Genomic DNA, 66,359 nt, shown 5'->3' with positions numbered 1-66,359 from the left:
AACTGGGGCAGAAACTCCCCAAAGTTGGAGGTTTTCAGGAAACCCTGTGCTATTGCGGACTGTATACAGTGGCCACTGCTTCTTTGTTTCCTTTGGAAGGGAGTGACCTCAGGACTGAAACTGCGGCCATTTGCAGTGCAGGCGAAACTCAGACGCCCCCTCCAAGATCAGATGCATTGGTGCTCAGGCCGGGGGCAGCTGGGGGCTGCCGGGGTGGTCTGCAACACTGTCTGCCAGTTTGCCTTTGAAAACTGCAGGCACTGCAGCCTGGAGCCAGCCAACCGTCTCCTGGGATGGCCAGTCAGTTTTGAAAACCCTGCCTTGGCAAATTCTGACTCAAAGTAATAATCTTCCCATTCACTTATTTCTGAGTTTTCTCTTTCTCATGTCCTTCTTCTTCTTTGGGGTCCCTCTGGTCCCATCGGCGGGGAAGCTGTGTCTGTATTTTATTGTTATACCTCCACAAGGACCAGCCACCCCAGAGAGAAGAGCCCTCAGAAGGAGAACGCCCCCGAGGTGGTCTCCAGCAACATAGAGGACAGCTTTACGCTGCCCTGTCGTCTTGTAAAGGAGACCCACTGAGCCTGGCTGATGCAACCCAGGTTCTTCAGGGTTTTCACGAGGTCCCGGCGGAATCTCTCACCCACAAAAACGTAGAGAACAGGGTTCAGGCAACTGTGGAAAAAGGCAAAGGTCTGAGTGATCTGGAAGCAGATATCGATGTTGATGGACATGGCACAGTTGGAGATGACCGTGGTGTAGACGTCAATGGTCTGCACCAGCAGGACGCTGTTGTAGGGGAACTGAGAGATGACAAAGACGGTGAGGACAGTGATGGTCACCTTTAGGGCCCTATGCTTGGACGACTTCTTGGCTTGGATCAGGGTGTGGATGATGAGCGTGTAGCAGCAGGCCATGACCACAAAGGGAAGGAAGAACCCCAGGATCACCTTCAGGGTCAAGACCACCAACTTCACTTTGGTACTCTGGTCATGAGGGTAAATCATGGTGCAGATGGTAATGTCGGATTCCTTCTTTGTTCGGCTGTACAGGATTTCCGGGGTGCAGAGAGCGGCCGCCATCACCCAGATAGTAATGCAAACCACCTTGCTGTACAGAAGCCTCTTCTGCCGCCAGGTCTGTGCCCTCATGGCCCGAGCAATGGCGATGTACCTGTCCACGCTGATGCACATGATCAGCAGCACCGAGCTGTAGAAGTTCATCTTGTACATGCTGTTGACGACCTTGCACATGAAGGTCTCGAATTTCCACTGGTTGGCAGCGGCGATGGCCCAGAAGGGAAGAGTGACCAGGAAGAGAAGGTCAGCGATGGCCAGGTTCAGCAGGAACATGTCAGTCATGGTCTTCACTCTTGTGCAGTACCAGTAGACCAGGATGACCAGGCTGTTGCCCACGGTCCCCACGAGGAACACGAGCCAGTACAAGGGTGGCAGGAAGTGGCTCGCAAACTGCCTGACTTTGTTTTTTGTACAGAAGAAGTCCGTGAAGGTGAAGTTCCTGTAGTCACCCACAGGGTCGTAGAGGTAGTCATCAGACACACTGGGGACAAGGCCCTGCAGGGAGACACGAGACAGCACTGGGTCAAGGACAGTGTTTTGGAGGTTCTGTCTGTTGGCAGAGGCGTGGACCGCTTGACCCTCCCAATCCCAGAAGCTGATGATAAGACAAAAGAAATGTATGTGTAGAAAGCAGGGATTCTGAGGGCTTCTGCTTAGATCATAATAGATTTATTTGTTCAACAAATGTTTATTGAGCACCTACGATACGTCATACACTCTGTATGCGCTGGGGATACAGCGGTGGGTAAGTCAGGCATGGTTCCTGCCCTCATGGAGCTGACCTACCTGTGGAGGGTACATGCAAGGACACATGATAGGTGCTCTGATGGGGCAGGGTCCCCCTGGGACCACTGATGGGCATGAACTTTTATCAAACTCTGTGAATGGTTCTGATTGTCCCTCCTCTCTATTGTATCCTCCCCCAAAAAGGTCCTCAGAGGCTCTGAAGCTTTTCTGGGTCCGGATCCCTCTGAGTCTCCTGAAAGCTGTGGATTCTCTGCTCCAGAAGCACCAACACAGAGACATGCACACAAATACACATGCACATATGTTCATACACTCTCACGTACATGCACCTACACAGGCACCGGGGCAGGCTAGAGAGTTTTCGGGGTCTCTTGCTCAAAATGTGTTACGAATTTTAAGGCAGCAGAGCATTAAGTCAAGCAAGTGGTGCCTCTGAGTCCAGGGCCTCTGCAGCTGTACAGGGCAGACGCCCATGACAGGCACACACGCACACAAGCACACACAGTCCATGCGCAGATTTGCACATACACTCCCACGTGCACACACACGCCTCCATTCATGCTCACATGCACATATGTATGCACACATGCACATACATGCGCATACTCTTGAGCCCCCACCATGCGCACACACACACACATATGTACACCACTCACTACAGTGTCAGCAGGCTCCTGGCCCAGTGCCAGCCCAGAACACCTGCTAAGGGAAGTGGAAGTGAGGGCTGGGAATCAGAACCCTGAGACGTGACCCCTTAAGACTGGAGGGAAGTGGGAGGGGGAGCTGCAGGGATGGAGGAGGGACGCAGCCCCACAGCTGCCACGTTCTCATGGAACCCCAACCACTCTCTCTTCCTACCAGCTCCCCCACCCCCACCCCCAGGGCTCCCAGTGAGGCTCCCAAATCCCACCAGGAACCACAGCTCTGGCTCCCTTGCCCTAAGGCACGGTCCTTGCCAAATTGAATCTCTGTCTTTATTTAGCCTCAAGCAAAGGCAACAGTTGTTCAGTTCACCTGGATGCATTCTGACTCGAAGTAACCTCAGGTCCACAAAAGGTCTTCATTTTGTTTTAAATGTGAAATATTTAAGTATTAAAAATTCAGTTTGCATATTTGATTACTCAGTGAAATAGTAAAATACCCTCTACCAGACTCCTGTTAGCCGCGGTCCCCCTGTCTATACACATTGTCATTTCCATTTATTTCTAAAAGCTTCGACCAGCAGTTCCCAGACCGTATTTGGGCGGAACACTAATGGTTAAATGGTTGAGAATCTCTGCATACTATACCCTCTTTGAACTTCATCATACTCACAAGCCTATTCAAGGCTCTGGGAAGTCCTGCAGAACTTGTTTTATTATCACTGCACATTAGAACAGTCAGGTTTCTGCAACGTCCTTCAGATCTGGTGAATTTTGTAGAACGGTGCTTCTTCAACTTATCTGGGCATGGAACCCGTGTGTGTGTGTGTAGTGCTCATTACGATATCAGAACACACTGAGTTGGAAGGGCAGTAGATGTCAGGAGGCTGTCGTCTCCTGAATTCTGAAGCTCACACCAAGAGCTAAAGGCACATGTCCATTCTGTTTGGGCCCTGGCTGGCAGAAAGTACCAGGGAGAACCCAGGGAGGACACCCACGGTCACCTGGACTACAACTAGGAAAATCTGGAGTCTAGTCATGACTCCATGTCCAGTGTGTGACCAAGACAAAACCTGAGTGCAGAGAGAGTCCCCAGGAGACCGGATCCAGGAGATGGTTCTGCAAGATGGGGCAGCCAGAAATGGCCTGCTGTGGGAGGAGCTGAGGGGACTGCCTGTCCCCATTTTCCATGTGCTTTGTCCCCAAGCCTGAGTGACCTGTCCTCGGTTTACATGTAAACATTTCTCTTGCTGCCTGGAAAGCCAGCCTCTTGGGAGGACAGATCTCGTGGGTGACACATATTTTAGTGAAGATTTGGGGAGGATGACATTTTGGAGGAAAGACAGTAAAACCACGCAGACGAGCAGGTGTCAACGGTGGATGCACATTCTGAAGCATGAAACTGCTTTCATAGAGGGGGTTGTTTTGTTTTGTTTTTAAACTTTTTAGATCAAATAGCTTTCATAGCCTTTCCTAGGAGCCTGAGCCAATGCTGGGGAGCAAGCAGCATCCCCAATCCCAGGTACAGCCCAGAGGGTCTCGCAGAGGGAACCTCAAGCAGCCCCAGTGCCCTGGGAGGCCCAGTGTTCTCCTCTGGGGAATCCCAGTCCATTTAGTTAGGGACTCCCCAGCGGTAATTTTTTCTCATAATTTTTTATTTCTCAATTACAATGAACATACACGGTTATATTAGTTTCAGGTGTATAATGTAGTGATGAGACATTTATGTGACTTACAATGTGACCACTCTGGTAAATCTAGTACCTGTCTGACGCCATACATAGTTATTACAATATTATTGGCTGTATTCCTTATGTTGTACGTCTCATCCCTGCGACTATTCTGTAACGGCCAATTTGTAATTCTTAATCCCTGCCCCTTATCACCCGACTCCCCAACACCCCTCCCATCTGGCAACCATCAAAGTGTTTTCTGTGCCTATGAGTCTATTTCTGTTTCGTTTATTCATTGGGGTGGGGGGGGGGGCAGATCCCACATATAAGTGAAGTCGTGTAGTATTTGTCTTTCTGTGTCTGACTCATTTCACCCAGCACAATACCCTCGAGCTCCATCCACGCTGTCGCAGGTGGCAGGCTTGCCTTCTTTCCTATGGCTGAGTCACATGCCAGTGTATATATGCACCACTTCTTAATCCACTCATCTATCGATGGACACCTAGGTTGCTTCCCTCTCTTGGCGATTGTAAATAATGCTGCAATGAACATATGGGTGCATATGTGTTTTCAAATTAGTGTTTTTGGTTATTTTGGAAAAATACCCAGAAGTGGAACTGCTGGGTCTTTCTTTGTCTCTTATTATAGTCTTTGTTTTAAAGGCAATAATATATAGCCTTTATATAATATATAGCCTGATATAAATATTGCTACTCCAGCTTTTTCTGTTTATTTGTTTACATTTTCATGAAATGTCTTTTCCCATCCCTTTTCTTTCAGTCTGTGTGTCTATTTCAGGCTGAAGCAAGTCTCTTGTAGACGGCACACGTAAGGGTCTTTTTTGTTAGCTATTCGGCTATGTGTTTTGATTGGAACATGTGATGAATTTACATTTAAGGTAATTGTTGAAACATATGTAGTGATTGCCATTTTATTATTCATATTTCTTCCTCTCCTCCTCCTCCCCCTCCTCCTTCTTCTTCTCGAAGTTTCTTTAACATTTCTTGCAATACTGGTTTGGTGGTAATGAACTCCTTTAGCTTTTTCTTGGGAAGCTCTTTATCTTTTCTTTGATCCTAAATGATAGCTTTGCCGGATAGAGTAGCCTTGGTTGTAGGTCCTTGCTTTTCATCACTTTGAATATTTTGTGCGAGTCCATTCTGGCCTGGAAAATTTCTGTTGAATAATCAGCCGAGAGTCCTATGGGAGCACCCTCGTAGGTAACTAATTGCTTTTCTCTTGCAGCTTTTCAGATTCTCTTTTTGTTTCTAACTTTTGCCATTTTAATTATGATGTGTTTTGGTGTCGGCCTCTTTGGGTCCATCTTGTTTGGGATGCTCTGTGCTTCCTGGACTTGTACGTCTATTTCCTTCACCAGATTAGAGAATTTTCTGTCATTATTACTTCAAGTAGGTTTTCAATTCCTTGTGCTCTCTCTCTTCTCCTGATACCCCTGTGAAGTGGATGTTGGTACATTTGATGTTGTCCCAGAGGCCCATTAAACTATCTTCATTTATTGGATTTTTTTTCTTTTTGCTGTTCTGATTGGGTGTTTTATGCTTCCTTAGCTTCCAACTTGCTGATTCAATTGCCCAAGTATATTTTAAAAGTGAGTCAACTCACACAAAAGCCCTGGATTGGTACATTTTGTCCAGACCACATTTGTTGTGAAGGTTAGCCTACATCCCCCTTACAGGTTTGAAGCTTTGGCCGTCTTTGTGAACATAATGGACAAGCATTCACGACCAGGCTGAGGGACTCCTGGACAAAGCTGTCCTGCCATCTCAAGACTCCACTGACAGCTGTGTACATGCCTGATGGGCAGATAGTGTTTGGACCGTAAACACAGAATCCTTTGAACATCTCTCAGCAAATGTCAGTGTCAATATTTACCAACATATTTATTCAATATTGTTGGAGCTGCTAGTGCTTGTCAGACCCAGTGCTGAGCACAGTCATACATATGTTTTGTCCTTAAGCTTCCAGGGACGGGCAGGCCCCTCTTTCGATGAGGGACTCCAGGCTCCCATGAGGAATTCTGAGCAAAGTCTTTATTCCATCCTCCCTGTTCTGAGTTGCGGGTTAGAGACCCTGTTCTTGCTGGAAAAGCTACCTACAGAGACTGCTCTCAAAGCCTGGGTCAGTCAGACAAGGATCCTGAGAGGATTAGTAGGAAGGTCTGAAATCCACACATTTTTACCCTACATTCCATCCAAGAGGACATGATGGAACCTTCTAGAATGATTTCCCACCAGCTGCCCTACCTTTATGCCCAGGGTCTGCATCAAGGTGGGTTCAAAGGAGCTCCCCATGAAGCCCACTCTCTCCACTGAGAGGGGGTCCTCAAGGGGCTTGTTCATAGAGCTCTGTGTCCTACTCACTAAGATCTACTCTAGACATTTACTGGGCATTAAATACAAAAAAGCTGTGAAGAAAGGCTTCATAGCTCCCAAAGAACACGTGAGGGTTTTCCTTCTTATGAAACATATGAATTTCATGACTGATCAGGATTCTCTTTTAATTAGGAAGCTCAGCCAAACTCGTGGCTCAGTTATAGCAATGATACAAGATCCTTTAGGCCAGCGCTGTCCGATAAAAATATAAAGCAAACCACAGGTGAAGCTTGCATTTTCTAGTAGCCACATGAAAGTAAAGAGAAACAGGGAATTATTTTTACTGTATTTTGTTGAAAACTGATGGATCTAAAATATTACCATTTCATGATGGCAACAATGTAAAACTTATTGAGACATTTTACATCCTTTTGGGGGTGCTGTTTTCAGCCCTAGTATGTTTTATACACACAGGACACCCCGGTTGGAGCAGCCACGTTTCAGGTGGCCCACAGCCCCGTGCGGCTTGTGGCTACCTCAGCAGGCAGCACGTCAGGCTAAAAACCCGAGTTCAAACTCCTCTCAGTCTCTCCTACCTATTCTATCAACTTCCTCTGACCCTGTTTTGGTTTATGTTCTTTTTCCCCTATTCTGCTGCACGTATTTTTGTCAAGTGCCTGAATTAGTTACGGAACATGACGCGGGCGGGGACAGTGTTAGAAGATGCGCCAGCCCTGCCGTGTGAAGGGGCTGACCCGTTGTCATTTTGCATCTTATTAAAACGTCTAGAAATACTCTCAGCAAAGCTTTCTGACAGCTGCTCCACCGCTCAGACATGTCCCTTTTGGGACAGTTGTGTTACCCCCGCCCCCAAGGGGCTACTAATTTAGGGGTTTGCACCACTTGTTGCAGGTGAATGTTATCATTTCTCTCGAGCAGAGAAAAGGCTCTATAGCCCACGTCTACGTAAATGGGAGCCTGTGTGTGGCCTTCTTGGCGGCCAGTCCAGGACGCAGCAGGGTGGGCTGCCTTCTGCTCACGTCAGTTTTTGTTTCTCCTCTGGAAAAACTCTTTGGAACTTCAACAGGCTTTGAAACAATTGTAAGATCTTAGAGATTACTGGATCTGACCCCTTCACCTCAGAGAGGAGGAGACAGACCAGAGAAATGGAGCATTGGGCCCCAAGTCCTCAGCCCCTGGGGGCGGGCCAAGGCCAGAGACACCCCCCAGCCTCCTCAGCCCCAAGCTGGGGCGCTCTTACTCTCTCCACATTCTGATGTCAAAATGGCCCCAAAACATCTGAGCCACAGCGACAGGGAGCCCCCACCCCCACCCCGCCGCCACCTCCCCGTACCACTGGCCGCAGCCTTGTGGTCTGCTTGCCTCAAAGCAGCAGGGAGCTGCCTTTGGCTGGGGCTGGGGGGCGGCCCCGGTGCACAGGGAGGGTAAGGGGCCTGCCTGCTCTCCTGAGTCCCCACGAGGTGCTAACCACAGACCCCCCCACCCCCACCCCGTGCAGGTGTGTCCCCCTCCCCTCCAGGCAGCAGCTTTGAGGGCTGTGCAGCTGCCGGAGCAGGAAAAAGGCCTCCAGAGCTTCACAAGGCCTCCCCGCTGGTGCATGATCTCTGGAAACCTGCCACTGGCTCCAGGCCCCTCAGTCCCACCTTTAGGAGCAGACAGGATGGAGAGCAAAGATGGCGTCCTCCTTCGAGGCTGTCCCTTAGCACCAAGACGGGCATCTGGGTGAGTGCGAAGGTGGCATGATGGGGAGAGGATGGAAGGAGGGGACGTGAATTTGTTACCAGCAGTGCAAGTTGGTGGGCATTACTGCCAGGCACGCTGTCCCCACAGACAGGGAAGTAGGATGTCCAAGCAGGGAGATTTGACATTTGCCCATAGGGAGCGACCCAGGGTAGCGTTGGGTGCTCCCTCCAGGGCTCCTCCTCCAATTCTCCGTGAGACCTTGTACCCTTAATCTACTCCCTCAGCTTCGGTTCCCACATCTGTAAACGTGGCTCTGTCTCTCCTGCGAGACAGAAGAACAGTGGTGTCCTGGGTGTTGACCGATGCACACAGCGCCTCCTTCAAGAGTGACCACGAGAAGATCATGACTGCTTCCCAATGAATGTGGGCGCTTGGGCCACAGAGGCCCCATCTTTTCCCCATTTAGGGATGCAGCGTACACGTGATCACATCTGGATGCATTTTTCTTCCTGTCTGGGGCTGACTTGCAGAGTCTGGATATTTTCCAAGATTTCCAAATCAGTAAACCAAATGACAGTCCCAGAGACAGCCCCACCATAGCTGTGTTCCCTCTGCATCCGGATGAAAGGCAAACCCTAACTATAGGAGAAACTGAAGGGTCTAATTCTGGTTGGAAAGATACAGGCATACTTCATTGCTTCACCAGGTCCAAACTTATTACCTTTTTCTATTCTTACAAATACAGGACTAAACGTCTGCAATGCTAAGCATCATTAGCCTATCGCAACTAACTTATCGGACATCAGGTGTGGCAACCACAGCTCTGCGTAGACCTTGGGAACCTGCAGTGCTCTGTGAGGTCGGTTTGTTAGCTCCACTAAGAAGGCTTGATCTCACAGATCTACTGTTAGGCCCAGACTTGCCCTTTGAGAAAAGCAAAGTTAAAGCCCTTAGATATGTTTGCAAGACATTTATGAATCTAACAAAAGCATGGGAGTTGAATTTGATTCTATAATTGACAACATTTGGCTATAAAATCATAAATGGTTCTCTGGATAACGACTTACTAATTTTTGTTAGCTTCTTTGTCCCTTTCTGAGAAATATATCCCATTGTGTGATTTTGTGAAAACCTACGTGATGTATATAAGAAATAACAGTCAATGTGCCCCGCAGGGGTCTTGTAAAAACAAAGCAAATGGATTCGTCCTTGCCCTCTTTTATCTGTGTTTCCGAACAGACACAGGGAACGAAGCCCACCTTAGTTAAAGATCATAAAAACTAAATTAACTAAACTATTAATAAAATCTAAACTAGCGTGTTCCCCTGTCTTCACAACATTCCCCAGAAGGCTGCTGGCTCTTGGTGTTTGCAAAGCCCTCTGCACTGGGGGTGTCAATCACCTCCGTGCCGTGTTGCTCAGCAGAGATCTCATCCCAGGAAACCTCACAGAGAAATCCTTCCCCCACAATGGATTCTTTCCCACAGCCCCAAAAAGGCAAGACAGGGGTGCATTTCCAGGAGCCTGGGGAGCGTGGCTGTACTCACCATGAATTCTGTGGGTGTCATGGTGGGTCAGAGGCAAGCTTGCTTCTAAAAAGAGGGTAAAAGTAAAAAAAGAGGACCTGTAAGTGAACTGTAATAATCACCTGAAGATGGAGGGTAAATATTAAATCTGTTTTTCTCATGAAAAAGAAAATCCCAAGCAGGGGGCTAGAGTCCCTGTTATGCTGATGCCAAGTTCAGTAGTCTAGGTTTCAACATCCTTTTGGCTGTTTGCACAAAAGTGAGAGAACCCCTCCCCCTGAGAGCCCTTTGGGGCTTCCACGTTCCAGCACGTCCTTTTTCCATTAGCTCATTTTCTCTTGACTCAACGTCTCTGTCAGGGTCAGTTTTGCTGAATTCCCCCCTCCCATTGTATCCACCTCAAGGTCACAGGGCAGCAGGTGACTTGGGAATGCCGTGGCCCAGACTCTGCAGGGAAGGGGCCTCTGAGTAACCAGGTGGTGAGAACATGGAAGTTGGGTGGCATCCACCAGCCTCAAGGTCCCTCTCCCAGAGAGGCCCAGCACCTCGGCACCTACCTGCATGCTCCATGTACAAGCTCAGAGAAGGATAATGGGCCTTACTTTCTCTAGGACCTGACTCCAGCAGGAAAAGGAAGTCCTAGGTTTGTTCACCAAAGGAAAGGTAGTTCCCTACTCACAGGGTCTCTGAGCCGATTGAAAGCCACCTCCGCTCTTGCTTCCATGTGTTTTGAATGTCTGTAAAATCCAGACCCCTACGGGACCGTTGGAACACAGTGGGACTCCCTTCAAGGACGGGGACTGTGCCTGAGTGGGCATTTCCTCTGATACCCACACCCCAACGTTCTAGAAGAAAACATTTTCCTTCATCAAGGTGACCCTAACCTGTTCGCTTCCGTGTTACAACACGACCTCATGACTCATCCTGCTTCTCTGAAAGTCCAGTGGTTTTCAGTAGGTAGCGTGTGGTCCAACCACTTTGGAAAACCATTTGTCAGTTTCTTAAAAAGTTAAACATCCATACACTTGCCGTGTGATCTAACTGTCCCACTCCTAAGTGTTTACCTAAAAAAGATGCAAGTGTATGTCCACACGAAGACTGACCTATGGATGTTCCTAGCAGCGTTCTTCTTAAGAGCCAAATGCTAGAAACAGCCGTCGAGTACAGTGAATGAGTGAGTAACCTGTGGCCTTAGCCATCTGGTAGGACACAGGTGAACAGCTGACCCACGAGCAACACAGGTGGATCTCCAATAATTAAGCTAAGTAAAGAAGCAAGACCAGAACACATACACCCTGGGCGATTCCACGTACACAGAAAACGCAGATTCATCTGTCGTGCCAGAAAGCAGATCCGTGGTTTCCTGTTGAGAGAGGGACGGGGAGGACAGGGTAGGGCTAAAAAGGTGCTGGAGGAAGCCTTGGGAGGGGGTGACTATTTTCGCTCTGTGTATCGTGGGATGAGTTCGCAGATCAAATGTTACATCCTGCCCTTTGAATGTTTGTCATCGATTGTAGTTGGACCACACTGACTTAAGTGGTTAAGGGAAGGAATGAAAAAAAAGCAAGGTCTGATGAAGACATCTGGTTTTCTTCACGCCACCGTCCCTCTGGCCATTAGCAGGTGGGGAGAGAGGCAGCCAGGGCTTCCTCCTTCTTGCTGGCAGCCCCTCTCAGTGCCTCGCTCTGGCCTGTGGGGATGGAGGGCTCAGCGCAAACTCCTGTCTTTGAAAATTAGACTGGATGAGACATCAGAGAGAGAATGGGTGTGTGTTTTACAGACGTGTTTCTTGGCTCCGTCTGCTGAGAGGCCCCCAAAGCAGTAACGCACAGCAGAATGAGCACCGAGTGCCCGGAACTTGGTTTCTAAATACCTTTGTGCACCCAAAGGAACCAGGACTCCCTGGAGGAAGGTATGATCCCAGAGCGAGGGCCTGGAAACCACAAGACGGACCTGGAACTGCTTTTTGCACCAAAAAGCAAGAAAGTGTTCAGAGGGCCGTGAGGACTTGTCAAAAGGACACAGGAACCAATGTGATGGGGCCCCCGCTTGCCAAATCTGAGGCAGTTTGAGCATCTAATTAAATAATGATAGCACTAACTATCGCACATCCAATTAAGTGAGGATCCATGAATCTATCCTGATGAGAAAAATGAACAAATAAACAAGGAGGAGAGCACGTTGTTACAGTGCCAACTAATAAATCTAGAAGAAGCAGTGGAATAAGAAAATCACCAATGGCTGCTGAAATTAGTGGGTGAATGTCTTGTGAGGAATAGAATATTGACCTCATCTCAAAGGATCGCCCCTCAAATCCCATATTGCCCACTGGCTTTATCATCTCCCTCACCCCCTTTTCTGAATCATGCTCTTAAAAAAAAAAAAGAAAAGTCCAGTTGAGTTTGGAAGATCCCAGCTCGGCCAATTCAGTTTTATTACATTTGGGGACCAGGGAGATTGGTTCGGGGGACATTGCTAGAAAACATTTCATGTGCATTACTAGTAGCCATGACTTATGTCACCTCCCCCACAATTGCCCGAAGAGGCTGAATATGAATCAGATAATACCTGAGAAAACAAATTTCCAAAGAAAGAAACCGCACTGCTGTGCGAAGTGTAAATTTGGGTCATCTTTTTGGAGGGTTAAGCCAGATCTGTCAAAATCACAAAGCACAGCAGCTCTGACTCAGCGGTTCATCTGCTGGGAACACAGCCTACCGGTATTCTCACAAAAAAACATAGAGGTGCGTGTACAGGGATGTCTGTTGCAGCGTTCTTTTTCCAGAAAAAAAAAAAAACACAAAAAACTAGAAACAACCGAACTATCCAGAAATTGGTACTATTATGACGCACCCATTCAATGAAGCACCTGTAGTCAATAAACAGAATCAAATAGACCTCACTCTGATACAAGGAGGTCACTCAGATTATTAGGTAAAAATGCCAGGGGTCAAAGACTATGTTGCATGATCTTTAAAAAAATATATATAAAAGTTTATATATCTCACTGCTGCTTAGTACTGAAACATTTTCTGGAAGGACTTGGAACAATGAGGGCTGGTGGGAAAGTGAGACTTTTGTTATTTCCTTTAGATTTTGTAAAGTATTTAGATTTTCACTTTGTGCATGACATTTTATTTTAAGAGCTATCATAAAAATAACTTGTCAGATTTTAATTTTAAAAAAAGGAAAAAGAGGAAGAAGCCCCAGTGCTCTTCTGGTCTATGAACCCGTCTGCAAAGCTCATCCGAAGGAGGAACTCACAGCCCACTCCAGCTGGCCTGGAGAGCCGCTAGCCCGAGAGAGAGCAAGTCTTGTCATTGAATTCAGCAAGGCTACTCTTTTGTGACTTTGAAATCCTACACTATCTTTTTTTTTTTTTTTTTTTAATCCTCACCCAAGGATATGTTTATTGATTTTAGAGAGAGAGACACAGAGAGAGAGAGATCAGTTGCCTCCCCCACACACCCCAACCAGAGATCAAGCCTGCAACCTAGGCGTGTGCCCTGACTGGGAATTGAACCTGCAGCCTTTTGGTGTGTGGGACGATGCTCCATCCAACTGAGCCACCTGGCCAACGCCCTGTGCTAGCTTTTTATAAGGCTCATCATTCTTCCATAATAAATGTGTTTCTGGCTCATAGAAAATCTGAAGAGGACCAAAGAGTAAAAGAGAACAGTTTTCTTCCCTCCATCTAAAGACCCCCACCGACAGCCTTCCTCTCTGTTTCCCTCTCCTCTTGGTCAGAATGTTTTATTCCATAAACTGCAGAGTCTGAGAGTTTGCTTTCATTTTCTTCTTGCCCCCGAGAAGGAGGGAAAAAGAGAGCGGGGAGAACCCACATAAGACAAAACATACTGAGACGGTTGGGAGGTCCCCGGCGCTTGCTCAGCGCCAGCCCAACCTCTCCCTCGCTGCCCGGAGTTCTCTCTGCGGGCTCTGCAGCGCGTCTACCTGGAAAGCCTGCCTACGGCACAGTGGGCTGGGGTGGGGGAGCACAATGGACCAGAAGTGAAAGACCCTCATCTGCTCCTTGGTCCACGCCTTTCTGCCTCTGTGACCTTGGCAAGGAGTGGCATGCCCTCACTGAACCGAGGTTTCCTCCCAAGGGCTTGTTGGGAGGGTCAAGAGCACCGCTGTGCATGAATGCTCTTCGCAGCATGCAGAGAGCTGTGTAAGAATGAGAGACGAACATCCCCGCCCCCCAGGAATTGAATGTGCCCTGACACCTGATACACTTGCTTGGCATAAACAGTGTATAAGATGTGATCTGCTCACATTCAGGTACAATGGGCACATCATGGCTGCAAATGCCAGAATGGTAAATGCTATGAAATGCTTTGGGAATTACAAGAAAGTCATGTTCTCCAGTGCTGGGGAAAACCCAGGAGGGCTTCACTGAGAAGGTGGTTTTTTTTTTTTTTTTTTTTTGCTGGCCCTTGAAGGCTGAAGAGCATGGGGATATGCACTGAAGGGAGAGAACATTGCTGCGGGGCAGGGAAACATATCAACAAAGACATGAAAGCCAGAAAGCATGAGATGCACGCAGGCCCTTCGAGGTGGAAGAAAGCAAGAGAGCTGCTGAGACTTCAAAAGGAGAAAGCGCCTATTAGAAAAGTTAGTCCGGTATCAGTTACCATCCATTACTTTTCTATTCTCTACTGTCCTTAAGAAACCAACATGAAAATCAGCGGGGAGTGGCTGTGAACGCAGCAACCCCACATGTCCGCGGCTCACGGTAACCCAGTGAACCGAACACTAACGGGAGTCAGGAATGTGGGTCCTTACCTTGATCTTTGTTCAGTTTGCTACAGAGTCGGGGCCCACCTAGCTCCCACCCCCCCACCCCCATAGGCATTGACCTGGGCCCCAGGAGGCTCCCACTGCCAGCCTGTGAGGGGCCTTCAGAGCACGTAGACAGATTTTGGAAGATAGAGGCTGTCAGGCTCTGAAATGCCTCATCAGCTTTGCTTTATTCCGTCTGGGAGGAGACAGGCCCTTGCTCTCTGGTGGCCGAGGGCTATGGAGCCCCAGGTAATTAAGAACTAAAGAGGGGGTGTGTTTGAAAGGAGAAAACAGTATTCACCGATGAGTCATTTCAAATAAAGTCGCTTGGCTGTTTTCTGATTATAAAGGAGTGCTTTCACACTGTACCAAGAAAATTCCCCCAAAGCAAACACGCATAATGAAGAAAATAAAACTGAATACCTCTGTCCTACCTTAGTCATTGTTAACTTTCTGAGATACCTTCTTTTAGATTTTTCTCTGTAACACACACACACACACACATTGTCTTAATGGTGAGGAAATCTGACTACTTTCTAGTGAACTGTCCCTCATGGGTCAATTTAATGCCAACGGAACATGGAGCTATAATATCCAACTGGATGGCTGCCTGTTTGGATGGGCTACAATCCGTCACCTCTCAGTCACCTCACCCCTCACCCTGGAAGCCTGGTGCTCGTGACCCCTGAACAAATACACGAAAGCCTGGGTTTCAGAAGCTATTATAAAGCACACCAGTGGGGACCCAGGGGGCCCTGGGACTGGGGAGGAGGAGGACAGGTGGTGATACTCACCGCGGAGGGCAGCGTGGGGCGGTTGGCTGCAGGAGAAGGCACCCCACAAGCTGTGCCTGGGAGTGACCGGCCACCTGTCTGCCTGGGATGCGAGGCAAGCCTTCTGTGGGCTCTGAGCAGGCGGTGACCTGCTAACAGCACCAGAAGGGAAGCCAGGCCGCCCCAGTCTGTGCTGTCACTGGTGGAGTGGCCCAGGTGGGTGTGTGACGCGGTGCACCAGCTGCAGCTTTCAGCAGTCAGCAGCCGATGATTTACAACCAGAACAAAGCCCAGAACTGCTGGGCTAAGAGAAAACTATCTTTCTTCTGAAGACACATGGACTGGCTGATCACACAGGAAAATCTTTTCCTAGAGAGCACAACTGCTCACAGGGAAACGGGGAGTGGGGAGTCCCCGTGGGAGGGGCCGCTGGCAGGCTTGCTCAAAGTGTACATTTAAAAGGTTTCTTCGGGTGGTGCTGTCTAAACAGGCCTGTGTGGGGTTCCCACCCTCTGGCCCCCATGCTGGCCAGCACAGGGGACGCCCCTGGCCTTGACAGAGATGCTTAACCCCAGAGAGCTATGCCGTCCCATATAGGAGCCGCTAGCCACATGTGCCTGTTTAAACGGAAATTAATTCAAGTGTAACTAGGTCCTAACACTGGCCACGCTGCCCGTGTGAGGTACCCAGGGACAGTGTGCTCGTCGTCACTGCTGTTCAATTAAATGGCGCTACCTTAGAGAGTCACTATGTGACATGTATCTAGGGACACAGGGAATGTTGGGGGACCATAAGCACCTGAAGGTTGGAGTCAAATACAGTAAGGTTTTATTCTCACATGACCGTTATACATCAGATACATTAAAACCTTTCCTTTTATTAATTATGGGGGTTTGGGGTGAGATTTTGTAAAAGCCTAAACATACAAAATGTTATATATATATATTATCCTCACTCCAGGACATGCTTGTTGATTTTAGAGAGAGAGAGAGAAACATTGATCGGTTGACTCTCACACACGCCCTGACCAAGGACTGACCCACAACCTAAGTATGAGCCCTGACTGGCAATTAGACCCCTGACCTTTCCGCTTACGGGACAACACTCCAACCAAGCCATCCAGCCAGAGCCAAGCTACAGTGGGACTTTGGAGCCCAACACAATTGTCCCCACTCTGGGCACATAGAAAGGACCCAAATGGATTCCTTGTTGTGATTATGACAGACTCCTCTTCGGTGTTCCTTCTGGGAGGAAAATCACAGCCGCAGTCCCGTGGAAACGGAGTCCTCCTTCAGCATCTTCAGCGCCCTGTGGACTCAGTGGGGCTCCCCAGCAGAATGGGCCCACAGACATGTGACCCACCAGTCACCGTCCATTTGGACAGAACAAACTGATGGGTAAGATGTGGTTGAATTGATTACCTGAATAGGAAAGGCTGACGATTAGTCCCCCGAAAGGTGCAGACCCGTGACAGTAAGACTGAAAGCAATGGTTGATTCAGCAGTCTCACGGGAGCCATGAGGTCCCTTCTCTTGTCCCACACGGGTTGAGCCTCGTGTCTAAAACGGTGTATGACTGAGAATCAGCCTTTCACTTCTCCCCCTGCTCTGGCAATTATCAACAGGAGAGGAAGGGGCCTTCATGGGAAACCAAGCCTCCCCTAACTGACTTTCCGGTGTTTTGGGGCAGAGGAGCCATCAATTTGCTTCTCCCCTGTGCCTGACTGGGACCTGAGAAGGCTTTCGGAAGGCTGAGACGTGCACGCACCGTGGGTGCAGGAAGATGCTGTGATTTCCACCTTCTGTTGGCTCAGGCTGTTTCTCCCGCAGGTAAGGGCACGCCACGCAGACGCTACTTGCCCACCGGCTGGTTGGGGGAGACAGTGGGGAAGACAGAAGAAGAGAAAAATTAAATGCACCCCCATGGGAACGTTCCCTCCGCCGTGGGATCCCTGTGGTGCAGTAGGGGCAGGGACACTTAGGTAGCATCCAGTCCTGGAAGAGGTGCTTTAGGACCCCCACGTCCCCTCCCCTGCGATGCAGAGAGGAGGCTGGGGAGGCACGAGGCTGCGTGAAAGCGGGAGAGAAAATGTACTCATTTGTCGGAGGAACCTGGGACAAACGTGGTTCTGTTGTTAGCTGTTGACTAGTTTAGGTTCATTCCTTGGAGGGAAAACCCATTCTTTGGTTTTCTTCGCTGCAGCTCTCTCTTTGCAGGTAGCGTTCAGAGCTGGGTGATTCTAAGAGGCTGCAGGCTCCCTTTGCAAATGGCATTCCTCTCTTTGCAGACTCACCTGCGGAAGATGAGTTCCAGAGGGCAGGGCGGTGCGCACGTCCCCCCTGGGCCCCAGGGCCAGGTGCTGTGTCTGGAGTTGATGGGCATTTAGGCATTGATTGCGAGTGGAAACTACAGTCCATAATTTCACTAAGAAGAGAGAAGACCCAGTGGACTTCGTTGGAGGAGCCGACAGGGTGCCAGGCCTGGGTTCGCGCGCCTGTATCCCCACGTTCTGAGTGCCTAGCGCAGCCTGGCTTCAGTGTTCTGCTTCCCCAGGTCACCATATTTAAGCTAGACTCATAATCTTGTCCTCCTCACGAGCCTTCCATACATACTGCGAGAGTGATATTCCAAAAGCACCATGGGGTTTTTGGAAGAGGATGATGCTAGGTTTCTACTCTTCACTGAGTAAGGTTTTACCTGAACTTGGGAACTCCAAAGTGACTGTGAGAGGTTAACTGGAGTCTGGTCATGAGGGCCTGATCTGTGCCGTGACAAGGGGCCCCAGGGACAAACTTCCGAGGAATAAAATCTGGAAGGAGTCTTCTTTTGCCCACCAGCTCCATGAAGCCGGGGACCCTGGGGTCTTGCCATGGTTGCAGCCCAGCAGTGAATTCTAGGGACTTATTAATCCTCGCTGATTGCATTAATGAAAAAAGGGACCTCAGGTAAGTCCTGGGAACCGAGCTCTCTGCAAAGGTCATGTCCACATTGTTCCGTGTGCAGCCACCAACCAGCCATGTGTAGCAATGAATACAAGCTGTGCTTAGGTGATGGAGCACCGATTTTTTTTTTAATTATTTAATTAAAATTGGTTTAAATTTATTTTTTAATAAAGATTTTATTTATTTTTTAAAAAGTATTTTTATTGCTTATGCTGTTACAGTAGTCCCAATTTATTTTTCCTTTGCTCCCCTCCGTTCAGTACCCCCCTTCCCTCCAGCAGTCCCACCCCCCTTAGTTCATGTCCATGGGTCATACATATAAGTTCTTTGGTTCACCCTTTCCTGTATTATTCTTAACTTCCCCCTGTCTATTTTGTACCAACCAATTATGCTTCTTGATCCCTGCACCTTTTCCCCTTTTCTCCCCCTCCCCCCTCCCACCTGATAACCCTCTAAATGATCCCCTCACCTATGATTCTGTTCCTATTCTGGTTGTTTGCTTTGTTTGTTTTTGTTTTTATTTTTTCAGGTTCTGTTGTTGATAGCTGTGAGTTTGTTGTCATTTTAATGTTCATAATTTTGATCTTCTTTTTCTTAAGTAAGTCCCTTTAACATTTCATATAATAAGGGCCTGGTGATGATGAACTCCTTTAGCTTTACTTTGTCTGGGAAGCACTTCATCTGCCCTTCCATTCTAAATTATAGCCTTGCTAGATAGACTAATCTTGGTTGTAGGTCTTTGCTTTTCATCACTTTGGATACTTCTTGCCAGTCCCTTCTTGCCTGCAAAGTTTCTTTTAAGAAATCTGCTGATAGTCTTAGGGGAACTCCTTTTCTCTTGCTGCTTTTAAGATTCTCTGTTTATCTTTAACCTGTGGCATTTTAATAATGATGTGTCTTGGTGTGGTCCTCTTTGGATCAAACTTGTTTGCGACTTACTGTGCTTCTTGGACTTGTATGTCTATTTCCTTTGCCAAATTAGGGAAGTATCCTTTTCTTATTTTTTCAAAAAAATTTTCAATTTCTTGCTCTTCCTCTTCTCCTTCTGGCACTCCCATGATTTGGATGTTGGCACTTTTGGAGATGTCCCAGAGTCTTCTTATTCTCTCCTCATTTTTTTGAATTCTCGTTTCTTCATTCTGTACTGGTACAGTATTTATTTATTCCTTATGTTCCAAATCATTGATTTCCTTCCCTTCACCATTGGTTTCATGTGGCTTTTCCTTCGTTTCACTTAACTTAGCCTTCACTTCTTCCCTTCTGCATTTGCTGTACTTTAGCATATCTGTCAGGCCTGTGAGCATCTTTATCACCAGCTTTGAATTCTGCATCTATTAGGTTGGCTATCTCCTCATCTGTTAGTTCTCCCACTGGAACCTTGATCTGCTCCCTGTTTTGTGCCGCACTTCTCTGTCTCATCATCTTGACAGGTGCCTGTGTTTGCCTCCATGTCTTAGGTAGAGCTGTCACACCTGTTATGTTATAAGGGGTGGAGCCTTAGGGATTCATCAGTACAGGGCAACCCGTTTCACAACGTTGTGTCGGTGTATGTAAGAGAGGGGTCTGAGAGGGAACAATGCCGCTTGCTCATCACTTGCCCCTTTTCCAGGTACTTCTCCCACTTCTAGATGGGACTGGTGTCCCTTTAACTGTTTCCTTGGCTGTAGTTCCCAGAGTGGGTGGGTTTGCAGATGTTCTAGGACTGTGGGGCCCTTTAAACAAGCGGATTCTGCTGAGAGACCAGCAGTTTCTGCCTCCGCCCCAACCCCCACTGGTTTGCACAGTCAGAAGCAATGAGGCTTGATTTTCCCCCATGCTGGGACCGTGAGATGTGTGGTCTGGTCTGGGGCTGGGAATGTTCCCAGGTGTCCCTCCCTACTTTTTTAAATGTGTAACTGCACTTTCTGCCTACCTGCCACAGCCACCACCCTCGCCTCCACACTGCGTTCTCTCTGCTCCAGCTCTGGCCCACCTAGCTGTCTGGATGAGTATTTTTTCTTTCTATCTTTGTTTGCTGGAAGTTCCATGGAACTTCTGGTTGTCTCCAGTTTTGAGGTAGTTATAGCCCTTCTTAGCTGTGGGGGGAGACGCAGCATGTCTACCATCTTGGCCAGAAGTCTAAAATTGGTTTAAATTTAAATGTAAACAGCTACATACGAGAGGGGACCAAAAAACCAAAACAAAAACCACAGAACTGATTTATTAGAAAATTGTGTATTTATTCTTAAATGTTTACACTTCAATCACCTTAAAGGATTCTCTCCTTTTTGCCAAATTCAGTGGCTACAAATAGCCTGGAACATTGGGAGACCAGTCAGGAGGCCGAGGCAGACAGAGAGGGAATGAATGAGTGACTGTCCCCACACACCATGGCAGGAGGAGTGAAAGGGACAGGAAGACCCAGCTGAGTGGCCCCCAGGAGCTGGCACGTGACAGAGTATTGCTGGAAGGGGAGCGTCAGATCACTTGGAGGCTCTGGAAAACCCTGGGGGCCTTTTGCAGAGAGGGGACTGGAGAAGGAACGTTGGTTTGGGCAGACAGTGACCCATTTAGCACTGGGTGTGATATGGCCGCAGTGCCCGTGTCGGGAGCTCAGAGGCAGGTCAAGTGTTCATAGCTCTTGCAGAACGTGAGCCATTTAGAAGGGGCATACATGTCGTCCACACACCGCCTCGCCGCCCCCATGGCTGGGTGCGTGCGGCACAGGAAACGTGAGAAGACTTGCAGGATTCTTGATTTCCTGTGCCTCAGCTCTTGACAATAAAACTCGCCCCTTTCTGCCCTGACACCGTGTGTCCTGTTGGGAGAGCTCACCTGTGCCCGCCCCTGATCATATGTGTCAGGCTCCTACTGTGTGCCCACGCTGGCCTAAGAGGTAGGGACAAAGCAGTAAATAAGACAGTTACTATTAATCCATTGAATAAACAAACCAATCAACCAGCATTCAACCTTAGAGAGTTGAAAACAAAACAGAAGAACAAAACCTTCCTTAGTACATATGAGGACTTGACTTTACAGGTTAGTGTTGATATATTTACTTTTATTGGCCCTGGCTGGTTTAGCTCAGTGGATTGAGCGTCGGCCTGCGAGCTAAGTGTCGCTGGTTCGATCTTCCAGTCAGGGCACATCAGAGAAGGAAAACTCTGACTCCAAAAAACCTCCGCTGCCTTGCGGCATACCTCTTCAGGGGAAAGGCTAAGGGAGTAAACCCCGACAGAAAATCCGGAGCCGGAGTCCCTAAGGCGGTTTGACGTTGTAGTCAACACCGGCAACTCCTGCGGCGCACCTGAAGCCAAGCTGTATTGACTCCGTCTTTCCCTTGGACCCTTCAGCTGCGAAGAGAGGGGGGGTCTGCTGCATGGGCAACAGCAGACCCTCCATATCACCCTGCCCAGGCTCTGTAGCTTCAGCTTCACTGGAGAGGACACTCCAGCGTCATCGCAAGATGTCGATTCAACACGGGAGGAGACAGATACCGTGTCACTCCCGAGTCGGACTGCACAGCCATTCTCAGCGGTGCAGATAGACTCTTAAGAAGCTACACCATCATCTCTGGAGACGGACGGCTGCCGACGACGACTATTAAATCCAATGACAGAATTAAAGCAGAGGCCTGACCCAGTGACAGAGGGACTTAGGAAAGACTCATGAAAGAGCTGACATTTAGGAAAAGAAGTTCCCGTGAAAGTGAAGAGTGGGGAGACCCATCCCAGAGGAGGGAACAAGTGGCAGCGAGTGGCAGGAAGAGCTTGGCAGCCCCAAGGACGGGGAGACAGATGTGCTGGGGCAGAGACGTGTGAGCGGCAGCCGGAAGTACGGTGGGGACTGAGGCCGGGGTCCGTGGTTTTGATCTGATGCCAGGTGTGAGATTTATGTAGACGCTGAGAGATTTACGTAGACAATGACATGACCTGACTTCCACGTCTCATGGCTCAGGGGCTGCTGTGGGGGGGACTTCAGAGGAAACAGCAGAAGCGCACCGTTTCCCTGCAAACCCTCCGTGTGGGGCCCACCTGCCAGAGCCAGCTGACGGGTGCCAACTTCCCCTGAGTGGGGCCCCGCATGAGCCAGAGCCCTGGGCCCTGCCAGCCACTGTCCCTTCTCCCACGTCCAACTCTATGGGGGCGCCAGTGTGAATCCAGAACACTCACATCCCTCCCTCTCCCGACGCCCCAGGCTGAGGGTGGGCACCCGCTGACTGCATTTAGCCTTTCAGGGATGGGGACAAGGACATGATGAGATGTGCTGGTGTCTTTTTTTTTAAATAGGTTTTTATTTTTAGGGTAGTTTTAGGCTCACAGCAAACTTGAGCAGAAGGTACAGAGTTCCCACAGAGCTTCCGAAGCCACCCTTGGGTATCCTCCTCCACTCGGTGTCCCTGCCGGGACAATTCATTTGCTCCAACTGATGAGCCGACGCTGACACCTCAGTATCCCCAGAGCCCACAGTTTACACGAGGGTTCGTGCTCGGTGTTGTGTGCTCTATGGGTTTGGACAAAGGGATAATGACAGGGATCCACCCCTATAGTATCACACAGAGCAGTTTCCCTGCCCCCCAAGTTCTCTGCTATTCCTTCCTCTCTCCTTCAGCCCCTGGCAACTGTGGATCTTTTCACTGTCTCCATGGTTTTGCCTTTTCCAGAATGTCAGATATGAGAGGGGACCCTCGAAGAAACCAGACTTTACTTATAAAATATTGTGTATTTATTCTTACATGGTTTAAACTCCAGTCACCTTCAAAGTGCTCTCCATCAGATGCACTACTCCTATCAAGACTTTCTCCCACTGCTCAAAACAGTGTTTGAACTTGTCCATTTTGATTCCGGTCAGTGTTTCTGCCCTTTTTTGTTTCACCTCTTCCACATCGACAAAATATTTCCCTTTGAGGACTTTTTTCTTGGGGAAAAAAAAAAAAAAAAGCCACCGAGGGTGACATCAGGTGAATTGCGGAGGGTGGGACACAGGAGTCATGCTGTTTTGGGTCAAGAACTGCTGACCATTCAGCGCGGTGTGGGCAGGTGCACTCGTAAATCACCCATCGTGAAATGGGCAGACGTGTTGAAAGAATCTTAAGAAAAATTCACCGAGGCTGAACACAGCCTCTCACAACAACGCCAGCTGGCACACTGATACAGATGGGTTCCTGAGAAACTCTCCTAGCGGGGGAAGCCTATACTGCAAGGCGCCTGCCCTCCAGAAGATCACTCAGGTTTTTTGGTCCCCTCTCATAGTTGAACTCATACAGCATGTAGCCTCTTCTCGCCGGCTTCTATCACTTAGTCATATACATTGAAGGTTCCTCCACATCTTTTCATGACTTCATAGCTCATTTCTTTTTAGTATTGAATGATATTCCATTCTCTGGATGGACCACAGTTTATTTATCCATTTACCCACTGCCAGACATCTTGGTTGCTTCCAAGTTTGGGCAATTATGAATAAAGTTGCTCTAAATACTTATGTGTAGGTTTCGTGTGGACAGAAGTTTTAAACACACGTGGGGAAATCCCAAGGATCATCATTGCTGGGTCATACGGTGAGAGTACATTTGTTTTGTAAGAAACTGCCAACTGTCTTCCAACTTTGGCATTTCCACTAGCAATGAATGAGAGTTCCCGCTGCTCCGCATCCTCACCAGTGTTTGATGATGTCGGTGTTCTGGATTTTGACCACTTGACTGGGGGTGTATAGTGACATCCCAGTGCTTTAATTTGCATTTCCCTGATGACATAAAATGTGGAGCATATTATTGTATTTACCATCTGTGTATCTTTTTTTTGGTGAGATGTCTGTTCAGATCTTTGGCCCATTTTTAACTCAGGTCATTTATTTTCTTCTTGGTGAGTCTTAAGAGTTCTTTGTATACTTTTGGAGAACAGTCCTTCTTCATCAGCTGTGTCTTTTACAAAGGCTTTCTTTCAGTCTGTGGCTTATGGTCTCATTCTCTGGCCATTATCTGTTGCACAGCAAAAGTTTTTAATTTTAAGGAGGCCTAGCTTCTCAATACTTTCTTTCCTGGACTGCGCCTCTTGAGTCGTATGTAAAAAGTCACTGCCATCCATGCTTACGGTCACTTAGGTTTACCCCTACGTTACCTTCTAAGAGTTTGATAGTTCGGCATTTTATACCTGGGTCTGTGACCCATTTGCATTAATTTTTGTAAAAGCTGTGAGGTCTGTGTCTAGCTGCATTGTTCTGCCTGTGGGTATCCAGTCGGTTCGGAAGCATTTGCTGAAGGGACTGCCTTTACCCCGTTGTATTATCTCTGCTCCTCTGTCAAACGTCAGTTCGCTATATTAATGGGGGTCTGTTTCTGGACTCATTGTTTCATTGATCGATGTGTCTGTTCTTTCACCAATACCACAGAGTCTTGACTACTGACAGGCTCTGTTTGTTTGTTTTAAACTTGGAGGCTTTTTGTGAGCCACAAATCAGACCATTAAACTTTTAACTCTTCTCTTCCTATAAGAAATGCACATTGAAAACGGACCCCACCCCAGAGCCTCATCCTGCCCCCAGTTTTGTCCAGGATTTTGACCTGCACCCTATCTCTGACTCCACACTACACTGGTGCTAGATAACTTTTTCAAAAAACTGTAAGTTCAATGGCTGGTGCTTTTTAAAAGTTAGAAATTGTCCACAGCATTAAAATAGCTGTGTCAAAATGTTCTCAGTTTTAAAATGGTCACAGCAGAAGAACCACATCAAAGGTCAGGCCCCCAGGACGGCGGCTCCTAGGAGAGCTTCCTGGTGGGCAGCAGCTGACCTGAGGCCTCCAGGCTCCTGCTTCCTCCTAGTGTCACACACCTGAGCTGCTGGACATGGGGGAACATGAATTCAGGCCCCACCCCAGGCTTCAGATGGCTCCCCGCTTTCCCTTGAGAAATGACTGCTCATTTTTCAATATTAACCACACTTAGAAAAAACAGGCCCCCCAATGACCTACAGCAGCATTCCCAAGCTGAGTCCTATGGCCCAGAGATCTACCTCCAGCTGTAGGAGTCAGCCTATTGCTGTGTAACAAAGCAGCCCACAATTTAGTGGCTTAAAACAACAGTTATTCCTTAGCCCACGATTCTATCAGTTGCAGTTTAAGCTGGGCTCAGCTGGGCCGTTCCGGTCTCGTCCCACCTCCCCTGGCCTGCTCACGTGTCCGAGTCAGCGAACCAGCTGGCCAGGGCTGGCTGTCTGGGATGGACTTAGCTCTCATGCATGCGGTCTCCATTCTGGCTGGGTCTGCACACAAGCTGATGCTAAGCCTCCGAGAGAGACTAGAAGCGCACAAAGCCTCTCAAGGGTTGGGCTCAGAACCGGCTTGCCATTACTCCTGTCACATTCTGTCGCTCAAAGCAAGTCACGAGGTCAGCCCAGAGTCAAGGGTGGAAAAATAGACTTCACCTCTTGATGGGAAACGCTGCAAAGTTCATTTCAAGGGGCATGGGTAGCAACGACTGTTGATTGGGGACATCAGTGAAATTAACCCACCACACAGGGTGATGTGACAGAGGGTGGCTGGGTGGTGGGAAAGAGAGAGAATGAAGTTGCTTCAGGTGTGGGGGGAGGGGGACAGGGAAGACCTCTCTGAGAAGGTCAGAGCTGAAACCTGAAAAGGAAGAGCCATTGCGAGACAGAGGAAAGGGAGCATCCCCTAAGAAGAAGTTATTATAAATGATAGAGTCCCCAGGGGAAAATGTCCATATCCTGCACAGAGACCTATTGGGTCGCAGGCAAACAGAAGAATAATGCAGCACCTGCACGGCATCAAAATGCTCATCCCTCCCTGGCTGCTGTGGCTCAGTGGACTGAAGACTGGCCTGCAAACCAAAGGGTCGCTGGTTCGATTCCCAGTCAGGGCACATGCCTGGGTTGCAGGCCGGGTCCACAACTAGGGGCGCGCGAGAGGCAACCACACATTGTTGTTTCTCTCCCTCCCTTTCCCCTTCCTTTCCCCTCTCTCTGAAAATAAATAAACAAAATCTTAAAAAAAAAAACAAAAAAAACCTCATCCCTGAACCTCCCTCCTCCCCCAAAGCTCTGGAGAGAACCGGGAGGTGCTTTCAGTGACTGTTATTCTCGTGAAGGAGTTTTGGGTCCTTAGACAAAGGTGCCACCTTAAATTAGGGATGTGGGAGAAAGGAGGAAGTAAAAGGAGTATTAACGAAGAATGAAGACAGGAGAGAATGATACCAAGAAAGGGGGGAGGGGAGGGAGAGAGGAGGGTAGAAAAACCTCAGCCACGTGGTAAGTCCAATCCACGAATGCATGAGGTCACTATCTACTGCATGAGATAAAGCAAATGCCAACGAATTAAGACAATTTTAAAAAACATTGTGATGTAAATATACACGCATACATAATACGTATATTATAGACATGGGGGTGGGTGGGGGTGTGCACATGTGTACATACACATAATGCACATGGAGGAATAAGGGAGTTAAAGGGGAGCAGAGGGAGACATGTCCCCTGAGGGGAGTGGAGGAGCTGAATGGCTTCAGAAGGTTGTGGTATGAGCTGGGCCATGAATAATGCTTCAACAAATTGTACGTGAGCTGTGGGGAGGCGATGGTAGGAGAGAGGGGATGGTATTGCAGGAGGAGCAAATGGCTTGAGGCGTGCTCAGAGGCGGGAAGCGTTTGTGTTTGCTAGAATTTGGGGACGAAGTAAAGAGAGTGGGGGCAGGGAGGCCTTCCAGGAAAAAGAGGAATTCATCGAGCATCTCTCTGGTGAGCTGTTAGAGGAGAAACAGAGGATTATTATGAGCAAGAAGAAAAGAAAGGCAACTCAAAACTCCAGGAAAAACAAAAGGCTGTATAAGAAATGCAATGTAATAACAGGTCACTACATGGCTCTGCAGTGAACAACATTACACAGTCACTATAATATGAACACAATTTTTATTTTTATTTTTTTAAGATTTTATTTATTTATTTTTAGAGAGAGGAGAAAGGAAGGAGAAAGAGAAGGGGAGAAATATCAAGGTGTGGTTGCCTCTCACATGCCCCTAACTGGGGACCTGGCCCACAACCCAGGCATGTGTGACTGGGAATTGAACCGGTGACCCTTTGGTTCACAGGCCAGCACTCAATCCACAGAGCCACACCAGCCAGAGCACAGTTTTTAAATATGGATACAAATACTAAACAAAATGATACTGTAAATATGGGAAGGTATCTGAGGCTGGTGTGGGAATGAAAGCCTCATCTATTGTAACAGGATGTAAATGAATAATGTCTAAAAGTGATTGTCAAAACATACAGCTAAAAGAATGATTTAAAACCTTCCAATAGGAAGTGTGGCCCACAAACCAACATCACATCACCTGGGAGCTTGTCAGAAATGCAGAACTCAGGTCCTGCCCCAGACTCACTGAGTCAAATCTGCATTTAACAAGATCCCCAGGGAATTCGTGGACTCAGTATAGTTTGAGACTTGCCAAAAAGTTGGTTTGGGTAATGGGGCTGGACCTGGGGAAAAAAAAAGAATAAGGAATTGGAGGTTTTTGTCTTAAGCCTTCAAAGTATTATTTCACCTTTATTTAGCCACATGCATGTTATTTATTAGTTTAATTTTGCAAGTTTTTAATGGTCAAAAACATAATACTTGGATAGAATGCGGTTTCTTTCTAATATTTCTTCTTCACCCCAGTTTAAGCTCATCCTGGCCCTGGCCACAGCTTTGACTAGGGTGACCTTTCTAAAGACATCACAGCCCCAGAGCGGGGACAAGCCAGGACTTGGCTTTTGAAGTTCCTGGGGCAGACTGACCTGCAGACTTCGCCATAAAGGCATGCCTGCATTTTTCCGACTCTCTGCCCCCGCTCCGCAGCAGCCGGGGGAGAGGCCACAGCCGCAAACGTCTGCACCACCTCCAGCATCTGTTTCCTCCCCGAAGTGTGCTCCGCAGACCATCAGCAGCCCCCCCAGAATCCGAAACTGGGGTTGGGCCAGCAATCTGCGCTTTAGCAAGCCTGCTGCTGGCCACACCATCCCCTGCTCTCTTGCTGGGTTTGTTGGTCACAAATCTCCCCTGGGCTCCCCTGGGAGCCCCTCCTCCATGATAACTGCAGCTTCCTAGCTCCAAAGACACAGCCTCCTGAGCCTGCTTTCAAAAAAAGGCTGGAGCCTCTCTCTAGGGACTCTTTTGAAAGAATGTATTAAAACAGAGGATGCAAAAGACTGTGTCACATAATCCCTCACTCCACATCACACCCCACCTTTGGAGTTTAACCTTGTATTCGCTCCCTGGTCTCATCCGCACGCATCAGAACCAACTACAGGAAGCATAGGTCTCCTGCCCCCTGCCCCCTCAGCCCCTTCCCTCCAGCCCCCAGACTTCTGCTTTCAGCCAGGAAGGCGCCCTGTGCAGATAAGTTCCCTGCCGTTGAAGGCGAGTGGATGAGCCTGGGCCTGTCACTCCCTGCAGGCACCTGCGTGCTCCTCTGTGTGTCACTGCCAGGAGCGATGAGCCCCTCAGATAACACCAGATGAGGGTTACAGACTTACATCACTTCCTCATATTTGCAACTGATAAGACAAGCCCGAACCCAAATCCTAAGCTCCCACTACAGAAAAGATTTCTATAGGGAAGAGCCGGCCCTGGGGTCGCAAAGCAAGTCTCCCACCGACCAGAAATCCAGATTCCCGCCTTGGCTGGAAACGACCTTTCTTGTTATTAGGTTTTTCTTTGTCTTTCATCTTTGCTGTGGCAACCTTAGGGGCTTCATTCTGTGTTCTAAAGGTGTGTGGGTGGGTGTTAAAGTCACACTATGGAAAAAACGTGCACAGGCGTACACGCAACACAGGCTTTGTTTTTCTCTATGCAAGCAGATGTTTTTATGAAAACTGTTACAACTTACTTCTTGCAATTTCTCTTAGAAAAGAAGTTCTGCTCCTACAAACCCAAAAGAAAAAGACAAATAGCCCCAATTTAAAAATATACGAATGAATAAAGAGGCAGTTCCCAGATGAAGAAAGAAAAACTTTGGAAGAGATGCTCTAACTAGTAACCAGGGAAATGCACATTAAATCGCAACAACATTTTCACACTACAAATAGATAAAGCTTTGTGAATTTAATATTGAGTATGGCGGGGGCGGGGACTAGGGATCCCCCCCAACTCCTGAGAGTGTGTGAACTGATTCAGCCACATTGGGAGAGGGACCATGGCAGGGTTGCATCCCTATGTCTCAGCAATTCCACGGTGGTGTCCCCTTTATAGAATATTCATGCAAGCTCTCAAGGTTGTTTTGGTGAAATTCGAAAACAACCTACATGTCCATCTATAAGACAATGATTTTGTAAAGGACTGTATATCCGTTCTGTGGAATACTACACAGCAGTTAAAAAGAACAAGGTGATACTATATGTACTAACATTGAAATATCTTTAGGGTATGTTTCTGAATGAACACAGCAACTTGTAGACAGATATTCAATATAGTGCCATTTCTGACGGGAACAATACTAGACACCAAGATGACATTATCTATATGTCTAGGAACCTGTTCCTGTTTATAATTGCAGAGAGAAGACTCTGGAAGGAATCATACCCAAACAGCCACACTGCTTACCTCCAGGAAGAAGCTGGGGGTCGGTGGGAGGTGGTCAAGGAGGAGTTCAGCTTTGTCTGCAATCATTGGCTATTTTATTATGAGAGTATCTTCGGGAATAAGTCGCATCATCGCGTAATGAACCTTAAACATTTTAGGATTCTAAGTGTTTCTGTCTGTTCAATAGCACACAAAAACTGCAGCTTGTCTTCAGTATCATGTAGGCTTTGTACTTGGGCAAATATATGATTACATTTCATTCGAGGTTATTATAAACTCATCCCATTTGCCATACTCTCTCATCGTTCATCTGATCGTTAAGAGCAACGATAGGTTCTGTGTTCAACCACACACACACACACACACACACACACACTCACACCCCATCACCCATCCTGGGCATAGCATTTCCACCCCATGCCACAGTGTGCTCACGCTCAGTGTCTAAACCACATCCAAGCAGGCCTTTCGGGTTAGATGATAACTTTGTTTCTAGGCTCCCGTGCCATCTGATTGTCAACTCATAACTTCAGAGCTGCCAAAAAACAAGAGCCACCTGGCTTGGTGGTAGTGCCTGGGGCTGGGGGTGTCACCTGACAGCCAGGCACCTAGTTTCCGGACACCAAGCCACATGGCTCCCCATGTGGCCTTGCGAGCACCCTTCTAACAGGCTGCCCTGTCCCTCCCAGCAGCCCTGAGCTTCAGAGCAGGCACCAGGGAGATGGTGACAGGCCTACAGGTCATCTCAGGAGCAGCTTCACGACAGACTCCTCATCTCTACCCCACGTAATGAGGCAGTAAGGTGTAGTGGGAAGACATGGGGATTTGGAGGAAAATGTGAAAGCAGATCTCACGGGAACTCGCGTACTTCTGTGGGCCCTACCACCTCCTCCACGGGCAGACTCACTGAAGAGACCAAGTCCAAGCCCGTGGTTTTAGACAAGAGGTCAGAAGATGGTGTAAGTGTCACCTTGGATTCTCCCAGGCTCTTGGGGGACCTCCGCTTCCTGGATCAGACAAACTTCAATTCTTTGTTAAGTTTCAGTGACTTGGGGATTTAAGGACACCAAAAATCAAAGCTTTCGCCCTGACCAGTGTGGCTCAGTTGGTTGGGCATTGCCAGTTCGATTCTCGGTCAGGGCACACACTTGAGTGTGGGTTTAGTCCTTTGTCGGGGTAAGTATGAGAGGCAACTGATCGGTGTTTCTCTTTCACATTGATGTTTCTCTCCCTCTTTATTCTCCCTGCCTGACCACCTGTTTCAACACGCTTTCTTTAGCTCTTCAGTCAGGGTCCCACAACACCTGCTGGCCTGAGGGACACACCCTCTGTTTCTTCCCAATGACTCTGTGTATCTCCGCTCTGGTCATGGTGTGCACAGTGGACGGCTGACTTGATAGAGTCCTTTCAAACTTTAATGTGCTGACAAGTCACCTGGGAATTTTGTTAACATAGAGATTCTGAGTCGGCTGGTCTGGATACAGCCTGAGAGTCTGCAAGTCTAATAAGCTTCCAGGTGATGCCCATGCACCTGGGCCAGAATCAAACGTAAAGTGGCAGGTGACAAGTTTGGGAGACTGGGGAGAAGCTATGTATCACAGTAGCCGCCTGAATGGGAAGCACTGTCAGGGCCTGAAGGACCTTACAAACTGTGGTGTGCGGGAAAACACTGGCTGCTGTGACTGCTTTATATTATATAAACCGTATGCTTCCTCTGGATTCGGAGAGAGCTGGGTTTACTCCTCTCACCGCTTACTAAGTGGGTGTTTGAGCAAGTCCCCAATCTTAGTTTTCTTAGGTATAAAAGGGGAAGTTGTCATTTAAACAAAGGCATAGTCGCAGCATTCTGTCTGTATATATTCTATACATGTATATGTTCATCTTCTCTTTGTTAATCTGAATGTGTGAGAATTTTGTGTGCATGTCTGTGGGTGTTTAACTCACGAAACATTTCTTCTAAATGCTGAGACTCAAGAACCAGAACTTGGCTAAAAAAAATCCAAAACCGTTCAATCAAACAGCTCTGTTGAAACTCATCTGTTTCCTATGGTTTACAGAACTTCTTAGGGAACCCAGAATGAGTTACGGTTTGCTCCTGCAACTCTGCAAAGCTAGCGGCTTCAACCAGGTTTCAGTTACTCAACCCTGAAATTCAGCCAGAAAGCTGGGGGAAATCCATGCAGAAAAACACTGCTCCCCTGAATCTTTCAGATCACGGGGACTATCCAGAGCCAGAACTTGGAATCCATTCCATTGGGGCCAGTAGTTATCTTTGGGGCTCAACTGTCACGATGTGACCTGCAGGTCTTACTGTTTCATCCCAACCCACCCATTCAACGTGTTCTTCCCGCCGGGCTCACGGACACACTCAGACTGCCGGACCCCAAGAAAAACGTTTTGAATTGAGAGAATTTACATGCAAACGTGGACAATTCTGGCACAAAAATGGCCCCGAAATGCCCATCATCACAGGCTCCTCTCTGCCCAGAGCTGCCGTAGCTCTGTGTGTGCCCCGTCCCCTTTAATCCTCACAACTGCCTTGAGAGGCGAACACTGTTATTGCTTCCATGTTGCAGAAGAGGAAACTGTGAGAGAAGTTACTTAGCAAATGCATTTTAAAGATAGAAAATCTAACTATCTTGTTCTTATCTGCACAACGTAAAGTTAAGTTGTTAGCCTGCTTAACTGGACCCATGAATTGTCTTGGAACGGCCTGTGATATATGCGAGGATATACCCACAAAGCTGAACACCACAGCACTCTTGATTATACTGAAAACTTGTTAACAACCCAAGTCTAAAATCAATGACTGTGGACGTGTCCAGACAGTGCGAGGGTGTATAGACATAAGGATATTCTCCAAGAAATTTTAGCGACATGAAGAAGTGAGAGTGACAATATGAAATGAAGAGGGTATGGTATCGCCATGCCCGCTAATTTATTTTCGACAGTTATTGAATACTTGCCTTTCCGGCGTAGTGCTGGGATGACGGCTGCATCACAGACCTGCCCTTGCAGAGCTTAGAGGCCAGTGGCTGTGAAACTCTCAGAGAAAAGAAGGTCCCAGAATGTTAGCAGTTGTCTTCTTAAGGGAGCAAGAGTGCTATTTATTTTTCCTCTTTATTCTTACGCAATTTCCAAATTTTCTATATTAAGCAAGCCTGTGCTTTATTTTGAAAGATTTATCACACAATAAACGGCAGCTATTTCAAGCATATGACTGGATCCATTTTGATCCCTACACACCCCTGAAATCACTACCACAGTGAAGGCAGCGAGCATACCCATCACCCCCAAACGTTTCCTTGTGCCCCTTGGTGACCCTCTCTTTGTCCCCTTCCCACCTTCAGTCCCCCTTCAACCACCAGTCTGCTTTCTGTCACTGTAGTTTGGTTGCCTTTTTAGAATTTTAGAATCTTATACTAATTGAAATATATTGTAAGTACTCTTTTTTTGTCTGGCTTCATTCACTAGCATCATTATTTTGAGATGTACCCAAGCTATGTGTGTATCAATAATTGTTCCTTATTGCTGTTGATAGCATTCAATTGTATGACTACACCACAGTCTGTTATCCATACACAGGGTAGTGGACATTTTGGTTGCTTCCAGTCTCTGGCTATTACAAATAATGCGTCCAAAAAGATTCACATCTTTCTGCATGTGTACACATTTCTTTTTCTTCTGGGAAAACACATTGGAGTGAAATGGCTGGGTCACATGGTACCTCTGTTCAGAACTGCCCAACTGTATTCAAGTGACCGTATCGTTTTTACATTTCTATCAAGAGTGGATGAGTTCATTATTACTTCTTTCTAAAAATTACAGAAGAAATAAATGAGTAACTGCTACTATAAAAAAGAAAATTTCAGGGATGTATAGAATATGAAAGGTTTAAGTTCCCTTTTACTCCATTACTTTCTAGTTCCTCATTCATATTTATTATTAAAAATTTGGACCCTGGCTGGGGTGGCTCAGTGGATTGAGCACTGGCCTGCAAACCAAAGGTTGCCGGTTTGATTCCCAGTCAGGGCACGTGCCTGGGTTGCGGGCCAGGTCCCTGACTGGGGGTGCATGAGAGGAAACCACACATTAATGTTTCTCTCCCTCTCTGTCTCCCTCCCTTCCCCATCCCTAAAAATAAATAAATAATATTTTTAAAAAAGTTTGCTATGTGTTTATCCAGAGACTTTTTGTTGCATGTGCATACATGTGTGTACACACACATATTTGTGTACATGTGTGCACACCAGGGTGTACATGTACACATCTGCCCTATACATGTTTATGTGCACACCTGTGTGTAGATGGGGTTTGTGTGCACACCTGTAAGCATGTTTGCACGTGCACCCATCTTTGCATGCCTGCACATACATGTAAACGTGTGTTTGCACGTGTGTGCATGCATGTGGATGCAAGTGTTGTTCTGTGATGCCTGCTGCTCTGGCTTTACTCTCTGCACAGTGAAGCCTGGAGATCTTCCCTTTGGCTCTCCCTCAGCCTCTTGCATTGCTGCTGACTATCCTTCAATGAGCAGGGTGATGTGTTTTTTTTAACACGATTAGACTTTTATTTACCCGTCCCGATGAAAAGGCAGGTCTTTTCAAAATTTTAACTTCATGGAACACGTGCGGAAGTTCCCTTTCTTCCCATCACTGAAGAAAGGCTGCCCGTGAGAAGGAACTGCCCCGCTCGGGGCCGATCCCGGTCTCCCGGTCGCAGCTCAGGCCTCACCGCCCTTCCCGAGCGGGAGAGGGGGTTCCGTGCAAATGTAACAGGTCTCTGCCGCCCCGCGGTCGCGGTCACGGTCACGGGCGGCGCAGGCTCCTCGGGTCTGTGTGCGCGGCGAGGCGGCGCCCTGCGGGCGGCGGAGTCATTCTGAGAGGCCAAAAGGGCTTCTTCACCTCTTCAACTCTCGGGCTTTGGGATGAGTAAAATTAGAGGTTTCTTTTTATCAAGTCAGAAACGTACCACATCGGCCCGCTGTGGTGAGAACCGACTCCCTTGGCTGAGACAGGAAACAAGGCACGTTTTTACCGCCGGCTCCACGGTTGCCCCAGGTCTGCTCTGACCAGGCTCCCCGTTCCTGGGCCCGCGCTCCGCGGCCCCCTTCATCCCTCCCGCCGCTGTGGTCTGTGGCTCTATCCTTTTTACCTACATAAAATCAGAGCTGCATTCACACAGCTGTCTACCCTGCACTTACTCTGTCGTGTGCTTAAATATGGACTCCAAAAGTTAAATTAAATCCAAACCTTCCTGGTTAATGATTTCAGATCTGGACGTACCATAATTTATCTAACCGATCCCCTATGGTTGATCAATTTTTTACTAGGAGATGAAAAGTTTGAGAAGCCCCAAGTGAAGGAAAGTTATAAAAATCATCAGTTGTGGTTACCTAATAATAATACAGAAATTATTGCTGTTATTTTGGGTGCAGAAAGTCAGTTGTGTATAGTTTATTTCAAAATAGATAAAATGTAAATTCTGTTCAAAAAAAATCATTAATTGTGAACAGTGGCAGTTAGGTTCTGGTAGCCATCCTAAAATTAAGTTAGCTACCAGGTCTTGAATTTTCTTTTTTAACTCATCTTCTTATGATAATGCCTTCCTTATTATTCGGAACTAAATATTTTATGCTACTCTTTTTCACTTTACTCGCCATAAAGACATCAATCTTAGGAAAATGTTTTACGAGATTTGTACTCATTATTTGCTTGCTATTCTGATTGTTTCTGGTAAGTGTGGTTGGTAAAAAGTCTATGCGTATTCAGCCATTTGATAGGGGACCCAAACTTCAGTCTATTTCACATGGAATGTCCCACTGTGTGTCACCTGTGAAGAATAAGTCAGAGGCATCATGACATTAGCCTCCAAACACCTCAAAGTGCATTTCTTAAAAAAAGAAAAAAGGAATACTCTCCTACATAGCAAAAAGTCCATATAACAGCTAAAATTAATAATCGTTGTAATACCATCTAACAGCGTGCATATATTCAGATTCCCTCAGGATACTCTGTACAGCTTATTCATCCAAACCGGGACCCACCCCCAGACCAAGCATTGCAGCAGATTGTCACTGTCCCATCCGCATATTGATCTGATCTCCAGTCTTTTCTTTGTGGAATCTTCTGATTGCTGTCCCTGAGCTTTTGAGGTCCCCTCTGCTTGCCTATTTGCCTATAGTGTCATTTAACCTTCTTCCCTGTATTTCTTGGAACTTACATCTACGGGGTGATTGGACCTCAGGTAAATATCTTTGGCATCCCCGGTGAGGCTGTGATAATAGAATACATGACACCAAGAGACATATACTCTCTCTTTGTCCCACCACATGTGATTAGATTAAGGGGATGGCAGTCTGACCCGTTGTCACTGTACGGTCACGTTTTTGTCCTGGAGGCCTGGACCATGTTGTTGTGGTGATACTGTGGTCCCATGTGAATGCCCAGGTCCCATCAACCATTCACTTAATGTCTTTAACACACGTTGACAGTCCTTACTGGGATCTGCATCCTCATTGCAACTGCAAGATTATGATTTTTCTGTCATCCTCCATCTTTGCACACGCCTTTGCAGATATTGTATAATTCATTCACCCGCAGGGTCAACCCACTCACTTTTTAAAAACATCCCACCCCCACCCCTTCCTTGACACACACTGAAGCTGTAGTAAAGGGTTTTTATCTGAGAACTAGCAGCTGCTTAGAAAAGACCTTTTAGGAACGAGGCAGATGTGTTGACGACTCCAGCTCAGAAAAAACAAACACGCGGCCAGCCAAGCAGCACTTCTGGGCATTCTGAGCTTTCGCATTTTTAATCAGCGGTCTCAACTTTACTCACCACATATCTTCCCTTTTGGCATTAAAAATAAATCCTGCCTTGAACTTTTGCCCTGTGAAGGGTGGTTTTTTTTTTTTTTTTAAATTGTTGTTGTTTTTCATTTTGTTTCTTTGCTTTCTTTCAAAATAACTAGAATATCCTCAGGCATATCTAGGGCAAATTTGGGAGTAAATACTGCTCTTGGGCTCTCTAGTTTCCCAGAAATCAAGCCTCTCAGCCTAAACTTGTTCCTACAAGGCCAGTGTCTTTGGACCCTGTACTTTTTTTCTTATCTTTTCTCTCAGAATAATCCCAAATAAAACCCCCCGAGAAATATGCCAAAATAAGAGTCACGCAGAAAAATGTTGGTCATAGATTGGGCCAGAAATCAGTCAGGAGACCTAAGCTGAAAATATCTCCCTGTAGCAGAAAAATAAAAGTGATTAAAAAAATTTTTTTCAAGTATATTGTATTGATTATGCTGTTACAGTTGTCCTAATTTTTTCCCCTTTGCTCCCCTCTGCCCAAGACCCTCCTTCCCTCCAGCAGTCCCACCCACTTAGTTCATGTCCATGGGTTGTGCACGTAAGTTCTTTGGCTTCACCCTTTCCTGTATTATTCTTAACTTCCCCTTGTCTATTTTGTACCAATCAGTTATGCTTCTTAGTCCCTGCACCTTTTCCCCATTTCTCCCCCTTCCCCTCCCAGCTGATAGCCCTCCAAAAGATCCCCATACTTATGATTCTGTTCCTATTCTGGTTTGCTTAGCTGGATTTTGTTTTTATTTTTTAGATTCAGTTGTTGATAGTTGTGAGTTTGTTGTCATTTTAATATTCATAGTTTTGATCTTCTTTTTCTTAAATAAGTCCCTTTAACATTTCTTATAATAATGGCTTGGTGATGATGAACTCCTTTAGCTTTACCTTGTCTGGGAAGCACTTCATCTGCCCTTCCATTCTAATTATAACTTTGCTGGATAGAGTAATCTAGGTTATAGGTCCTTGCTTTTCATCACATTGAATACTTCTTGCCAATCCCTTCTTGCCTGAAAAGTTTCTGAGAAATCAGCTGATAGTCTTATAGGCACCCCTTTGTAGGCAACTCTGCTTTTCTCTTGTTGCTTTTAAGATTCTCTCTTTATCTTGAACCTTTGGCATTTTAATTATGATGTGTTTTGGTGTAGTCCTCTTTGGGTCTAGCTTCTTTGGGACTCTGTGCTTCCTGGATGTGTATGTCTATTTCCTCACCAAATTGAGGAAGTTTTCCTTCATTATTTTTCACATAAGCTTTCAATTTCTTGCTCTTACTCTTCTCCTTCTGGCACCTCTATGATTCAGATGTTGGCACTTTTAAAGTTGTCCCAGAGGTTCCTAAGCCTCTCCTCATTTTTTTCATTCTTGTTTCCCCATTCTGTACTGGCTGACTGTTTTTTTCTTCCTTATGTTCCAAATCATTGATTTGAACCCAGGTTTCCTTCCCTTCACCATTGGTTTGGTGTGGATTTTCCTTCATTTCATTTAGCATAGCCTTCACTTCTTCCCTTACGCATTTGCCATACTTAAGCAATCTGTCAAGCCTGTGAGCATCTTTATCACCAGAGTTTTGAACTCTGTGTCTGTTAGGTTGGCTATCTCCTCATCGCTTAGTTCTCCCACTGGAACCTTCATCCGTTCTCCCTTTTGGGCCATATGTCTCCTCATTCTGACAGGCTCCTGTGTTTGTTTGCCTCTGCATCCCAGGTAGAGCTGTCTCACCTGTTACGTTGTGAGGGGTGGAGCCTTAGGGATTCATCAGTATGGCAGACCTGTTCCACCACGCTGTGGCACTGTATGGGGGAAGGGGTCTGAGATGGAACAATGCTGCTTTCCTAGCACTCGCCCCTTTTCCAGGCACTTCTCCCACTTTCTTATGTACTGGCACCTCTGTAGCTGTTGCCCTGGCCGTCGTTCCCAGAGTGGGTGGATCTGTGGACGCTCTAGGACCGTGGGGGCCCTTTAAACAAACGGACTCTGTTGAGAAACCAGTAGTTTCTGCCTCCGCCCCAACCCCCACTGGTTTGCACAGTCAGAAGCAATGAGGCTTGATTTCCCCCAGTGCTGGAACCGTGAGCAGTACAGTCTGGTCTGGTGCTGGGAGTGCTCCCCAGGTGTCCCTCCCTACATTTTAAAATGTGTGACTGTGGTTTCTGCTGGCCTGCCGCTGCTGCCAGTGCTCCCACCACCACACCACATCCTCTCCACCCCAGCTCTGCCCCTCCTGCCTGTCTGGATGAGTATTTCTTCTTTATATCTTTGTTGGACTCCATGCAGCTCGATTTTCTGGAACTTCTGGTTGTCTCTAGTTTTGAGGTAGTTGTGTTCCGTCTTAGCTGTGGAGGGAGATGCAGTGTGTCTTTCTAGGCCTCCATCTTGGCCAGAAGTCAAAAGGTGATTTTTAAATTAAGGTGGGGTGGGGGTATGTAATTGGCTCCATTACTCCGTGTTTATTACATAACCCCCTTGAGCCTAGAGTTACTTTACTGTGCCAGCATTTCTGAGACCAGAGGAGAAACCACCCACCCCTCCTCTCCAAGGTTCCCCCGGGAGCTCCATCAGCCTTTTATGATCTATTTCAAAATTACTTAAATGTTCCACTTGCTCTGAAAGTCTCATAGTGGCCTTTTGCTGAAACATCTGAATCTGGCCTAAATACTTGAACAAAATCTAAAATACGAAGATTCATTTCAGGCAAAGAAAATCTTTGCCTGCCAAAGAACTCCACAACTCTAACATCAGAGAACTGGATTATTCACATTTGCTGATTTTCATCACCTACAAAAAGCATTTATCTGAATTATCTCAGGATTCCATAGTCCTTTCTTTTTCAGTTCTGCTCTTCCACACCAACACACACACACACACATGCATGCACATGCATATACAGATATACACATGTGCACCCTTCCATACATACCCAAACATTCACACACACGTTGACACACCCATACACAACATACATATGTATAAATGTGCACAGATATACAGACACTCACAGACCCACACCCTTCTTTTATTCTCTTGGCATAATTTCTTGGATAAATTATTACTAGCAGGTGTAAACTTTAAAATCCACACGAAATCTTTATTTTTCTCTCTCTAAAATAACAGTAGCTGTTCATCACGCTGTGATCCATAGGGGCTAGCAGAGCCATATTCTGTGGTTTATATGTAGGTAAGATGTCATTCCATTTCAATTTTCCCAAATTCCTATTTTTCAAAATGGCAGTGAGTTTCATTTCAATCCTTTATACTACTTAATAAGGATTCCATGTACTGTCCTCAGTGAAAGACCCACTTTCATCCATTTATTACCTTTTGTCATTCAAAGAGGAGAGCCTGTCCAGCGGTGTTTTTTTGCTAGTAAAAGACAAACATACCAGCATAACTCTGAGGCATGTGGGAGCTCAGTCATCATCCTGATTGGTGTGAATGGAGTAGAAGATTTAGACCAGACTTTTAAACTAATTATAAGATAAAAAATTGGTTCTGTAAAACAAATTTTTTTAAAATACAGGTTAATTTTGTTAATCAATGCCACACCAATAAATTCAATCAATCAATCAATCAATCAATCAATACAGGAAGAGATTCGTTCCCATTTCTGTCCCAGGTGTTGTATTATCAACTCACACTGTCTGGGAGAACAAGTTACTGCATTTTGTTTTAAAATTCAACTGTTAGAGCCATTTTTTCCAGCTGTAAGTACTTTTCCGAAGGAGAAATACTTCCAAGAGCCTCTCAGAGAGCATCCTAGAGGCTCATGGGCTTAGTCAGTAGGGGGAGGAAGCAAACCCACCTCCTCCACAACCACACTTTACAACTCTGAGTGAACGAAAACCAATATCTATAGTAAACATCGCATAACAAACATGTGTGACCACAAGGTTCAAATCAACAATTCTCAGAATTTTTTTTTTAATGATGACATTACAAGAAAACCATTTTCTCTTTGGGCAGAGACAGACTCAACTTTTGGACGATGAGATAAAATAGTAGCCAGATTGAACGAAGTTCTCCATCCTTTCTTCTCTCTTGTTTTGAATTTAAACAAAAGCACTTTCAAAGCACGGGTGTCTATAGCTTCTCATTCTCTTGGGATCTCTATTTTTTTTTTTCAAATTAAGGTTGCTTTTTTGTTTTAGTTTTTATAGTATAGATAGCATATAAGTATAGTTTGCAAAAGACGGCATGTGATTTTAACCCTAACAAAGAATAGAGAAGGTATTGGGGATATGAATGGATAACCCACATGGCACTAGGCAAAAATGGAAGCAAGTGTGTCAGTTAGTTCTCCTGACACTTTGAAGGCTTCTCAGGCACCATTTTACCCCAGAAACCTGTACTACAGCTTCTCCCTTGACCCTGGAGGTACTGAAGGGCTAATTGATTTTTTTTGCCTAGAGTGCTTGTATTTGTAAATACTCACAGAATCTTTCAGAGGAAAGAAGAGCAACACAGGTGATTTTGTTGTAAAGCAGTAGGTGTTCTTCTCTTGACCTCACACTTACCAGTTGTTAAAATGAGCGAAGTACAGTAGCATTTCTTTTTAGACTACTATTCATATCTTTATTCACTGTTCTTGGAAATGCATGTGAATTAGCCAGTCTTTTTCTCCTGAAAATTGAGTGTGTAAAAGGCCACGTAAAAAAAAAAAAAAAATCATGGCCATGGATTTAATCCGTTTCACAAGAAAAATGCAAAATTAGAAGGCATTACAACCAGCACTTCTTTGATAGAATGATCATTATGATGAAAGGATTTGGAAAATTACCAAACACTTTTTTGTACATCAGAAATAAAAACTAAAGACAAATGTTCTTTCAACCTATTTACCCAGTACAATTTCTGGCAGGCTTTCATGTTTATTTTTGCTTGAAATATGAATTTTAGATCATTGGGCAGTTTTGTTGAGGGGATTAACTTCTAGGTTGTTGTAAGTAAAATACCGCTTCAGTCCACAACATCAGGGGTGCAAAAACCACCACTTTGATTTTCCAAGATACAATGACATTTTTATTTTGAACTCTCATTTCATGGGGAAGAAAGGATATCCGTCGGTTTGTACCCTGCTCACCCGAACTTTTGCAGCTTTTCCATGAAGCTGGTCTAAATTCTGGTAGGAGAAAGCTCTGTAAGTTGACGAGAGCTGCCGACACATCGGAATTATATTTTAGCTGTTGATATGCCTTTTTGTTACTGTTCCAGTTAGGAGGCATGAGACCAGGGGAGTAGATGTCAGAATGAAAAAGAAAGCGATGGTGATTTTGAAAGTCCTTTCAGGAAATACAATCCCAAGATATGCCGGAAGCAGCAACAGAGAGAGGAGAACTCATAGATGATATTGAATCATCTCATTGGGGGATGGTGATAAAAGAATTGGCGATGCAATGGGTCCAAGACAGACTGGTGGGTTCTGAGTCCTCTTTGGGTGTGTAGAATTTAAGCAGCTTTTGGCACACCCACTTGGAGAAAACCTGTAAGCTCCTGGAAATGTAAGTTGAATGGACAAATGAGAAGCACGGCTTGAAGGCGCAGATTTGAGGGTCATCCTCCTACGCGACAGGTGAAACCCTGGGAATGAATGGAATTACACAGACGAGGAGGGGACAGTGCTAAGACAGAGCAGCTGAGGCGAGACCCCAGAAAGGACAGAGCGGAGCAGTGAGAGCCAAGGAAAAGGTAAAGAAGGAGGTGGTCCTTACTGGGAAATCGTGCGATACTGACTGGGCTAAGACATTGGATTTGGAAATGGGCAGATCACCTGATGGCTTTGGAGGGATCTGTTTCAGTAGGGAGGGGAAGTGAAAAGCCAGACTGCAGTGTGACTGACATTTGGGGTGTGGGCTGTCAAGGGGGAGTACTCTCTCAAGGAGTTTAGCAGAAAAAGAGAAGAAAAACGTTTGGGCAGCTGATGATGGGAAATGTTTGGACAAAGGAAGGGTCAGTTTGGGTTTAATGCTTGTCATTGTTTTCTTTCATTTTTAATCTGGGGGAGGCTTGAGCATGATTTTAAACTGAGGATCAAAGAGAGAAGAGAATAAAGATATAGAACCTAAAAAAAAAAGTCTTACAGGATACTAGATGAAGTTTAGTTCCAGCAGAGGTAGAAGGGGTTGGATGGGACCATGAGAACAGAATCATGTTAGCCTTGGACACAAAGTTCCTCCTGAGAATCAGCAAGGCAAGGAGAAGGTACGTGGGTGTCCTAGAAGGTAAGATGAGAGCCCAGACTCTCTGTGGAGCCCCCGTGACACCATACAGTCCGTAATTTTGTCCTGCATTTCTGGAAAAAGGATGGCAATGATAAACCACGATTGGCAATCATGGTTCTCAAAGTATCAGTATGCACCTTTCTCATGAAAGATGGTCCCCATAACACAGTAAAGCAAATGGGCCCGGTGCCTGTAGCGTTTCTGTGGTGTATCTTTGTATCTAAAGCTTCCTGTTTAATTTTGCTCTAAAGTATCGGAACAGGATGTGCCCAGTGAACTGAATTAAAATCAGACAGAAATTAGGACAGGACCTCACCAAGGCCAACCATCCCTGCTCAGAGAGGCCATGAAACTGGGTTATGGAACCATCAACCAATGGCAGGTCCGGTCTTCCCGTTGGCTCCACCGGTGCCCCTTCCCAATATGGAAGGCCTGGGTCTGCCCAGCCCGCTGGAGGAAGGGGGAAAAGACTAGGAACAGAGGGCTGCCACCAGTAGGAACAGACCCAGATGCGAGCAGTGGTGTTTGGAATGCAGACTAAAGAAAGAGCACGTCCCTTCAGGGGCTCTGCATCCAGCTCTCGTGGTGACCTGAAGTTTCTGGCTCATTTCTTCTTTAAAGAGAACAGAAATGCGGCTTGGCCGTGAGAAGAAAGGTGCTTGCATTGTGGTGAGTGCATCAAACGCCGGCAAATGAAACCAAAGGTATTTTTGTATCGGCTTTTATTTTCCCTTTACATCATTAAAGAAAAGTAATGCCCGCTTAATAACAAAATTCCAATTGCAGGCATGTATAAAGTAGAGATCAATCACCTCCCACGCCTTCCACCTCCATGACCCCTGCCCAGATTGGGACTCAGGAGTTCAGGGCTCTGCCTTCCCGAGTTTATTGTATATGCGTTAGTAACTACCTAGGTAAGCTCTTACTATGATTACTATTCTCCAACTTGATGTTTTCATTCTGTTGCATATCTTTCCATGTCGATGCATCCCTCCTTGTTCTTTCTGACAACTGCAGACAATTCCACCTTATTGCAGCGTAATTTATTTAGTCATTCCTCCTCCAAGAAGAACGTTTGAACGATCTCAAGATTTTTACCACGTCAAAACCGCAGTAAACATCTCTGTGCACACATTTCGGTGCTCTTGGTTTTTCTTAAATAAAGTCTTAGAAGTGAAGGCAAATCACTGGGTCAAAGGGCGTGTGCATTTTCAGTTTTGATACTAATTTCTAGTTTGCTCACCAAAAAAAACCCATCCTACACACTACTTGGTTCTCCTACCAAAGTTTTAAGAATGTCTCCTTTCTCATGCCCTAGGCAATCCTGAGTGGGGATAATCTTTAAGTATTTTCTAACTTGTCGGTGACTCACTTTGAGCAGAAATGCAGGAACAGCAGGGAGCTCCCCCTTCCAGAAAAGCAGAAAGAGGGTCATCTATTGGATTTGAAGAGGAGGGAGGGGGAGAATGCTGAGGACTGGGAACGCTTTAGGAGACAGCCACTGGGGCAGGTGGAGCAGCAGCTGACCCACAAGGTCTAAGCAGCTAGGTCAGCCCAGAGGAAGTGCGGGGCAGGGTGGGGGGGGGGGAGTCCAGATGTTTTTATAAAGCCAATACAGTTACTTATGTGACTTTTCTGGTTTGCGAGCAAGAACAAAAATATGGGTGACTGCATGGATTTATGGTTGGAATTGATAAAGCTGGTGTAACAGAGATCACCTGGTGAGAAATAGAAACTTCTCATGGTTTAGTGATGGCATGGAGGCCTGAACTTGGGAGCAAGAGAGATGAGTCGAGGAGAAAGGACAACAGAGCAGAAGGACAGAGAAAGTTCACAGGATCACAGTGCAATGACAATCAGGTCAGCGGTGAGCTTAAGGGAAGTGAAGGAGATGGTGCAGTGCTCAGGTAGTTGGTGATGATCAGAGAGGGTCTTTTCTGAGTTCAAGATATCAGCCCTGCGCCCTGGCTGGGTGGCTCAGTTGGATGGAGTGTCATCCTGTACACCAAAAGGCTGCAGGTTCGATTCCCGGTTGGGGCTCGTATGGGAGGCAACTGATCAATATTTCTCTCTCTCTCTCTTTTTTCTCTCTCTCAAATCAATAAACATATATCTTCAAGTGAGGATTAAAAAAAAAAAAGAGTTCAGCACTGCAGGCTATGATGCGGGGAGGAGAGTAAGTGCTAAAATGAAATAGAGCTAAAGGTGGCAAAAGAGTAGCAGGCAGGGAGAGTCAGGACAAAGTGGTGCTAGATGGCCCTCCTCATGACGTATTCACCCGTATTTGTAGCAAAGCAATGACAGTTTTTGGCCACATTAACTCCTAAAACTAGATGCTAACCTAATATTTAAACTCTTGGGGTTTGTTAGGAATTCACAAGCCAGGCTGTTTCGGGTTTATGTTCTCTCTGCTCCCTCACCTTCCTTCCCCACGCTCATTCTTACTATCCCCCCAAGGTTCCACCCAGGGATCTTCCTGAGGCTTGCTTTTGTGAGAAATGCTCACAGTGAAACACCAGGACACAGGACTTCAGCAGCAAAGCGAGGCGTTTATTCACGAGTCTGCAGAGTCAGGCACACAGCCAGCCAGGGGCATGCACACCCGAAGTAGACAAAGTAAACTGGTTTTATACCGATGCAATTAGCTCCCCCTCTTCTCCTCTTCTCCCCCATGTCTCCATTATTGCTTAATCCAGATTCACAATCTAACTCAATTAACTACCTAACTCAGGGTGTGATTAACTAAGGGTAATCTGGTTATAGGTCTGTCTCCAACTTATTTGCAAAGTTATCTAGCTACGGCCTCCCCTTTCTCTGTGTCTGGTGATGACAACCTTCCTCCTTTTGATCCCAGAGGTATGTGTGAGGAGCTGCGGAATGTCACTTCCTCGCCCCTTTTCCATGACTCATCTGTTAATTATCTCCTACTGGTGGAGAGTCACTGGCTTCTTTGTCCCTTACACTTTGGAGCCCTAGATTGAGCTAAGTACCCCTTACCTGGTTTCCCAAGAGGTGACCACGTTATGGGGACATGACCTCTTAATGGGTCTACCTCTCCCAATACACAGTGAAGAGCCCAGAGAGCAGGGACGTTGTTTCTATCATCTTTGGGCTTATTATGGCCCTGCCTTTGCTTGGAGGACTCGGGTTGATCATATACATGATAAAGATGCCGTCCGTCCAGGAGCCTGAAATGTGGTCGTGGGAAAGACAGACATGTACCAGCTAAGAATGGCATTTCCTTCATTCTGTTTACCCATCTCATTGGGAAAACCTCCATTCATGAACACAGCTTGCACCGGGCCATTCAGAGCATCCTCCCTTTGTAGGCCATCTCTCCTGAGCAAATCTAAGTCAGCTTTCTACTTTCTATGATGGAGTGCAGCAGGGGAACCCCTTTACAGGGACCTTAGTCCGGCGGACATTTAGCAATGATCAGAGATCTCGGAGGGCCTGCCTTCCTGAATAAGAACTAGGACAGGTACTCCCACACGAGCTATCTCCTTTTGCAACTTGAAATAATGACAAACCTAAATTTACATCTCTGGATGCTTCGACCGCCTCCCCTGATGAAAATTCTGGTTCCGCGTTCAGGACCACCTTTTCTCCGTCACAATCACTGCAACCACCTACAATGCTTCCGCACACCTGTTCAAGCCAAGCCCCCATTCTGCTGCCTTCTGAACTTCTCCTCACTTTCGGGAGAGGTGACCATGTCCTTCTGTGACCCATGCCACTTATTGTCTGCTTTGAGGTGGTTTTGTAAGTTTGCTTCCTCCCCGTGACTTGATTATAAGACCATGGGTGAAGGGGACAAATGCCATCGTGCCCAGCCCACTTCCCTACAGTGTCTTCCATGTGTCCATTGTCCACGGACTCAGCTTGTGGCTCTGACTCAAACGTGTATGTGCATGTGAGGGTGAGGGATAGGGATTTCTCATGTGTCACCATAGGTATGCTACATTTTTCTTGTACTTCACGGGAAGGTATTCCTCCTCACAACCAATTCCAGAATTTTTTTAGTTAGGCTTCACTTTTTGATGATCTGTTTCCTTTGTTTTTTTTCCTTCCGGGGTTTTTAATATATGAAGATTTATCAGTGAAACTCATCTATCTTCTGGGCTAAGAAATTAGCATCATCCACATGATCTTACAGGGAGTTGTGGTGTTTTATGGTGAGCCGCTTCCTGGCCTGACCCTCCTTTAATGGGTGTGATAGTGATTTTACTAATCTGTCAGCACCCTCCAATGCTCCGCCTGCCGGTCACTAGAGCACTTTGAGACCCACTGACTGAGGAAGCAAACAGCAAAGAACTGAAAATAGCCCCTTGCCACTAGAGACCCACACGAACGCCATAGCGCCTGTGAAAGCTGTTTCAAGCCTGGGCTTTCCCTTATTTCAAGTCCCGGGTCCTTCCTCAGTTGCCTCTGGGCAGGGTTGGCGAAGGTGGCGAGGACCCCGTGACATGGGAGATGCCCTTCTCCAAAGGCTCTGCCTTCTTCAAGATAACCCCCCCAAATGATTTTCCTCGAACCATTTCCACCTACTACCAGTTCATGTTTCTCAAACTTTGCTCTTTCTCATCTGACCTTCAAGATTTTTGCCTTTTCTGTGTACCTCCTCTAGTAATGTTTACTGAATCACTTTTAAAAAGTATTTTCTGTTTTTACCTGAGTAAAACCTCACCATAGTCCCCCCAAGTCTCACCCAAAGATCTATAGAGTAGGGAGACCTCGGGCTTCCTGAGTCCCTCTACTGCTCCCCTTAGATTCTTATTACCATGGCCACAGACGCTTCTATACAGAGGGGACTCTGTATATAGTGGCAGAATAAGTCACTCTGTCAACACCGCTAAGAAGACCAAGATCACCTTTCCATTCCTCCTTTGCTTAGTCTAGCTTGTAAACACTTTGCAGTCGGTGGTCCTAATGTTATGACTGGTACCTTATAAACCCATAAGAGCCTCACTGTATAATAATCTAAAAAGACAGAATTGATCTTCATTTTGTTTATGTTGAATTCCACAAAGAGGTATTTAATGGTCTTGTTTGTATGCTTCCCGTCCAATCCTTATGAACTGACACACACAGGCAAACATGCACATGCATACACAATTTAAAAATTGTCACAGAATTTTTAAAAAATAGTGAGACTAAGAAGCTCACTCTTGAAGCAGGGTGGAAATGTTCTCCCTCACAGCTCGAATTGTTTGCTTTGCTGATCACCCCAAGCTAGTAAACAACCCAAAGCACAAGTTCAGCCTTTTCATGAGCCAAATTCATCAATTTAAGACCAAAATACATGTACATATTTGCTGACACTATTTAGACATCTTATGTAACAACAGTCAGCTCAGCTGGGTAGATTGGCTAGAAATGATATAACATCCTTGGTGCAGAAGATTTTAGATTAAAATAGGATTTTAAATGACAATAACTAGCTGATGCAGCTTTGCAGAACAACTTTAAAAATCCCCAAGCCACAAACATACTCACAAATGAAATACTTGCATTATCCACCCTCTGCTTTGGTCACCCTTAGCAATAAACAAGCACAGGAATTTGCCCATAAGAACATACACTTTAAGTTTTCTTAGAACTGCAAAGTGATAAACAACTTTATTTTCTCAAATGTCATAAAAGTGTTTATAAAATTCTTTCTTTATCTTGGATCCATACCACCTGGTGAAGTGACCTTATCTCTGTGAATTCCATGAATACCTACAGGAGTAAGAAAGAAGACTGTGAGGATCAACTGTTGGAATGAAATATGTCTTGTCCATAGCAGGCACTGAATAATGGCTATTATTAGGTTCAACAAACACTCGCTGAACAGAAACATGAGAGATGGCAGGGTAAAGTAGAAATTTCACTGAGCTTGGAAGAGGTCATGATGGCGTGCAGGGGTTGCGAACCTGTCCTTATAGACCTTGCAGGAAGACAGAGATTCTGCCCAGATGCCACTGAGAGGCCAGAGTGAAGCTGGGCACAGCCAAGCCAATGCCCCCAGACCATCCTTTATGCCTCAGAGTGCCCCAGGCCACACACAGGGGAGCCTTGTCAGCTGTTGTCACCGAGGCTTGAGACCCTTCCATGGGCAACTGCCTGCATATCACCTCTGGGTCATCTGAGCAGACTCCTGACTGTGTCCCAAAACTTTGCCAAGCCCCATACAAATTGGCAAAGTGCCCCTTCTCACCCTGCTTTTCAAATATCATGGGACACTCATAACCTCCCCTAAAGCGAGGGTGAGGGGCCTTCCATCCAGAAAGGGGGGATACATTTGGAAGACAAGCCCTGTCACCTGTATTTGTGTGGGCCTAAATGATCAGGAAACTCTTGCCAGTAATCATGAGATTTGGATTCCAGACCTGGCTCTGCTAGCCTCTGTTACTGGGCAAGACCTTTACTCTTCTGAGTTGCCTTTCCTCACCTGAAAATACTATGTCCTTTTAGCTCTTACTTTGTCTGAATTGAAAATGATCCATTTTATTTACTTCCGTTTTACCACATTAGCCATGTAACTAATAAACATGTTTTCATAGCTGCGCCTCTTTAAAAGACAGCATCCCTTTGTAAGTTAGCTTTATTCTACAGAGTTTAACTGAAGCCACTTTCTTCTAACAATGAAAGTTTCAAGTTTATAAGTGAGCTCAGTTCTTGGGAAACTAAGCTTTGTACACAAGGTGTTATATCACCTACTTGAATAAAGTGAATGTGACAAGAAATGAAAAGAAAAATGAAATTCTTGAAACCAGAATGTAATTTATACCTACTGTCCCGGAATGGTTCACATTTGCTTTCTGGTTTTGCTCTTGAAAACGTATTTGTATTAGTTTCATCTCACTCACAGGCTTCAAATGCCCCGCTCCCCAGGCCCCTGAGGTCTTGAACATGTGACCCTGGCCCTCAGTCTCTTCATCCATAAGGTAAGCAGGCAGAACAGGATATTTAAAATCCTTTCTAGACATTTAGGTCCCAACTGTGATCAGTTTTAAGTTGCACTGTGTAGTGGCTAAAACCAACATAAACCCAAAGAGCATTATCTAAGTTACTGTATCTATTCATGAGCAAGGGCTAATGCCAAATATCTCTCCTCCATTCAAAGCCTCACAGAGTCTCAGAAAGCTCCCCACTCTATGCTCCTTATTCCCATGTGCTAGCTCACATCTTAGCTACCCACTGACTCCCCAGTGACTGCAGCTTGCTCACGTTTCTGTCTGCAGAGCCTGCAGAAGTGCCTACTCAGTGGCCTATGCGCACTCCATGGCTTCCACCCATCCAGCCCCAAGTTCCTGGTGGTTGCAAAAGTCTACGCCATCCTACACCTTTGCTCTTCTTCTAGGACAGCGTTTCCTAGAGTGGTCCGTGGTCACTCCTGGCGTGTCAGTAAAGACAGCAGATTCCGAGGACCCACGCTAGACGTGGTTGTTAGGTTTCGGGGGGCTCACAGGAGGTAGAGAAAGCCAGCAGCCCAATGTTGAACAAGATGGCTTATTGAGTACGTGACACAGCAGGTCCGGGCGGACACCGGCTGCTAGGGTCAGGGCGGGGTGCATTTTTAAGGAGTTCTGAGACTTGGAATCCGTAAACAGGACAGGACACACTAAATGGCCTCCTTGTATGGCCAACAGGTTGGCAGTTGGACAGTCACCATCTCCTGATAGTGGCCTGAGTCTCGGACAGCGAGGGGCACGGGGGTTGAAGGGACTTTCTGAAGATGGCTCAGATGAGGGAGTGGGAGCTGATTCTGAGAACAGACAAGCTGCTGAATTCCTGTCCGCAGATAAGGAGACCTTTGAAGGACACAGGCAGTCGCTGGCGCCAGGGGCAGATTCTTCGGAGGTCAGGCAGTCCTTGACACCAGCAGTCACTGCGGGGGCTTGCTAAACCCAGGCCTGGATTCCCAGGACGCAGGGCTCATGCTTGCGGTTGGTGATGTAGTTTCTGGGGCCGAGGCCACGAAGTGTTCTTTCGACAAGCCTCCCTGCCTCCCTGACGATTTCCAGCACGATAGCTTGAAATTCATCGGTCTTTGATCGACTTCGTTAGCGACTTTTATTTTATTTTTTTGAAAAAAACAAGTGTTTTATTAGGTTTTTGGTTTGTTTTAACCAGGAATATAAAAGTTTTAAAAATGGGCAGGAAGGGGAGAGAGAGAGGGTCGTTCAAAGCTCTGCCCAGGAACCTGGCAGCGCGAGTACAGTCGACCGATCTCGGCCAAGTAGGAACTTCGGGAGAGAAGGGAAAGTCTAGGGGGCGCGCCGGACACCCCAGGAGACTGTCCGAAGATCGGCAGTCCGTTGTCGAAGCCACGGCCCTAGCCCTCGGGGGCGCGCCAAGCTGCGAAAAGTGAGTGACAGGTCCTTTCCAGCAATCAGACTCCAGGTCCCACCGCCCATTGCAGCGTGGCAGCCCCAAGCAAACGCCCCCCTCCCGTTACCCTTGGCAACGACTGCCAGCCCCCAGAGATAGCGTGGTGCGAAAAGGTGGGACTTCCGGGCTCTGGAAGCCAATGTGCATGCGGAGGCCGGCTGGTCACGAGACACTTTCTGTCGCATGATCTTAAGGGCCAATAAAAATGCGCTATTCCAGGGTCACGTGCCTCTGTTACCATTAGCAACCGGAGGCTACTAAATGACCCACCCACCGCCCGCGTGCCCTGTGATCCAGCCCGCATCCGCTGCGATTGAATAAATCTCCGCTGCTTGCCAGCCTCCCGCCACTGCGATCCGACCTCCGACCGCAGCGCCAGATTCAGCGGGACTTCGCCTGACTTCTGCCCCTCCCAGAGGCTGCAGACTCTCGGCCACCGCGATGGTGAGTATCCGGCCCGCTGGCTCCGCACCGCGCCGGGGAGTGAGCACTGGCTGCGGCTGGAGACCTAGAGCGGTCCGCGGAGTGATGGCGCGACCTGCAGCGGGTTCGAGCCGGTTCCTGGGCCTCCCAAGGAGGGGTGGGGGGTGCGTCGGGTGCCGGCGCCCGGTTCATCTCGGCCGAAGCTTCCCCGGGATAGCCGCGGGTGACGAAGCTCTCCCCTAGCAGCTTCGCTCCGCCGCGGGGCGTTCCCTCGCTCCTGGCTGAGGCGCCGGGGTGAGGTGAGACCTCGCGGGCAGTAGCGGAGCAAGGACCCGGCTGGTACCTGAAGGCACAGCACGGGGGGTGGAGAGAGGGACACACATACCCAACACCCCCAGCACACCCCACACAAACCCCCTTTGGCAGCGTTACCGAGCCACGGAGCGAGAACGTGACTGAGTCCAGCTTTCCGACGTGCGGGCGACTGAAGAGGCCGGGCCCCCCGTTTACACCTGGGTGTACTCGGGGGACAGGCGTTTGGATGGGTTGCAGAGGGGCCCCGTTTTCCTGCAGGCTGAAACGGCACTGGGAACATGGCACGCGGTACCGACGTGTTCGGGCAAAGGGACGGCGCCAGCGTCTGCAGCCCCACCGACGTGGGGGGCTGACACGCCCCAGCGCCCGCAGTTCCCGATGCAGCGCGCGCTCCCCCGAGCGCGCTCCTGCCGCCGGCGATCCGGCTGCGCGCGGAACGGGCCGCCCGGCCCGCGCGTTCTCTGGGTTTCGGTAAAACACCGCGGTCACGCTGGAACGCCGATGATGGTGGCGGCACACACGCACCCCGGAAAGGACGCCTCCTTCCGTTCTGTCGATTCGCTTAGCAGCCGAGGCTCAGCTTCTTCATTAGGAAATAGAAGATACAATAATAACGATTAAACTGTCGCTTATCGCCGGTATTACGTTCTAGGCGCCCCCGCGAGAGGTGAAAACCCGCGAAGTAGGAACCTTCCGTTTATTTTAGCATTTATATCTACTTTAAGGCTTTATAAACCCTTCCCACGCACTTACGAACCGTTCCCAGTCCCTTATTAACCTTTCCCACACTTTTATAAACACCACTTATGTTCTTAGACATATTCTACGCTCTTAAACCTGCGTAACTTTAACAACATACGTATATAGTAGCGCAAAATCCGCGATAAATAATTAAATATAATATTTTTAAAAATCACGCGGTAAGTGAACCGCGATATAGAGAGGGACTGCGGTATAATCTTAGATTTTATGAGTGTGCTCATTTTTATCGTTACGTTTTCCGACATTTCTCCGTGACATTGTACACGGGCGTTCTGAGAGGAGGCGAGAACGGGAAACCGTTTCTGGCGCCCGCATCCCTCCTCCGCTCCTCACTCGGCGGCAGTGCCCAGACACTGGCTGGACAATGCTCCGGTAGACTTTGTGCTGGAAGCCGTATGCCCCGTGACCTGGGGTTGGCCTCTGAGATGCTGGGGGCTACCCTGGATGCTGAGAGTGCGGGGTGAGCCTGAAAATTCCGGCTTGGATGTTAGACCTTTGTCTCCCATAAGAAGGCTATGGTAGTTCAAGTCATTTTTTTTTTTTTTTCAGCAGCAAAGCTAGGCTTTTTTTTTTGTTCTTTATTCACAGGTCTGCAGAGCCAGGCACGGCCAGCCAAAGGCATGCGCACATGAAGTGGACAAACTGGTTTTCTACTAACATGATTAGCTCCCCCTCCCTGCCCCTCCCCCATTTCTCCATAACTGGTTACTCCGGGTTGACAATCTAATGCGATTAACTACTGAACTCAGGGTGTGATTAACTAAGGGTAACCTAGTTATACGTCTTTCTCCAACTTATTTGCAAAGTTACCTAGCTGCATCTTCCCATTTCTCTGGTGATGACAGTCTTCCTCCTTTTGATCCCAGATACGTGTGAGGAGCTGCGGAATGTCACTTCCTCGTTCCTTTTCCATGATTCATCTGTTAATTATCTGCTGCTGGTTTGAGAGTCAACTGGTTTCTTTGTCCCTTAGAATTCCACCAACTCTTTTGGAACATTGACTACTCAAACCTCAAGTTATTCTTAACATAAGAATAATTCTGCCTCATTTAGTCCCCTACATAAGATGTTCAGATTTATAATTTTCTTTTTAATTTTCAGTGTAGTTGTACAATGAAACAGAATTTCATTAATTTCTAGTTCATAGTTGTCAAGCTGTCGTCTGGTTTAAAATCAAGACCAATTAATGGCTACGTCAAACCCAAATCTATTTTTTAAAGCTGTATTAGAGAGGGTACAGTCGAGTTGCTGTAATAGAGAGAAAAACAAAAAAGAAAAAACAGTGGCTTAAAGAATAGAGGTTTATTTCTATGTCTCAGTTAACAGCCGTCTCTCTGCTCATCTCAGCTGGGTGAGTGGGTGAGTGCTACTCCATGAAGCCATTTAGGGATACAGGTCCCTTTAATCTTGCTGCTCCCCCAGCCCCTAGGGCATGGCTGCTGTCTGCATGGTTCGGCCTAGTCACCACCTACTCCACATGTCAGGGAAATGGGGTGTGGCAAAGGCCCACCCCCCTGTGTTAAGGCCCAGGCTTTGGAAGTAGCCCTCGTGTCTTTTTCTGACATCCATTGCTGAGAAGTAGTCATGTGGCCACACCGGGCTGCTAGGGGGGCTGGGAAGTGTCCCCTGGTTAGGCAGCCATGTACCTGGGGAGACGGAAAGAACAGAACTGAGCGGACATCTAGCATTCCTTACCACAGCAAATCCTGTGTTTCCATTGTTGGATCCTTTATTATAGTTTCAAGAATCACAAATAAATTACTTCTTTCTCTTTCAGGCTGAGTTTGGCTTAAATGAGCACCATCAAAATGAAGTTATTAATTACATGCGTTTTGCTCGTTCAAGAAGAGGCTTGAGAATCAAAACTGTAGACTCCTGCTTCCAGGACCTCAAGGAGAGCAGGTATCGGAAGACTCCTAAGGAAACCCAGCGGGAACAAGGATCCTCCTGGTGGCCAGTGCGGGGATGCTGTAGTAGAGGCCAGACAAACCATTGCCAGGGTTTTCAGCATCAGTTACTCGCTGAGAGCAGCTACACAGCCTCGTGGGCATGTGAGCCTCAAATTCAGTTGTGGGAGCAGCCTGTTACCACACATGCATGTGTGCTGAGGGGTTGCAGAGTTTCAGAAGGGCAGCCAGGAAACTGAAGTGCTTGTGGGTTAATGATTGGCTTGTATTAAAGATATCAGAACTTTAATTACCTGAGTTATTAAGAGATTAGAGGGATAAGATATGGCAGTTTGCAAGAATACACCTATGCAGTTCATACTGAAGAATTAGGATTAGGGAAAACAGACCATAGAAATTTATGTTTGATCTAGAGCAGCGGTTCTCAACCTGTGGGTCGCAACCCCTTTGGGGGTCAAACGACCCTTTCACAGGGGTCCCCTAAGACCATCGGAAAACACATATATAATTACATATTTTTGTGATTAATCACTATGCTTTAATTATGTTCAATTTGTAACAATGAAAATACATCCTGCATATCAGATATTTACATTACGATTCATAACAGTAGAAAAATTAGTTATGAAGTAGCAACAAAAGTAATTTTATGGTTGGGGGTCACCACAACATGAGGAGCTGTATTAAAGGGTCACTGCATTAGGAAGGTTGAGAACCACTGGTCTAGAGAGATTGTTACAGTAACCCCATCAGACCCTAGATGTCATAGTGTGGCTTTCTTTTCTTTTGTCAGATTTTATTTACTTACTTTTAGAGAAAGGGGAAGGGAGGGAGAAAGAGGGAGAGAAACATGATGTGTGAGAGAAACAGCAATCAGTTGCCTCTCACACCCCGAACTGGGGACCTGACCCGCACGCAACCCAGGCATGTGCCCTGACTGGGAATCGAATCGGTGACCTTTCAGTTCACAGGCTGACACTCAGTCCACTGAGCCACAGCAGCCAGGGCACAGTGTGGCTTTCTTAGTTTTGTTTTGTGATGGTGCTTATTCTTCACGCGGAAGTCTTGGGCGGCTGTGTTTCAGACTGGTGGAGGCGACCTTCACCGCAGACGAGGTCGCGGAGATGCTGAGCGTGCTGCAGGCTGTGGTCCACAGCGAGATGGAGTCTGAGCTCATCAACACGGCTCACACCAACGTGGTGCTGCTGCGTCAGCTTTTCGCGCAAGCGGAGAAGTGGTACCTCAAGCTCCAGACGGATGTCTCTGAGCTTGAAAACAGGTAATAAAGTTTGTGCCTAAAGTTATGACAACAGCGGCCCAAGCACATTCTTAAAAGTTACCGAATGTGTTTGCTGCTGCTGTTCTCGGGCTGGTGCAAATGAAAATCCACGCAGGGCAGCAGCAAAGCATCGGTTCTGAGTGAATTTAGGTGCCACTCCAGTCCTGGTCAAAATTCTCTTTTTACCGTTTCTGGGTATTGTAAGGGCATTTGAGATTTATGAAATTGCTTTTCAGGCCATTACTGATTATTCCTTGCAGTATCTTTGTTAGGCTGCTGAGTATTATAATAAGTCTTTAGAGATTAGGTGACCAGGAAATAAAGATGATGAAACATTTGAAAAAATAACTTAAATACCATCACTTCAGACTAGCAATATTGGAAGTTTACCTCTAAATAATTACATTGTAAATTATATACTTACCTTTAAAATAGGAACTGTAAAAAATATTACAATCTAAATAATATCAAAGAGTGCACTGGTTTTTAAAAACATGGCCAAATCGGCAAAATTGAAACCCATTCTAAGAAAAGTCATGCCAGAGGCCAGGAAAGACGGACCCCCGCACCTGGAAACTGTCCCCGGAGCACCAGTGCAGCCGTGGGCCTCTGGTGAGGGCCGGCCATCGCCGGCAGGACCCACGGGGAAGGAGAGCCATTTAACGTCACCAACCGTCAGTGGGTCACGAGGCAGTTGTGGGGTGAGGGGGGATGATGGAGAAATGGGCCTGGAAGAAGCTTGGGAGAGCAGTCAGGGCCCCGCCCACTTGCGGGCTCTCTGCCGTCAGCTCCCACTGCCCTTTACAGATGTCGTAATCAGGCCAGTCCCCGGAGCCACCTCTTTCTGGAGACTCGACCGTACTTTTTCAGCACATGTCACAAACTACTGACATTCCATTTTTCGAGGCTACTCTATTAAAACCGGTGTGTCTTTCTTGAATGTCTTCAAGCTAACCATGTATATTCTATGGTGGAGCGATCTCCCCACAGCCCCTCAGAAATCCAGAGCTGACTACAAATCCCAGACATGATTGTTTCAACACCGAAGCTCTAGCAGTCACACCGTACACCGGGTCGGTAGGAAACGCCACGCGCTGTGGGCAGTTCGGAGTTGAGGCCATGTGTTTGGACTCTCGGCCATGAGTGACTAAGTATCGTTTTTGACATGGGGTAGTGTTCACCCTGCTCTGCTCTGGAATGTGATAGATTGGTACAAGTGATTTTATTCTCTGTGTGATTTTATTTAAAATGTATTTTAAATAAATATATTTGCTTTTATCTTCAAGAGAATTATTGGAACATGTTGCAGAATTTGAAAAAGCGGAATTTACATCTTCCAATAAAAAGGTAATTTCTGGTCATTTTAAGTATTTAAAATCCCCAACTTACACAGAGCACTCAGAGACTAAAGTGAGCGCTCTCAAGGAAAAGCATTCAGTTGAAGAGCAGAATTGAAAAACTGTTTTTGCGCGCTCGCTCGCGCTCTCTCTCTCTCTCTCTCTCTCTCTCTCTCTCTCTCTCTCTCTCCCATATACACTCTGCTCCGATGATGCGGAGTGTGGGCTTTGGGGTCAGCCACACCTGGGCGCACATCCTGGCTCTCACCCTGGAGCCGCGTGACCTTAAGCCGTTTGCCTGAGATGGCTAAGCCTTGTTTCCTCATCTGTCATGTGGAGACTACTCACAGTTAGTGGCATCTCTGTTTAGTCATTCTCGCCATTTGCAGTGAGCATGTAACATTGTCCCATAAATCCTCCCTGCTGTCGGGGAGCGAGGTGCTGCGGAGGAGAACCCACAAACATACCCATGCAGCACAATTTTCCACTTGTGTCTTAGGAACGTCTTTCTTGCTAGGACATTTCTGGGTCTGAGGGGATGGATTCTTTTGTTTTTTGTATACATTGTTAAACTGCCAGAATAGTTGTGCCAAGTTATTCTTCATCTGTAGTGCAGTTGCCACGATCCTTATCAATATCATAGTTTTTCCTAGAGGCTGGGTTCATGCACAAAGATGTTTCCTCTCTCACAGGTTAAAATCCAGTCCTGAGATGTTAGGATTTATACCTGCTCTGGTTTTGAGCACCTTCCCTCCTCCTCGTCTTCCCTTCTTCTCTTCCATTTGTATATTTTTTAAAGATATGGGGAGGATGCGTTTCATTTCTGTGTCTTAATTTATATTGGGCCCTGGGACGTAGCAGAGAACCACACCAAGGAGAGCCCCTCACCCACGGAGCTGCCTTCCCAGCGGGCTGGTCTGCACAGTGTCCCCACTCAGAAGGTGCAGGCGTTCAGCGATTGCCCGTGATCTGTTCTGCAGTACTTTCACTTTGGTTTCTGTGTTTCACTGCAGCCTGTCATGGATCTCATGAAGCCAAAACTTGCTCCCCTGAACGAGGGTGGGACAGCAGAGCTCCTGAACAAGGTAACGCTGCCGCCATTCTGAGACACGCAGGCCCTCTGTTCTGTCCTCTTGTTGCCTGCCCAGCTCCAGAGTGCAGAACTTGAGGAGGAGGTTGGTTCAGGCTATGGTCCACTGCGGGTAAAAATAGTCCCTTGTAGTTGTTTTACTTAATATTACCTGGCGGGCCAGAGGAGGGTATACTTTTCAGAAAATCTGAAACAGCTCTTTAAGAAAAAAAAATTTTTTAAAAATTACACTTGATATTCAACATTATTTTTTTATTAGTTGCATGTGTATAACATAGTGGTTAGACATCTATATAACTTAGAGTGATCCCGTGATAATTCTAGTACCCACCTGGCGTCATGGAGCGCTGTCCCACTGTCACTGAAGCTATCCCTGACATTGTACTCCTGGTCGCAACTTTTCACGGTGAAGGGAAGAGCGTGGAACTTTGGACACTGTTTATTGGCGGGCATTTGCAGTTCATAAGCTAGCTGCCATTAACAATGAAGGGATTTTTATTAAGGGGTTCATAAAAATTAATTACCAACGTAGAGATAAATATTTTTCATGACTCCTGTATTGTCAGCATTATGCTAGTTCTTGTTAGATAAAAAGCCGTGTGATACCTGGCCCTTGGCGCTCACAAGCCTTACGCTCTCATCGAGGAGGGAGAACGCTCCGTCTGGAAGCAGACAGGCAAACGCTGATGGGTGCCCGGCTGCCCGGTGGCAGGGGAGCCCCCGTTCTGTGTGTGAGAGCAGTTGAGGACAGACTCCTGGGTGAGGCAGTGCCCGAGCCGGGCTGAAGAGTAAAGACAGACGAGGTTGTCACAGGAAGAGAAGGGGGCAGGCCGGCAGGCGGCCGCGTGTGTGCTGAGCGCAGTAGCAGGACGGGGCCGGCAGGGGGCGCCGGCGAGAGCTCACGCCGAGGCGTTTGGCTCCTGCTGTCAGCCAGCCCGGGGCTCGGGCACCGCGCGCTGGGGTACTGGCGAGTGTGTTCTAGGGCCGCGGCGGTGGTGTGCGGTGCAGGCTGGGAACCGCCGAGAGTGGCAGGATCAGCTCCGGCAGGAGGACTCTGCAAAAAGGCTGAGAGCAGAGGACTGAAGAGAGTCAGAGATGGGGGGAGGAGGAACCGGGAGTCTTAGAGCCAAGGTGACCCCCAGGGGCCGAAGCTGGTGGGCTGGGTGAAATGGGGCCGTTACCAGTAACCAGGGCGTGCAGGCTTTTGGTCTATTAGGTCATTGAAATTTAATTTAAAAGTGAAGTTTTTTAATGAAAGCAGTAATTTCAAATACTTGGGCCAAAAATAATAAGACTTGAATTCTTTCACAAAGGAAATTGTGAGACTTCAAGAAGAGAATGAGATGCTGAAGGCAAGGATGAAGACCCTTGAGATGCAGGTAACTGGGAAGGACTTTTCACGGACTCCGGGAAAGAGTGACTTACAGCCTGAGTCCTGACCTTGTCCTGTTTAAACTTGATTCCAGGCTGTGGCTGCAATGGAGGAGAAGTCAAAGCTGGCAAGCGTGCTGCGCGAATTACAGCTCGAGCAAAGCAACCAACAGGTGACACAGACGTCAGCTCCCTTTCACATTTGCTAGACAGAGTTGCAAATTTAATATTATAGCCTTATTCCCCCCCCTCCCCCCCCCGCCACTCCCCTGCTGCTGCTGAGCTGCACTGGGACATCCTTGTCCTGGCAAGGCCAGGTAAGACCCAGCGCCCGTCCCTCTGTCCATCCGCTGGGGCCAGGGACAGATACACAGCTCACCTGTCCTGAGAACTCACTGGCATAACAGAGATTCTTAAATATATATTTTTAAAGTTTTCCATTTTTCACTTCTGACATATCAGTTACAGTGGGAAAAAGGGAAATGAAGAAAGGAAGTTTTTAGTTAATTATACTTGTATGTGGGATTTATCATATAAAACTTATCACTTAGCTTGTTTTCGGTGAGAATGATGAAGTAGAACAAGCTTCCCTGGGATGAAGCTGCAACTCCATCCATATGTAGCGGCGCTTGTGTAGACAGGGGAGTCCGGGCCCGGCTTGAGGGACACTGAGTGCCGCTCTGCCGCTGGAAGTCGTGTGTGCAGCTGCTGCTCCTGCGGCCTTGCCGTCAAGGCCAGAGGTGCCGGACGTAGGGCTGCGAGGCAGCAGGACCGCCTGCGAATCGTCAGTGCGGCTCTCACTTTCCTAGTGGGGGTACAGTCATCACAAAGGCCTGCTGGCGGGCCCCAGAGCCTGCTTCCTTGGGCTTGTGTTACCCTTTTTCTGTGCAACATTTCAAATACGTGCAAGAGGAGAGAAAAGAGTGCAGTGCGCCCCCGGTGCGCGTCACTCAGCTTTGCCGGTCATCGGGCGCGGCTCCCTCCACCCCTGGTTTTGTTGAAGCCAATCTCAGATATTCCTGTAGATATCTTTTAAGTAGGAGGATACTTCTTAAATTCCATTAAAAAAAAAAAGGAAAATAGGTATGAATTTTAATCATTGTATACCAAGGACCACAGATTTATAAAACAGCTAAATAGTCCAGAACAGCTTTTTAATTTCCCAAAAGTAAAACAGTTAACAACCATTTTTAGATGATGAATTTGTTATAAAAAGCCTTTTTTAAACACTTGGTTCCAATTTTACTTTTTAAGATTTTGGCAAAAGCAAAATGCATACATGCCTTCAGTAGCTGCAATGAAATAAAATCTTTTTAAAGACTTGATCAGAAACAAGTAAGGAATTTTACTTTTGCTGATACTACTGCTGCTCCTTCATACTTAGCAGTTACAGACCATTTTCCTGTCTTATATTAATACAACTTTTCCTTTGTTACAAATTTTAGTCAGTCAAAAACAAGATCCAGGTAGAGGATCCAGCTGCCGTATTATGCTGACAGACTATGCAAACAGGTGCATATGCATTAATATAAAAACTTAAATCTGGCAAATTTGCACCAGGTAATCAGTAAACATTAATTAGGCTCTCATAATATTTTATTGTAAATAATTATGAAGATAAGTTTTTAAATTTTTGATATAAATATACTCATTTTATTCTTCACGTACATCATTTAAACTTCTTCACCAGGATTTTTTTAGCTTTTCATAATAAAATCTATTTGCTCTCCCAGCTCTGAGATGTATAACCTTGTCAAATTTAAGATCTCAGCTCTCCTGTTTCCCTTTGGAATCCCAACAGTTCATAAATCATATTTTTGCGTATTTGGACACCAGCGACCCTGTGCTGTGCCGCGGGCCGGTCACTGCGCACTGAGGGCCGGAGGTGCGCGAGAGTCACCACTCAGGACGTCAGTGTGAACTTGTGACCACGTGTGATTTCTCAGCAGGGTTTTCTGAGACCCCAAGACCTGAATTTTTACGAAAACACCGTTGCCACTTTGAAGAATGAGTTCCAGAAGACAGTTAACAACAGGATCAAAAACCAGAAGTCCCTGGAAGACGGTCTGGCCGCAGCCAGGCATGACATGCTGAAGGTTCAGGAGCAGCTGAGCATGGCCGAAAAGGTCAGCTTTGTCTGTAAATGTCCAGTTAGGTGATGGACGCAGTGTAGAGGGACAGGTGTAACTAAGGGCAGCTGCAGGTGCACATTTTTTCTCAGGGTCTTTGGCGCTAAATCTCCGTGATAGTGAAAATCTCCACTCCTTCCAGTAGTGTGGTAGATGTCTTCCACCGTGGCTTGCCCTTCCTCCTTGTCCCTCCTGCAGCCTGCCAGAGGGATGGGTAACTTATTTTTAAGGGATTCTATACCTTTTTCTTTTTTTTAAGACTTTATTTATTTTTAGACAGAGGGGAAGGGAGGGAGAAAGAGAGGGAGAGGAACATCAATGTGTGATTGCCTCGTGTGTGCTCCCAGCTGGAGACCTGGCCCTCAACCCAGGCCTGTGCCCTGACTGGGAATCAACTGGTGACCCTTTGGTTTGCAGGCCGGCATTCAATCCACTGAGCCTCACCAGCCCGGGCCCTTTTTCTTGTACGATATGAGCTATGTAGTGGACTGGGTTCTTCACTTTAGGGATTAGACACTAAGAATACAGGAGCAAAAATGTAACTAATATAAACCCACCCCCCAAAAAAAAATATGGACATTGCTTTGGGATTTGGAAAAAGATCATGCTTATTATACCTGAAAATTAGTTTACTGTCTCAAACAGATTTCCCATGTCTAGGGCATAGTATGTTAGAGTTACTTGCTAACATTATAGTTGGAGGAATATTAACAATGTTACTGACTTCCCATTCGAAAGAATTATTTTTAAAGCTTGGATACTCTTTAATTTTATAGAAGTATGTTTTTAAAGAAATTACGAAATAATAAAAGCAGAATATCAGTAAAATTAGAGCAAAAAATATATATTTTCATCAGATTTATTCCTTCCTAAACTATTTCTTAGTAATGGGCTTAACTTTTTCACTGCAGGAGTTGGAGAAGAAATTCCAAGAAACAACAGCTTATCGAAACATGAAGGAGATCCTGGCCAAGAAGAACGAGCAAATCAAAGACCTGAGAGAGAAGCTGGCAAAGTAAGCCTCGCAGAGTTGTCCCCCCGCCGAGCCGATGTCTGTGCTTCGTTGAGTCAGAGCCTGTGCCCAGACAGGTCGGGCGGGGGGTGGGGGGGGGGCCTCTCCCATTGAGTCCAGAGCCCTGCCTTGGAGGACAGCTAAGGTGCTTTGGCCTGTCCCCGTCTGTAGTGCCCACTGGGTTTTTTATGTGTAGCTAGACCTGTGTGCTCGCAACTGCAGTAGGCCACTCTCGGCAGTGGATTCGGGTAGCGGGACAGCACACGGGCAACGGCCAGCCCACAGGGCGGCCCTGGCCATCCCTCCTCCACGGTGTCCTCGCGGCACCCAGGACCTGGTCCTGCTGAGCCCTCAGGTGACAGTTCAGGCGCGAGGGAGTGAGACCCATGCCACAGATGGGCGCCTCCGCCGGCGTGCCCAGAGGCCTGCACTCACAGAGGACCAGGGCCTCTCGCACGGCCGGGCGGGCCCCAGGCAGGGACAAGCACGGTTTCAGGAACTCACCGCACAGGGCAAAGCCTGAAGTCGTGGCTCCCACCATGTAGTGGGTCGGCCAAAAAGTCCACTACGTTTTTATCGTAAAATAAGACATTTTTCACTTTCACCAATAACTTGATTGATTTGGGTATTTTGAGTACGTCGGCTGTCTCCCACTATTGGCTTCTAGTGGGCAGAGGCCAGGGGTGCTGCTAAGCATCTTCCAATGCATCAGACAGCCCCTCAGCAAAGAATTGTTTGGCCAAAATGTCAATAGTACCAAGACACTCCACAAACCACTTTGACACATTTGATCAGTCACAGCACCTTCTCCATACACAGCACAAGTCTTGTGTGTGTGTCAGTTGCATTTTTACCTTCCTTGAAATAATAAAGCATAATATGCTGAAAATGTCACACATTTCCTGCCATCTTCAATATTAAAATGGCCACAAAAAATTCACTAATTTTGATGTGTTTTAAATGCACGCTGATATGACAGCTGTCATGATACAATTCTAACAAAGTGTTTCAAATGAAGTTAAGACAACTAAGCACTACAGAGCCATCTTATGGAAGAAACTTAACAGACGTTTTGGCCAACCCAGTACTTGGAGTTTGCTCACGTTCCTCTTGGTCCAGGCGGAGTCTGCTAATCTGAGTCACTTTGGTCCTCTTTGGTCTCGTCTGGAAACTCCGCTGACATTCTTCCTTTCTCGGGGTTTCAGGGGAACGGCTAGGAGGTGAATCCCAGATTAGACTTGTCCTTGGAGAAGGGGGTTTGTTTGCCTTTCCTCACATAGCAGGACCCGCCAGTGGTGCTGACCTGGCCATTTAGGTCATCAGTGAATTTCTGCTGTTCTGGATCAAACTGCCAGATACAGAGCCTTGAGTCTGAGGGCATCTTAGCAGTTAACGGGTCCATTCTCCCTGCTTCCTGGGCCCCCCGTACGGCACCCTCACGATGCTTTAGATGCATCTGACGTCTTCCACAGCAGTGGTTGAAAGGCAGAAATGCAATGTTGCTGGTTTAGTCACTAGGGGGTGTTTGGAGACAACTCACTTGGTAACAGTGACGACAAAAGGTACCATGATGTGCTCCTAATTTAATTTATGTCTCTTTCCAGATATGAATCTGCAGACTAAAAACTGAAGATTTCCTTTGAAGCTGCCATGCGGAACATAAGCATATACACTTCCTTACCTCGAGCATGTATTCTGAAGCAGTTTGTTACATTATATCTCTCTATTTTTCTAATACTTAGACTTTTCCTCTACTGTTTAAAACTGGAGTGCCTATTTTCAGTTATCTAATTGGGGAGAGGGGACCTACTGATCTGGTCGGTTGTCCCAAACCCCTCTTTGCCGAGTGCTCCAGAGTCTTAGTTAAGTGCATTGAGAATCTTTATAGCAGAGAAGAGGTTTTTAGTGAGAAGAGTCTTATCCTTTTGCATTAGCATAAAGAGTGTACCTCTTTAATAGATATTAAAGCTAGCAACATCCATACTCGTGCACTCCTTAAGTAAAATATAAGTAACTATCCTAATAAAGCATTTTAAAAAGAAACCCATCTCATTTTCTGTCTTTGATCATCGAAAAAATATATGTGAATTCTTTGGAAATGTAAATACCACCTAATTATAGGCAAGATTTTTGCCACATACAGTGAACGTGAGAATTTAACTTCTTCGGTCTGTCTTCGTGCTGTGTTTATCAATGGAGGCTCAGACGTTTTTTGCAGCATGACTTCTAAGAAAACTGATGGAGAAGTCAAGTACATCCTGCACTTCAGCAGCTGAGGAAGTATCTGGGCTCAGAATAAGTGTACGGTGGTCCCCTCTTATCCATGGTTTTGCCTTCCGTGGTTTCCGTCACCCATCGTCAACCTTGGTCTGGAAATATTAAATAGAAAAGTCCAGAAATGCACAATTCATGAGTTTTAGATTACACGCCATTCCGAGTAGCATGATGAGGTCTCACACCACCCCACTCCCTCCCACCCAGGACGTGAATCAGCCCTTTGTCCTGCATGTCCAGGCTGTGAATGCTCCCCGCCCACACGCAGGTATCAGGTCAGCTGTCACAGTGTCACTGCCTGTGTTCAAGTCACCCTTATTTACTTAATTCCAAAGGATAAGGAGAGAGGCTGGCGATGTGGATGTGCCAGGGAAGCCACAGAGTGCTGCTTTTCAGCGACAGGGTGTGTCCGCAGGAAGCACAGTGGACGCAGAGTTCAGTGCTCCCCACCTTCAGGCATCCCCCGGGGTCCTGGAACCCCCCTGCAAATGCAGGGAAGTGACTGATCTCTTTTTCAGCTTCCTGAATATTCTTTATAGTACATGTTAAATAAGAACAGTTAAAAAGATTTATATGCAACATAAAATCAGTTATCAGTCCTCAGATTCAACATTTGATTATAGTTTACTTGTATGCATCTTGGTAACTGCATTTTCAAGGTTTTGATTATACTGTTTGCATTGGTCCTGCTTTTTCTCGAGTGATTTTGAATCATTAGAAATTAGGCATCATGTATGCAATAATGCCTCAGAAGGAAAGCACTTGTAAACACATTAGAAAGTACTGTATTTTTCGCACTATAAGACGCACCTAGGTTTAGAGGAAGAAAACAACAAAAAAATATTCTGAACCAAATGGTGTGCTAAAATATTCCATAAAATAATGTTTCAATCATGTGAACAGCAGTTAACAGCGGTATTAAGAACCGTCATCACTGTCATTAACAAATGAGAGACTCTCAGGTTCAAGTACTCTTCCAGTTTTCTGGGAACCCCAAGAACTCATCATCACTAGTATCAGAATTTATGAAGCTCAGTTGCTCACAATCACTGATATCACTTTCTTCGCTATCTTCATACGTGATACTATTTTCAGTTCCATCCAAGGCCTTGCCAATGCCACCTTTTTTGAGTGACCAAGCAACGGTTTCATCCTTCACGGAGTGCCTTGATGTTTCCACCCACCCATTCACAGACTTGAGTGGCAGTGGGTTTCTCCATTCGTCCAGCAGGGGTCAGAGCATGATTACCGGCAGCCGTCCA

At 46.8% G+C, this 66,359-nt stretch overlaps 2 protein-coding genes across 2 annotated transcripts; one reads left to right on the top strand and one right to left on the bottom strand.

Annotated features, from left to right (window-relative positions):
* Nucleotides 1–62: 62 nt before the first annotated feature.
* CCR9 (C-C motif chemokine receptor 9) lies at nt 63–15,321 on the bottom strand. Its single transcript, XM_090283058.1, has 3 exons — nt 15,283–15,321; nt 9,725–9,769; nt 63–1,574 (listed from the first exon to the last, which is right to left on the bottom strand). The coding sequence occupies exons 2-3, from the start codon at nt 9,743–9,745 to the stop codon at nt 495–497; spliced, it is 1,101 nt and encodes a 366-aa protein (XP_090139184.1). The 5' UTR covers nt 9,746–9,769; nt 15,283–15,321; the 3' UTR covers nt 63–494.
* Nucleotides 15,322–51,451: 36,130 nt separating this feature from the next.
* Nucleotides 51,452–62,830, top strand: LZTFL1 (leucine zipper transcription factor like 1). The gene is made up of 9 exons (XM_090283057.1): nt 51,452–51,642; nt 54,476–54,600; nt 55,690–55,884; nt 57,171–57,231; nt 58,235–58,306; nt 59,625–59,690; nt 59,778–59,855; nt 61,632–61,808; nt 62,723–62,830. The coding sequence occupies exons 1-9, from the start codon at nt 51,640–51,642 to the stop codon at nt 62,828–62,830; spliced, it is 885 nt and encodes a 294-aa protein (XP_090139183.1). The 5' UTR covers nt 51,452–51,639.
* The last annotated feature ends 3,529 nt before the right edge of the window (nt 62,831–66,359 follow it).

This window comes from Furipterus horrens, unplaced genomic scaffold, assembly GCF_987537825.1.
Source record: "Furipterus horrens unplaced genomic scaffold, mFurHor1.1.pri manual_scaffold_7, whole genome shotgun sequence".
Lineage (NCBI taxonomy): Eukaryota > Metazoa > Chordata > Mammalia > Chiroptera > Furipteridae > Furipterus > Furipterus horrens.
The sequence above is the reverse complement of the archived record's forward strand: the minus strand, read 5'-3'. Positions and strand labels throughout refer to the sequence as shown.

Bases quoted from the DNA above. Each gene is read 5' to 3' on its own strand.
- CCR9 (XM_090283058.1), bottom strand. From the start codon at position 9,745: ATGACACCCACAGAATTCATG. The intron at 1,575-9,724 runs GTGAGTACAGCC...GTCTCCCTGCAG, and splicing joins TGACACCCACAGAATTCATG to GGCCTTGTCCCCAGTGTGTC.
- LZTFL1 (XM_090283057.1), top strand. The intron at 57,232-58,234 runs GTAATTTCTGGT...GTTTCACTGCAG, and splicing joins TTACATCTTCCAATAAAAAG to CCTGTCATGGATCTCATGAA. The intron at 61,809-62,722 runs GTCAGCTTTGTC...TTTTCACTGCAG, and splicing joins AGCTGAGCATGGCCGAAAAG to GAGTTGGAGAAGAAATTCCA.